This window comes from Musca vetustissima, unplaced genomic scaffold (assembly GCF_032173495.1).
Source record: "Musca vetustissima isolate MV318-11 ecotype Yass unplaced genomic scaffold, APGP_CSIRO_Mvet_v1 utg14204, whole genome shotgun sequence".
Classification (NCBI taxonomy): Eukaryota; Metazoa; Arthropoda; class Insecta; order Diptera; family Muscidae; genus Musca; species Musca vetustissima.
In genome coordinates this window covers 125,201-186,148 of record NW_026882906.1, presented here as the reverse complement: position 1 = coordinate 186,148, position 60,948 = coordinate 125,201, and the positions used below count along the sequence as shown (strand labels likewise).

The following is a 60,948-nucleotide window of genomic DNA, read 5'->3' as shown; positions in this document are numbered from 1 at the left end:
CAAAAAACAACAACAACGACAAGGACGATGGAGAAAATAAAATGAACAACTTTCTGGCATTCTTTTTATTTGTTTCGGTTATTAAAAATCATTCGTTTGTAAAGATCAAAAAGCTAACAACAACAACAGCAATAATAACAACAGTAAAATGGCAAAAGATTTATTTTTTTGTTTTTGGCTGAACTACCGCCGCACATCCACATCCATTGAAGCAACATTCCATAAATGGTATCAAGAATAATATCCGTATTTATATTTACACAGAATGATAAGGGAAGGGGAGGGGAGAAGACCGAGAGAGATGGAGGGTGTCGTACACATACAAGGTATTTAAAATCATGTAAACGTATTTTGTTGTTATCGCATCGTTAAGGATATATATGATACATACAAAGATATATATATGTATAAGTACTTATTCTTTTTTTTGGCAATAAACCCCGTAACTTAACTTGTGTGGCTTTATGGTATTTTATTTTATTTTTTTGGAAACAAGGATTTTTGTATACAGAACTTTATATGTTATCCATTTTTTTATTAAATATATATTTTCGTTTATCTCCTTGTTATGCATGTCTGAGTTTTTAGGGAAAAGTTTTATCGTATTTTCAACCAAAATAATCATATTTTTCAACAAAGTGTTGACTAAAAATGATACGAGGGAAATTATAGCACTAGGATCTGTGATCATAGATGAGATTTGGACGTTATATAAATAGACTTTTTCATGAAAAAATGCTTAAATAATTGCACTTTTGAGAATATTTTTAAATACCACCACGGCAATAAGCCGTGTGATTTTTATAATTTTTTTTCAATTCTGAAGCTTAAGCATTGAATTTTTATAAAAGACGTATAATATTCAAAATTTTCAAGGGTGCTCATGGTGTGATTTTTTTCAATAAAGATTAATTTTTTTCAGATTATTGTTTCAAAGATGATCAGGACATAAAACATAATAATTTTTTGATGATAGATTTGTATACCCTCAGCCTTATGGATAATGAGGCTATATACACTTAGGTAGGGTGAAAATGTGCCTCATCGAAATATGGGTTTTAGACCCCTTGTTTTTTAAAACCAAATACGTTTCAGAAAATTCGGAGTCGATTTACAAATGTCCGTCAAAACTTTGCACATTTTAATATTTCTACCAAACCTAGTTCAAGTTCGAAGATAAGGAATATCGGTCCACTCCTTCTGATTCCTCTCCCACAATGGTGTAAAAAATATAATTTTATAATATAATGTGAACGAACTGTCCGATTTGAACTAAACTTTGCACAGCCTATTATCCTTTAAATCCGAAGATGGGATCCATTGGCTCACACCTTGTACCTCCCCCACAAAGCCTAGATCAAGTCCTCGCCCAGAAAGGTTCAATATTTTATAAACTTGTAAAATTGAAGCAAATTGAATAACCGATTTGATCAAAATAAAGCGAATAATAAAACCTATGTTTAATTCCGAAGACCTCCGGATATTAACGCGTGAATTGTGCAGAATATTTTCTGAAGAATCATCACAGCTCAAGGCAGTGATTCTTCAGAATAGTTTTCAAATACCATCAATGTCGGGCGAGGATCTTCCAGAAAATAATTTTCAAAAAATGGCCTTGAAAGTCTTCAATTTTTGAGAATATTTCTCAGGGTCTATACGTGCTATAGTCTTTTCAAGGCTTAAGGGAGAAACATATAAGAGGATTCAAAATCCAGTTTGAATCCGATATTCCTTTAAAAATTTACATTTCATACAAAGGCAACTTAAAAAGCCAGCCGTGGACTTTTCTGCCAAAAATATATATGTATATATAGTCTTTGTTTTTCAAGGCTGAAATGCCAATTTATAAAGTAATATCAGAGTCAAACTGAATTTGGACGCCGTTCACCTTTATTCTTTTACAATAAAAAATGGCAACTTAACATGCCAATCCTGAAGTCCTCTTATATTTCTTAGCATGTTTTTCAATGACTATCAGAAATGGCGCGCAAGGGACACCTCGGGTTATAAGAACTAAAATTATACACGTTGTAAATTAAATTTTTTAAGAGTAATTTTAAGTGCCATTTTTTATTTCATTTTCCTATTGTTTGCTATTTTTCTCGGCAGGTATATCCGAGCATATTCATGCACCCACAGTCATATTCATATTTATACAATATTATATACACACATATATTTTCAGCATCACCATTACAATTTGGAAGAATATTATTTTTCCAAGGGATGATGTTGAATGGCAATGATGCTGCCAATGCTGTTGATAAGTGGATTTATTTTTAATGCCACACCATAACAGAACACCGAACAGCCCACCACTTCCCCATTGTTATAGGCCATCATCTATGTGGTGTGGTATGTTTGCGGATTATGAAATCAATAAACCATATAATAATCCATTATAAAAGTCAAAATATTGAATTTCACGGTTGGTGTGAATTATGAGGGTCGATGGCGAGGCATATGAGGAGAGGGGTTTTTATATAAATAGTATGTGTGCAAATAAAATACAGGTGCATTCCATGGATAATTGGCCAAAAACAATGAATCGGAAAATGTGGTTTTATATGAATTTGTGTTTTCAGAAAATGTCTAAACACAGTAAAAATAATTTGCAAAGACGGAAAATGGACGGGCGAAATTGGTCGTTATAAAGTCTTACCGTTATAAGAGCCCAACTTTTTGCGGGAATTTTGTATTCCGTCGTTATAATCAATTTCAAAAAAAGTACCTCTTGTTTAAATCTGCTATATTATTTTTAAGGATTTTTTTCTATTTTTGCAAATAAAGAAAAATTTTCCTTTCAAATTTTCCTTCAAATCATATGACGGAAAAATTTAAAATCCATTTTTGAGTGCCTTGAAATCAAAAAATTACATTCCCCAAGCCATAAACACATATCACAAAATTCCCATTGAAGTTAGCTCAACCTGCCACGTGTGTTTTCTTCCATCTACTTTGATCCGTAATATGAAAACAATTTTGTTAATATTAAATTGTGTCTCAATGAGTTTTATTGGCAACGATTTGTTTGTATTTTGAATTCGCGCGATTGTCAAGCAGTTATTAAAAGTTACTCTTTTAGCGTTTATGGACTCTTTTATCTGCAGCATAAGGCAGCTGGCACTTGTCGCCAATGTTATCAGTTTAATCGGCGCGTGTCCTTCGTGTTAGCAGCTAAGTTCTCAATATAAAATATCCTTGTAATCGTTATCCTTATTGCAACATAATTGACATTTTATTATTTCGAAAAAAAAAACTCCGTAACTTGGCTATAAAAATAAATCCGACAATCTTTAAATGGACGAATACATTGTCCTTGTTGCTGTTGTTGTTGTCCTTTTACGTTTTTTATTTGTATTCTTATTAGAAAGCAAACACGTGTTCGTAACTCGGGTCTCTTCAAAAACCCCTGACATACAGATAACAACGACAATGATTCTGGGGTGAGTTGTTTTCGTAGATGGGGAGAAATACTGCCAATAATCGCCTAAATCGCATCGGTTGCGGACAATTGAAGGAAAATAAATTAAGTCACCCTTTTTTTGGTTGGTTGATGGCAGAGCAGGATGATGCTGATGATGTTGTTGATGGTATTTAATTTTGTCATTTGTTGGTGTAATAACCGTGACATTAAATTGTCAACAAAGAAATTTCGCCGCCATAAAGTGAAGAATTTCGAAGGGAAACAACGAGGGATTGGAATGGTGAAAGTCTCCCTGCTCTTAAGAGTATGCTAATAAATTTCAATTTTATTATATACCAACAGTAGTAACAATAGCAATAACATCAATGATAATAGTTGTTGTTTTTTAATAATATTAAAAAGTAGCTTTTGCAGCAGAGCAGAGCCACCAATGTCAGATAACTTAATATTATTTGGCAAAAAATAGATTTGAAGTGTTCTTTAGCAATTAAGCGGACTTTTACATTCAAAATTTCGATTTATTTAATCGAACCTGCAACTATTTCAGAATGTACATCTAAATGTAAGCTGCAGTTTTCAAGTTCCACAGTTGATCCGAGTCTACTGGACGTCTTGCGCTTTGATATCATCAGCTTGGTCTTCTCGTCATTTAGATTCAGTCCCCTTTTGGCAGACTTCTTCTAAATTCGTCTAAAGGTGTTACCGTACCGCCCATTATGTCGATGTCATATTTACATCTTGAATGGCCTTTTCCAGACGGATGTTAAACAGGTCACACAACAAATTGTCACCGTGTCTGAATCGTCGTTCGGTATTGAACGACTCCGAGAGGTTATTTCCAACTTTAACTGCTGACCTTGTGCTAGTTAAAGTTATCCTGCATAGCCGTATTAATTTTGCAGGAATGTCGAAGGTAGACATGGCTTTAAAAACCTCTGAGCGGATTGGGCTGTCGAATGCGGCTTTATAGTCGTCGAAAAGGTGGAATATGTTGATGTGTTCTTCGTGGGTCTTATCCAGGATTTGGGCCAGTGTAAAAATCTGGTCTATGGTGGATTTGCCAGGACTGAAGCCGCATTGGTATAGTCCAATAATGTCATTGACAATTGGCTTCGGTCGTTCACACAGTACGCTGGATAGCACTTTATATGCGATGGGAAGGAGACTAATTCCTCTGAGGTTGGCACATGTCGTCTTGTCTCCTTCTTTGTGCACGGGACACTGGATGCTGAGGTTCCAATCATTGGGCAAATTGTGCTAATCAGTTGATGCATGCTCCTGACAAGCATCTCACAACCAGTCTTGAATAGTTCAGCTGGTAACCCATCGGTACCTACTGCTTTATTATTTTTCAGCCGATTGATTGCTATTCTGACCTCATTTTGGCTAGGTGGTACCGTCATCTCTTATTGGTTCTGGGATATCTTCTTCACCGCCACTATTTGATACCAGATACTTTTCAAAGTGCTCCTTCCAGATTCTCAGCATGCTGTCTGTATCTGTCACCAGGTTTCCATCTTCATCTCTACAGGAGGATGTGCCTGCTTGGTAAAATTTGCCGCCTGTACATCTCAATTTGTTCACGCTCACGTGTTTCTGGTTCTTTCTTCCTTTTTTTCTTTCTCCCCTCTCCTTTTCTCCCCTGCGTTGTTTACATCAGTAGTATTACGACACTCCTGATCGTACCACGAATTTCTTGATGGTGGTCTTTGGTACCCAAGAGTTGCCTTTGCTGCAGTTTGTAGGGAGTGTGCAATTCTTTGCCAGTGTGCTTCTATATTATTATCGGAACAAGGAGTGTTTTTTCAAGCAGGTGGGTAAGATGAGCGGAGTAGGCTTCTGCTATCTGTTGTGTTTGTCGCTTTTCGGCGTTGATTTTCCCTGTTGTGTTAGATCTCATCTTTGCTGCTATTTTAAGACGAGTGCGAACCTTGGCTACAAGGTAAATATCCGAATCGACATTCGCTCCTCGGATCGATCGATCATATAAAAAAGTGGATGATGAATGCCATCCGTCTATCACAACATGATCAATTTGATTTCTCGTTTTTTGATCGGTAGAAATCCAGGTGGCCTTGTGTATATCGTGATGCTTGAATCTGGTGCTGCTAACTACATTGTTTTTCGCTGCTGCGAAATCAACCAACCTCATGCCGTTGTCGGATGTTTCTTCACGAAGGTAGAATTTTCCGACGGTGGGACCAAAAAAATTTTCCAAAAATATGTCATGGCCAGGGCAGCGGTCATATGCAGTTTCTAGGCGCTCTTAAAAAATGTCTTTGGCAAATAAGACTGATGTAGAAGAACTTCGCTTTTATACTGATTATATCAATTCGCTCATCTACTGGAGTGAATATGGAGACCAGATCTTTTACTCTCCTGCTAACTATAAATTCACAGCCAAATTCGCGTCTCGTAAATGGCAACTATATTATAATTTTTTGGAATTTCCCCATAAGGCCACTTCTAGTTCTTATTTATTAATATAGCAACCGTAATAGGCTGCTAATGACATCCTTAGCTAAGATTTGTGACAATGACTATTTGTAATGATGCGACACAATTTATTTTTTATTTATTTTGTATAATAAAGTGGGTCGAAAAATACAAATTTCAAAGTATAACGAAATATTTATTTCATTGACACTCCGTAAAGGGAAATTTAACAAAAAAATACTTCTAACCCACCTTATTGTTTAAATATTTATTAGCCCGTTAAGTGTGGCCGTCACAGTTACGTTTATTACATCAACGACAATATGTTCCTTGTATATTGTTATTAGCTACAAGGGCAACAACAAGAAGATGCTTTCATTTCATGCGATGGGTGGAACCAATTTTTTTGATTTGCAGAACCAGTTGCTGCTGCCACCCCTCACAGGTTTGTTCTGCCGCTGTATAATTTGAAGGGTGGATTGTTTTGTTTTGCTGGATTATAAATGATTTTGGTTTTGAAATTGGTTTACTTTGCGATTTGTCACAGAGTACAGGTGTCCTCCGGGATGAATGTTCAACCCTCTTCGAAATATTGTAAGCAAGTGTTTTGTTGGGTCCTTTCTAAATGACTTTTTGAATTGCCGAATTTATGACTTTGATTGTTTTGTTTGGATTTATTAGATGTCCTTGCCATTGGCTGAATGATGACAATTACGGCGCGTTGTGTAATTAAATCGGCAGAGCAGTTCAATGAATGGAGAGCTTTTGAATGGTTCTTTCGTAAGGAGAAAGTAAATATATAAATCTGAATAATTGCTAATTTCATATAACTATCTTTTAAATTTATAATAAAACCCATTTAGCCTTTTGCATTGAATCCCTATTTTATATCTTATCCTAAATATGGCTATCTCTATTTTGATTCATTTATACGACTTTTGTCTTCTTGTACTGGAGAAACATAAAATAAGTAAAAACAAAATACCCTTTAAGATTCTGCATCTTACATTTTTCAATTAAAGATCTATATTTGTAGAGAATTCCAAAAAAGCTAACTGAAATCTCCACCCCTTATGTTTAAACCTATCTGATCGAAACATATTATTAAAGCTCCACATATGCGCCCATTTTTTTCTAAATAGCCACTAATCAAATATACATGATTATAACAAACACACACACAATTGAACACGTCAATGATGCTTATTTTTTGTTATACTGTTTTCAATTGGTGCGGTATGACCAATAATATTTCAATTAAAGTTTTCCAGGCACAATCAACATTCACTCATAGGCACACATACACACGCACCGGCATCAACATATAAAAACAAATAATTTTCAAATTAGTTTTAGAATTTTACTCTTTACGCGGAGAGGCAAAAAAACACGTCCTTACCCAACCACATACTCTGTTTAGTAATCATCGGCCAAACTAGAGAAAAAAGTGCAATTATTCGTTCATTTAGACCTCCAAAGCGCGGCAATTCACATTTGAAAATTTGTTGGCAAAAGTCAAGTGGCCAAATAAAAATTAATTTGCAAATCATCATCATCAGATGATGATGCTTAGTGGTGGTAAGGTGGGGGAGAACGTTTAGGTAATACTCATTATGACTCCTACCTAGGATCATCATCAGTAGCCATTCGGTGGTGTTATTATTGTACCAGTTATGCTTAGGAAAGTACAACCATAGCCTGTGCACCTACATTCATTCCATCCGAGTTTGGTTCATGGGGTTTGAGGTGACTTTACACTGTTATTATTGCTATTATTGGCATCGTCCAAAATGATTCCTTGCCAACCACTACCACACGAGTGTTTCGTTATGGTAACAAACATTTCTAACGTTTCCTCTGATTGCTACTGCCGTTGCTGCTACTGCCAATTATATTTTTGTACGTTTTTATCCGCGTAATTTGCTTTTAATTAAAAAGTGCAATTGTTGTTGCTAGTGTTTGGCTATTTTTGCCTAATTGTATTATGCCAATTGTTTGGGGTTTTATTATTTTTTTCGTCGAGTTTTTATTCCTCCTTGAAATTTATGAATATTTCACAGTGAAAAAAAGTTTAAATTATAAGCAAATGCTTATGTAGTTTTGGTTATTATTGGAGGAAAATAATAATAAAAAAATTAATAATTGGAAATTATTTGAAATAATAATTAACAAATTCAAAATACTGAATGTGGTTGAATAGGGGTCATATCAATGATTTATATAAGAAAACAAAACAATGGTGGTTAAAAATAGTTCTATTTTATTTACAATTATTATTATTTTTCTAATTATTTAAATTTTTGAGATAATTTTTTTTATTATTTTTGATAAAATGTAAAAGTTCATTAAATTTTGCATAATCAAAATTCAATGTGTGTCCTTCGTTTTCGATAGTCCCACGAAGTTTATCTTTAAAGTCTGGAATTTACACTGGGCCCTTAAAAAAGTCACAATGTGTTCATTTAGAAGATCTCGGTTGTCAATCGCCTCTTCGAGAGACAACACGGTCCGGAATGTTTTTCCGTAAGCTCCGTCTGGTTAAAAGCGGTTCAGATCAATACGATCTGTTTGAGAAGTGCACTGATTAGATGTTAAACCGCTTCTGATTTCATTGAAAATATAAATTCAATTATACTGTCTGCTTATCACTAGAACTAGTTCCCTTGCTGAGTGCATTATCAGTTTGGCTTAGCCTTTAGAGTGGTACACATAGGAGTATGTATAATGTGTGATTCGTCTAATGAAATCGATAATACACTCCACATATACATGAGGATAATTTAAATACTATATTTCAAATTGTATAGTAATACAATAAATTAATTTATTTTTTTTTATTCTAGCAAATCTCATTAAAAAAATTACAAAAAAAACAGTTATGGTCACTTCGTTAACTAGCCAGCCAGACACAAAAAAAAAAAATGTTTCTAATTTAATGATGACCAAAACAAAACTTTTTAATCTTTCGTAATTGGATTAAGTCCTTTTCAAAAGGTGCTTGCACCACGTCCTCCACCAAGAGAACAAAAATATTATCATTTTTGCTGCACAAACTGATGGCTGGAGAAAAAAGCTAGGAAAAAGGGATATTAAAACTGTTGACCAACCAACGCAAAAACTTATAAACCATTTTGTCCAGTACACATTCTATGCTTCTGTAGCATCATCAAGCTGCAATTCTCTCGTCCCATGTGTATGCGAGGATGTGTGTAATCTATTCTGTCATTTGCCAAAACGAACGCTTAATTTTCTCTTTCTGTGATGTTCATTTGCTTCCTTTTTGCTTCCCAATTGAGATGTTCTATTCATTGGCGGTCTATGTGTGGCGGAGGAGAGAGAAGGACAACGAGAAACGGACATTGTACACACAATTCTAGACTGTGATTCTTTTGCATGGTTACAGTTGTTTGGCTAAATGTCATGCATGTACATGACCAAAGGTTACTAAGCTCAACAGCTTTTGGATTATTAAATACATTTAGTCCTTTGGAATGATGATGTTATGGATTTTAATTGCCAATGTTTCTTTCCGTCTTTTCTCAGAGCATTCTAGCCAAGTTGGGATTACATGGAAAAATCTAAAGAGCTTACAAGTTATAAAGCAACAGGATTTGTTATTCATACATATGCATGGAATGTTATTAAGATATGGTTGTTAATCTTGTGGTACATAGATTAGACAATCATTAAGTATGTTTTACATAAGAAATCAAACAGGTGGAAATTGTTATTATAGTTATACACAATTAAATGTCGATTTGCATTTCCATACAAAGAATATTTCACAATGTTTAAAATGATTAAAAGATAAGATTTTTAAAATGGTAGCATATTTAATTTTTTACAGGTTATGGAAAGTTGAAGTAATATCTCGAAAACTGAATAATTCAAACTTTTCGAGCATTGGTTTAATTTTTTTCTTTATGGGTGGAAACAAAAACCAATGCTTGATGAAACATTCTTTCGTATATGGCTTGCTAATTTGGTATATTGACTCATATCTTAGATCGCTTTACTATCCAAAGATTTGCCCTGAACTCTAGAAACTGTTTTTGCTACGATTTTATTAATTTAATTATTGAATTAAGATTAATAAATTATATGCATAACCAACTATTGAGTCCACCAAAGGCCCAATGGACCAAATGAGGATATAAAAGAAACATCAAAAGTGAACTATATAAAGTGGATTATTAATATTTATTATTTTTATTAAGGAATGGAAATGTTCGGTATGTTTATGTTATATTTTAAAATTAAATTATTAAATTTTTTAAATATGTCTTTAATTTTGGTATATTTGTATATAACCTCATACCTTCAAGTAAAAAATAACATTTATATATAAAATTCATTATAGCTTCATTTAGTTTTTAACAAACAAGGCTGATATGTTTATACCCTTCACCACACTGTGGTACAGGGTATTATGTCTTTGTGCATATGTTTGTAACAGGCAAAAATAATCGATTTAGACCCGTGGTTCGTTTTGAGAATATGCAAAGAATCACTTTCTGAGTCGATTTATGCATGTTCGTCTGTCCGTCCGTCTGTCCCTCCATGTATTTTTGTGAACAAAGTACAGGTCGCATTAATGATCCGATTTGGATGAAATTTAGCACATGTCACTAATTTGGCCCAAGGACGAACCCTATTGAAATTGGAGAAAATCGGTTCAGATTTAGATATAGCTCCCATATATAATTTCGTCCGATTTAATGTAAACGGCCCCTATATATCATTCGATTGGCACGAAATTTGGTATAGCCTACTAAATTAGGTCTAGAATGATGTGTGCTGAGTTTCATGAAAATCGGTTCAGATTTAGATATAGCTCCCATATATAGTTTCGCCCGATTTTAGGTAAATGGTGCACCAAAGCCCCAGAAAATCATTTGATTTGCACGAATTTTGGCAAAGCTTATTAAATTAAGTCTAGAATGACGTGTGCTTAGTTTCGTGAAAATCGGTTCAGATTTAGATATAGCTCCCATATATAGTTTCACCCGATTTTAGGTAAATGGTGTACCAAAGTCCCTTTATATCTTTCGATTTGCACGAAATTTGGTATAGCGTGTTGAATTAGGTCTAGAATGATGTTTGCTAAGTTTCGTGAAAATCGGTTCAGATTTAGCTCCCATATATAGTTTCGCCCGATTTTAGGTAAATGGTGCACCAAAGCCCCTGAAAATCATTTGATTTGCACGAATTTTGGAATAGCCTATTGAATTAGGTCTAGAAAGATGTGTGCTAAGTTTCATAAAAATCGGTTCAGATTTAGATATAGCTCCCATATATAGTTGCGCCCGATTTTAGGTAAATGGTGCACCAAAGCCCCTGAAAATCATTTGATTTGCACGAATTTTGGAATAGCGTATTGAATTAAGTTTAGAATGACGTGTGCTAAGTTTCGTGAAAATCGGTTTAGATTTAGATATAGCTTCCATATATAGTTTCGTCCGATTTTAGGTAAATGGTGCATCAAAGTCCCAGCTAATATTTTGATTGGCATGAATTTTGGTATAGCGTACTAAATTAAGTCTAGAATGATGTGTGCTAAGTTTCATAAAAATCGGTTCAGATTTAGATATATGGTAGCTTCCATATATAATTTTGACTTATTTATGTTAATTGTACACCAAATAATCAATAGGTGTCTGATTGAGATAAAATTTTAAAACGTCCCGCATACCGAATAGCGTGTGTCAAGTTTGCTTTAAATCGATTTACTGTGCCACTGTGCGCAAACGACTAAACTTGACCAAATGAAATGAAATTTAGCATAGTTTCCAGAAAGACATAAAAATCACATATTTAAGTTCGTTCAATTTCATGCCAAAATTCCTTCAAAAAGACGACGTCTTTTCGAATATACCCAAAGTGGTGAAGGGTATCATATAGTCGGCTCAGTCCGACTTTACTACTTTCCTTACTGGTTTTAACTTGTTTAAGTCCGAAGTGTATTTATCAATAATGGAAGCTGAAGTCCTTTTTCGAAAGGTGACAATACGTCCACTTTTTTAGAGGAGAATCATCTATTTTAATTGGCTATCATCTATGTCCCTTATCTGCCATCTATTTCTATAATCTGTCATCATTGGCATCTATATTTTTAAAAACACGACACGTTTTGAAACCTGATTGGCTGTAATTTCATATTTTTGGTTCTATGCATCTAAGTGCCCACAATATAACGCACCTTTTACTTTTTTTATTCTACGAAATTTTGCTTCAAAAGTGGAAATTTACTATTTCTTGTGGCATTTTGGTTGCCAAATATCCTTGAATACGTAGTCGACATAGGTCTACTTCTTTGCTATGTTCCTAATATAAAAATCCCAAGATTATTCGCTTCGGAAAATGTAGCCTGATCGTACTTAACGACATTTTAATTTTATATATATACACATACTATTTATTACTTTTATTCACATACTATTACTATTTATTACAAATATATTCTTTCTTTTTGTCATCTATTTTAATTTTCGGCTGCCAAAATATTTTGTTTGAAGTTGGTTTGAGGAATATATAAACAAATTTGTCTTTAAAAATTAGGTTTACAACCTAAAAATTTTGTTTAGAATTTAGTATTTTTCGAAAAATCCAAACAAAGCCCACGGTGATGTTTTGGGGTTAACATGGCTAATATTCACAATAGCATAAACAAATTCACAATATGTATTGTGTGGTGCTAAAACATTCTGCAACCCTTATTCATTCACAATAATGTTTATACCAAAATACTGTTTGCTGGTGTCCGGACGAAAGAGCAACACTATTCATTGTCGTTTTAAAAGTACCTGGAACAAATACCCAATTGTCGCCGGTATGCCAATTAAAGCAGCTTTAATTGATTTAAGTGGAACTTTGCATGTCGAAGATCAACCCACACCGGATGCTGTCAATGCACTCAAAAGGTTACTTAATGACGACATCAACGATGAACTAAACTAAGATCTTAACAAAAAATTATCTTTTAGATTACGAGAATCTGGTATTTTTATAAGATTTGTAACAAACACAACTAAGGAGTCCCGACAAACTTTATTGCAACGTCTATTGACCATTGGTTTCCAATTGGAAAAGGATGAAATTCACAGCTCATTGAGTGCTGCGGTGGATTATGTGAAAAAGGAACAACTAAATCCTTATTACTTGGTTTGTAAAGATGCTCGTACAGATTTCCCAGCTAATGACGATGAGAAACCATTCGATTCGGTGGTGGTTGGTCTGGCACCAGATGAATTTCACTATGAAAATCTAAATAAGGCATTTAAGTATGTAATGAATTAATTCATAAATTTTAATATTAATACCAATTCTATTTTAGTATTTTGCTAGCCAATAAAACCCACAAACTAATTGCCATACACGAGGGTAAATATTACAAACGTAAAGATGGTTTAGCATTAGGTCCTGGATGTTTTGTGAAGGGCCTTGAATACTCAAGTGGAACCAAATCGATTTTAATTGGCAAACCAAATGAATATTTCTTTAAGAGTGCCATAGATGGCACGGATATTGCAATAGAAGATTGTGTTATGATCGGTGATGTATGTAAATTACGGAATTTCTTTGGATCCCAATACTTAAACTGAGTATTTCAATTTAAGGATACGAAAGACGATATTGTTGGTGCTATGAAAGTGGGCCTCAAAGGCATACAAGTGAAAACGGGCAAGTATTTACCGGATGTTTTGGCAGAGCCACCACCCACAGTTTTGGTCGAGAACTTTTCCGAGGCTGTCAATTGGATTTTGGAAAATAAATAAATGCACAAAATCCAATCTGTTAACCATTATTATCATGTTGTGTTTTTGTTCGTTTTTTTTAGATTTACATATAGATGATTACAAATTAAAAAATAAAAGTTCATATGTATTTTTTTCGAATCAAGTGATTGATTCGATAATCTTTATATAAAAAATAACTTTATTTTATTTGGTCAAAAGTTTGAAAATATTTATGACTAAAAACTATGTTTCAGAAGATTTATTTTTTAAAATATCTTCTCCATACAGCGCCGTTATGGCTACTAATCGAGAATCTAAATAACTATGCTCAATTTCACAACGATTTCCAATACCAGCCAATTTAATAATCTGCTTTAAATTGGAATTGCGAGGTAAAAATAATGCCACATTTGTCGATATATGACGTGCAGCATCAACCAATTCTGAGGCTTTGACCGGTAGTAGATACTTTTCAATGTCATAGTCTTTTTTATTTTTATATTTCGGTCCACCCCAGGGAGGACTTAAAAACACGATGTCGCCCTTTAACTTACCCGTGTTAGCCAATTGTAGAAAGTCACCACAAATAAATTCAATTTTGTGCGATACATTGTAAATTTTGGCATTGTGTTTGGCCATTTCCAACTTGAGAGGATCAATATCGATGGCTATTACTCGATCACATGTTAAAGCAAATTGTATGGCATTTCCACCACTGCCACAAAATCCATCAACCAAAATACTGGTTTGAAGTCGTTCGGCCAAATGTTTGGCGACTTTTTCGGGAGTTACAGAGAACCAACTTTCACGATCTAGCCGAATACCTTCATCGAAACGGGAAAATAGACTGAAACGTTTGCGCCAATATTTTAGCATGCCTTTTTCTTCTATTAGGAAAGAGGGGATATTTTTTAATTTACGATTTTTCTTTTTCTTCTGGGTTTTTTGTGTTGCTTTTCTAATGGCATTGTTCTCTGTAGCGTGTAGTGAAACTGCATCGGTTTCCTCCTCTTGCAGAGGTGGCAAAGTGCTAGTTGAAATGTCATCCATTTCCGATTCACTTGAAGTGTTATCAATATCTGATTCCGAAAAGAAATCACTGAAATGAAGGCTTTTGTGTAGTTTTTTGGCTTTTTTAGATGAATTTTGTGGTCGTCCACCAAATGCTGTTGGTAAACCAAGAAGTTTTAATTGTTCCAATTCTTCTGACAAATTGTTATACTCATTCAATGAGTATTTGTTATTGTCTTCTTCCTCCTCTTCCTCTTCAATTGCTTCCTCAATAGGCAATATTTGTTCTAGGGAATTTTTCAATTCCAAAAAATAATTATAAAGTATTGTTGTGTAGAGTAAATACTGTTCGAAGTAAATTTCTTCTCTATGTTGTTCCCACAATTCATTCCAGCTCTGGGAATATTCTTCTTGTGCTACTTCATTATCAGTTGATATAATTTCGGTTTTACTTTCGCCGGACTCTTCTATAATATCTTCTTTTGTAGTTTCCAATTGTAGATCTTTTTTATCATTGTGTTCTTCTCCTTCCTTTAAATAATCTTTGTACTTTTCATTCCACGCTTCGAGAACGATATGTTCACCTTCTTTGTTCCAGTACTTTAACCAATTTTCTTCTTGCCACTTATCAAAGTCCTCTTGTATAGAATTTATTAACAAATTATGATCATCGTATTCATTGAAAATTTGAGAAAAGCCGAAAAATTGAGGTACTTTTGAATTTGATTCAATAAATTGCTGAGTCATTGTCTTCACTTCCTTTTTTGGGGGTTTTTATGTTTTTTGCTTACTGAAGGCTGATTGACTCCAACATACGCACTTCCAAATTACGTGATATTAATTCAGGTGCTTCATTAATTTGAGAGACGAACCAAACGTTTACTGCAGGCTTGTAATGTTTTTTGAAATATTGCATTAAATTTTGCTTGTTTTCCGGTTTTAAGGGGGATTGCATACGTTCTACCACTCCTCTGGACGTTAGATTTTCTCTATCTGGATTATTAGAATTGGAAAGCAATATGACTTCTCCTAAAATTTCAAAATATTTGCCATGTTCCAGAGTGGGAAATATGCTTGCAGATGCAGCTGTTGCATGTAAACGTATTTGCAATGTCCCCTCAGTTAGGGCGCACTCTCTAAAAAAGAACAATGATTTAGGAAATGCCTGTTCCAGTTAAGTGGCAGTTTAACTTACTCTGGAATATTGGGAATCTCAATGTTTTCCAGATAGATTTCATTCGGTGCGGCAAATACCCTTCCGATCAAACGACATTTACCGTAATGCAAGGAAGAATAATCATCCACCAGCAACAATTCTTCCACCAGAAGAAATCTGTGATAATTACAATATTGTGGTAAATTTTCTATAGCTTCGATATCGGGCAATATGGAAACATTTAAAGACATTGGCCAATAGCAGTGTGCCCCAGCCCTTCAACCAGTTTATTTCTGTCAAATGCGTTTCTTTTGTTTACAGGCTAACTGTCACATGGCGCGTATGTATATTGTGAATGTACACACACAACACACTTCAGCTGTCAGTCGGCAATTCACAATAGGTTGACTTGCAAAAATTTGTTTGTCATTCCGCTATAAGCAAAATCGGAAAATCATTTTGTAAAGTTTGTTCATTCGCACCGCCATAAAACACAATGTTCCGGAATCAATACGACAGCGATGTTACCGTTTGGAGTCCCCAAGGACGTCTTCACCAAGTGGAGTATGCAATGGAGGCGGTAAAACTTGGATCGGCCACAGTTGGTCTCAAGAATAAAGACTACGCCGTCTTGGTGGCATTGAGCAGAGCCGCTTCCGAACTCTCATCATGCCAGAGGAAAATCATACCAATCGATGAGCATTTGGGTATATCAATTTCGGGAATTACTGCCGATGCTCGCGTCTTGAGCCGTCACTTGCGTACCGAGTGTCTCAACTACAAATATTCCTATGATACCACCTACCCAATATCGAGGTTGATCTCATATCTTGGTAACAAAATGCAAACTTGTACACAGCGCTACGATCGCCGGCCATATGGCGTTGGTCTGCTGGTAGCTGGCTATGATGAGATGGGACCCCATATATATCAAGTCGTTCCATCTGCAAACTTCTTCAACTGCAAAGCCATGTCTATTGGTTCTCGCTCACAGAGTGCCCGCACCTACTTGGAACGTCATATCAACAGTTTTGCTGAATGTTCCAAGGATGAACTTATCTGCCATGGTATACAGGCTATACGTGGTTCATTGCCCAATGAAGATGTGTCGGGTAAGGAAAACAGTTCACTCCTCAATATATCTGTGGCTATTGTCGGCCGCAACCAACCATTCAAGATTCTCGATGATGCTGAGACTCTTCACTATCTGGATATGGCTAAGAAGATGGGAACTAGTGTTGTTACTTTGGAGGATGATCCCGAATCGACCGGCAGTGATGAGGACAAACGTCCCGCTGAAACTCAAGATCAATAAATAGTTTACAGCAAAACAACAAGGGTAATAGTTTTCGTACTGGATGATAAACATTTTCTTACAGAGTAAATTATAAATATATATAAATACGATAAATACATGGAATAAAATTCAATGAAAATCTTACTAAAAATACAGTTTTATTTTCGTTTGCTGATTCTTTTCAGGCTTTAATTATAAAAAGGAAAACTAAAATTATTTGGGTTTGAGAGTTGATTCCAGATTAAAAAGAAAATTCATGCAAATAATTACATGCAGCCGCAAACCAAATGAAGACGCATTCCAACTAATTTATGTTATATTGGGACGTTTTGTGCTTTGTCATCCAATATACGACAATTTTGAATTTCACTATGAAACTTAAATATATTTTATGGAATCTTAAATATGTCCATTCATTGGAAAATGATAAATAATTGTTCTTGAACTTACTTTACTTAAAAATAACTATATTACAAACAAAACATGTATTAGATGTCGCCACTTCCATATATTTCAAATAGCGGAAATCCTTTTCGTATTTGGAATATATTCTATAGATAAAGATAATTATGAGTAGGAAACCTTCATAATTTAAAAACTCTCCATTAGTATATTTAGATGAAAGACCTAGATTCCTATCCTTTTCTTATAGATAGGGTATATGAAGTAGAAGTAACTATATTTGCATATAGTAGAATTTCATAAGATTTGTTATAGATTATCGTCTTTGTATTTACGATAATTATTAGTACCTATATCTTTTATAAACATAATTATTATAGTCTCCCTGATCACGAAAATATATAGGGGAAATCCATTATTTCCTCTGAATATCCGAAATTCCTATGCTCATAACTTCGTCATTTATGGTCCGATGAAGGTAACATTGGTATGGTTGTAAAGCGTATAAATTATATTTTTACTTAAATTGGTGTTAATAAACATTTATCCAAAATAAACGGCCTTCGATGAACATGTGGAAAATTTGTGGAAAATTCGGCTAATACATACAAAAATAAATAAAATATTTTTTTTTTAGTAGCCAGCCTTCGGGCGGGGTTTAAGACTTTATGCACAGGTGGAAAATTTGGTTACGTGATTAAGAGTTAGTTTTATATCAAAATGTTCCTTAGATAGCCGACCCTCGAACAGGGATTTAAGACTTTCTCCTATGGACAGATGGAAAACTCGTCAACGCGATCGAAAAGTTTTATTAAATAACCACGTCGGTACATAAATGACGTAGTTATGATCAAATGAATTCCGAAATTTCAGAGGCCCATATCTCGGGAAGTGTGGACTTCGTTCTTAAATTTTAAATATGTATGAAAAGTACGGCAACGAAATGCTCTTAGAATTATAATAAGTATTTTCTTTCATTTTTAATTAGCTGTTTCAGATTTTTTTAAATAATAAATAATTTTTTAAATACCGATTTAAAGTTTTTTTGTTAGTTTTTTGTGTATAAAATCTTGTAACAGCCTTACCTAAAATTCAACTAGCTCGTTCGACGTTTTTCACCACAAAAGTAGAACACATGTATTTATATGAATGTTACCGAAATACGTCGAGCGTACAAAATTTCAAGTTGAAAAATTTCAACTTTGACAGAACGTATTTTTTGTTTTTTTTTCTTTTGTTGAAAATAAAAACAAAACATTCTGAAAAAATGAAATTTCGAATGTGAACATAAAATATTTGGATTAATTTAATAAATTTTCAACTTTGTTTTGCGGATTGTATTAATCGCTTGAAGATATGGATTCGGCGTATTTGGGTAATACGGCCGTACACAAAATTTGGCAAAAGCGGGGAAGTTGAATTTTTCTATACGCCCCGTCGGATTATAGGTAACGTTGTAATACATGAAGCCATGATGTGTTATGGAACACAGCATTTATCAAATTCCTTTAAACCCAATTGCACTGAACATACCCCATATCTCTTTCTCCATTTTAACTCTCATTTGTGTCTGTAGCTCCCTAATGTAATCGATCTACATATCCCTAAATTGTTGCCACGTAGCGGATCGATCATTCTCCTTTCTTTTTTAAAGAGGAACTAGTTCCTTAATGTAGTTCCTTTGAACTATGTAATTACTTCATAATTAAGAGTCGAACCACGAATGAGAGAGGGAACAAGGCTCGTCTGTACATGGCATTAGACTTTTCAATACAAAAAGTCGATTTACTTATCCCTAATCATAATTTGCCTAAACCTCATTCGTAAACTTTCGGTTATACCATTTTGAGTTCATCTTTATCGGCCATTTTGTCTTCTCCTCCCATTCGTTAGCAGGTGGAACGCTTTTCAATTTTTTCGGTCGTCGTTTTTATTTAATTTATTTTTATTTTATTTATTTATTTTTTATTTTTATTTTAATTTAATGTACAAAATTGCAGCGAATTCGGTTGAAAAGCGCGCTCAAGAACCCCAAAATACCGAAATTGGGGGGTACCCTTATATGGGGGATATCCGAAAAAATTGACCTATATTTAAATTTTTTGTGGAGAGATTTGGTACCTGCTAAGAACTCAAAATACTAAATTACAGCCAATTCGGTGAAAAATACGATAAAAACCCAAAAAATACTGAAAATTAGAAGGTACCGTTATATGGGGGCTACAAGAAAAAGTGGACCTATATTTATAATTTTTTGTGGATACATTTACTACAAATTCGCTTGAAAAAAGCGCTCAAGAACCCCAAAATACCGAAAATTGGGGGGGTACCCTTATATGGGAGCTATGCCTAAACGTGGACCGATATATCCCATCTTCGAACTTGACCTGCCTACAGACAAAAGACAACCCTATGCAAAATTTCAGCACCCTATCTCAATTCCTTCAGAAGATAGCGTGATTACAACAGACGGACGGACATGGCTAGATCGTCTTAGAATTTTACCCTGATCAAGAATATATATACTTTATAGGGTCGGAAATGAATATTTCAATGAGTTACAAACGGAATGACAAAATTAATATGCCCTCCATACTATGGTGGAGGGTATAAAAAGTACTTGAACAGACCATTTGTTGGCGAAGGTTTGCGTACGACGTCGCTTGAGTCTTGGCAGAACGACGATTAACAAGCGAATTTTATGAAGGCTGGAGTCTTGGAGGCTTCCCACTGTTCTTTTGAATCTCTCTCTTTTATTTTTTCCTTTGCTCCATACAGTTCCTTTGCTTCAAATAGTTCAAAAAAGGAACTGGATCAGAGAAAGGAATTATATTAATTAAAGAACTGTAACTAGTTCCGTTCGTTCCTCGGAATAGTTCCAATAAACTAGTTCGTTGCGGACAACTCTAGCAGAAGCCAAAGCGGCAACCGACTTTCCGCACAAAACTCTAGAAAAATTAAAAAAATATATATAATTTTAAGTAAAAAATATAAATAAAAAACAACAAAATGTCATTCATGAATCCAGTTGATATGGTGGAGGAAGACGCTGCCGATTTGCAGTTTCCCAAAGGTAAGAAATTAGGTTCAATATTCAGTAAAGAAAAACAAGCGCCTTTTTTATTTTGTGTGTGTCAAATCGAAATCAATGTCGTGACAAGTCCCAAGTATTTCGCGATGCGATGCGGGACAACTTAAATGCAATGTAATGAAATTTATTTCCAGCAGGAGCTTCGCCGCATAAGCGAAAGAAAAAGTGTAAAGCAAAAGTAATTAATGCCTTGGTGAATGAAAACACACGTTACACCGTGGCCACATATGACCCACAACAATTACAACAATATCTGGAACAACAGCAAGAATTGGCTGAAAAGTCGCACAGTGGTTCGGAAGATATATCACAATGTGCCACATGTCGCACCAAACTTCAGGAACCATTTATACGTTGCGCCGACTGTGATGAGGAATTGTGCCTGCAGTGTTTTGCCAAAGGTCGTGAAATTCGACAACATAAAAACAACCATGCGTACGTTATAGTCAAAGATGATATACAAATATTTCCGGGACCAGGAACATGGACAGCACGTGACGAACGGATTCTATTGCAGACGTTGGAGACACAGGGCTATGGAAATTGGGATGCTGTGGCTAAGGCATTGCAATATCGCCACGATGCTGCCGCATGTCGACAACATTATCATGACAATTATTTTGGTGGTGTGTTTGAAAAGTTGTTAGGCTTACAGCATGCCTCAGAGGCCTATACACCGCAACACACCCCGTATGTGGTAAAAATGAGATCTGTTGATCCACCGCGTCATGATGATATTACATCGATGCAGTTCAAATTAATGGCAGGATATCGTTGTGCTCGTGGAGATTTTGATACACCATATGATGTGACAGCGGAAAGTTTTCTAACCGCCATACAGGAGGAAGAGGAACGCATTATAGACACCTTGGACGATGAGGTAAAGGATGAATGTACTGAACAGTGTTTGGATGAATTAAAATATGCTTTAGTTCAGGCATATAATCATCGTTTACAGTAAGTTTAGCAGTGTATTTACGAAATTAGATTTAAAGTAATTTTTTAATTGATTTTTAATAGAGAACGACAACGTCGTTATAAAGTAATGCGTGATCATGGTCTCATAATGACCAATCGGACAATGGGCTGGATTACTAAGTATGCCGAGCCTCTACGTTCCGAAGCAAACTGCAAACGTTTTCTTGCCTTTATGCAGCTGTGCAAACCCATGGAATTTGATCTACTAATGGAGGGCCTGAAATATTTTAGTGATGTACAGAAGGCAATATTTCGGTATGTTGTGAAATAGAAATATATTTAAAATGTAGAAATATTAAATTTCTTCCATTTAGCCTTTATGAGTTGCGACAAAATGGAGTTCGAACCATGGTTGGAGGTTCGTTATATTTCAAATTGAAAAAGAAACGCTTGCACGAACAACGTGAACGTTTAAGGAATGAACGACAATATCATCAATATGATTGGAGAAAATTAATACCATCAGAGACACCTATATTTAATGAAGCTATTGGATCTTATTTCTTAACACCCACTGTAAATCCTCTACCACGGAAAAAGGCTGGTCCAATGGATGTATTTGGTAGGATAATTTTGTGCTATATTAAGACAAGAACTATTACTAATTTCTTGTAATTATTTTTGTTAGGTTTACCTGGTTTTGCCAAATTAAATGAAGATGAACGCCAACTGTGTAGTGTGGCCCGCATAGTTCCACAATCATATTTGGATTATAAGAACATACTTATAACCGAAAATGCCAAAGTCGGTCACATACGTTTGGCAGATGCTAGACGTCTCATCAAAATTGACGTGAACAAAACAAGACAAATATATGATTTTCTTATAGAACATGGGCACATAAATAAACCAAATTAATTTATTTTTAAAAACATGATTATTTTCTAATTCTATTAAAAAAAAGGCGCTTGTTTTACGATTTCATGGCATATTTAAAATTGTGATTAATAATTAATTTTGCATATTTTCTCTTTCTATAAGAATTTGAAAATGCCGAGACACTTTTAATATCAGAAGTCCACATGTTGTTAGACCATCGCAAACGACAAAATGAATCGGCCGATGAAGAACAAGAATTTTCCGAAGTATTTATGAAGACCTATGCCTATACAGATAGTTTTCGAAAATTCAAAAACAAAGAAACAATTGCCGCTGTTAGAAGGTATGTCGATAAAATTTGATTACAGACTATATAAAATTAATTGTGTTATTTTAGTTTATTAATGCAAAAGAAATTACATAAATTTGAATTGGCCGCATTGGGTAATTTATGTCCTGAAGCTCCCGAAGAAGCCAAAGCCTTGATACCCTCCCTAGAGGGACGTTTTGAAGATGAGGAGCTGCGACAAATCTTGGATGATATCTGCACTAAACGTAGCTTGCAATATTAGTGTTTTAATGTATCTATATTCAATGTATCTATTAAGTATTTTTATAAGATGACTTTGGAAATTAAAATAATTGTGGAAGCATTTATAAAATTATTTTAATAGCATTTATTTTGTATTAATTAATTGAAATGAGAATAGAAATGAACATATACATATGTATATTTATACTGAAGAGAAGAGCGGACTCTTATATACATTTAGAAAATACGCCTTCATACTAACATCGCTATAGAAACTGGAAGTATATATACATATAGGGGTATGTTTAAGAAGTGGTCAACAAAATAAACAAATTACAAACAGCTTTTGTTTTTGAGATATGAATTACGTTTTTTGTAACGGGATGTTCTGTGATTGTCACAAATAGTCGGTATTTGTAGAGCCTCTTTGAAGTGTAGGAGAGCATTTTATACTTTTTTGTAGCATGGGTTGATCTGCCGTCATCATAAATGAAGCGGAGGCGAATATAGAAGTTGAGAATATAAGAAATCAGATATTTTAAAATACTGTGGCAGACACATGAACAAATGGAAGAAGGTAATGTTGAGCAGTGAAATTATTATCTTTTTTTTTTTGCAAATTTAACCACAATGTGGTTTTTAGATATTCTTATTTTAATCAAAACAAGTCATTTATTTGTGAATCATTTTATTATATTTGGGCACTGAAATAATGAACATTACTTCATTTCTTGATATCAATTTAAAATAAATTGATTTTATATTAAAAATAAGTTGATTTTCACATTTATCAGGTCGCTTCCCCTGAATATTTCGCCTTTAAATAGAACCAAACATCATTGGATGTTCGTAAATTTGGCATGATTTTAAATAGTTTTGTCTCTACCAAACAGCAGATGATAAATTTTGCACGTCTATCACGATGAAAGTCCTGTAAATAGATTTCAATTAATTGCTTTTAAGAAACAAAAAAATAAAACAAAAAACCAGCATACTTCGTCTGAGCTATCTGGTCCCTTTTCCACAACTTCCCAGATTTCTTCCATCTCTAGGTAAGCCTCCAAGGTCATAGACCAACCTTTATAATTTTCTGAGCCCATGAGCTTTTCGACAGTTAATACCAGAGTCATTATGTAGCGGGAGACAAGTTGTAAACTAGAATAATTGATAAAAAACAATAATAAACAAATTGAATTTCACTCAACATTTAATTTAATATATTCTTGATTACAACAAGTTTAAAAGTTTTTTATTTATTTTTTTTTTAAATTAGCTGTTAATTTTTCTATTTAATTTTTAAATTATTTCGTTTTGTATTACCTCCTCTTGGCTCAGTTATGGACGTGTTGTTAGTTCAAGCTTATATTTTGCAATGCATTGAGTTTTTCATAAATCAATCGATACATTTTCAAAACGTTGGGACACTTATGTGCAGCCACAAAAAGGCAACAAAAATATTGATTATAAATCTGTGGGGAACAAGAAAAAAATGAATAAAAAAAGAAGGAAAAACAATAGATTCTGCTGAAAAAACATATATCAGGCAAAAGGGGTATTGGATTGAATTAATATTAGGTATTAAATGAATATTAGAAATGTCCTATCATTTTCTCCATTATTTATGTAGTTTCAAAATATTTGATATGTACAATGCCAATGCGCTGACGGCAATTGAAGAATAAAAATTGCATTACATTAATTTTAAATTTGCACCATTTATAATATAATATAATATTAGAAGTATGACTCTTTCTTTTTTAGTAACCCTAATACAAAACCAATGACCTTTTAGCCGCACTTGAAAATGTTCAATATATATATTATAGGAAATGAAAAAAGGGCAAGGTAAAAATTGAGTGAATATAAAGAAAAAAATATGTATTGAACAAATAAATATAAACCACTTCCGTCCCTTCGTTGAAATTGATGGATGCTTGAGATGTAAAAATGGAATTTTTCAATAAAATATGACTACATATACAAACATTTAGGATTAGTCATATTTCCGAAGGCAGTATAAACGACGTGTACATTAGAACTTCTTGCAGGATTAACCTACTTTATGAGTATTTATTTGACAAATATGTAATGGAATTGACAATTAAAACCCACTGGGTTAACTTAATCCGGTACAATGTAAATGTACTATTATGCATGTTTTTTACTATTCTGGTGAAAAATCAAAATTTAAAAATAAATAATAGTTTAAAAATAGTAAATAGTTCATATGAAAATACTATTTCAAAATCATGCACACGATAAATTTGAAAGAAAAAATATTTGTTTGTAACTATATTATTGTTATCTTATATTATCTTCTATAATTTTTGCTCATCAGGCAAATTTGGCTATGTGGTTTTTCCATCATTTTGAATATTTTTTTATGGAGATCAGATCCTCACACAAAATGTATTTATTTCGCCTGCAAATTCCATCAAAATCGGCTTAAATATGCCTTATTGCCTTTATATATTTCGTGGCAATATTTGGTCGAGCATGCATGGTTATCAATACGATGTCCAATTACATTTTATTTGTTATTAAAATTATGCATACAACCATTTAATATTCAATATCGTCAGGGAATAAAAATTGTGTAGATATTTTCCATAAAATATTAATACTTCTATTTTTGTAATCATCTCCCTTGAAATTTTTTAACCAAAAATTTCGCACAAAATGTCTCCCACTCCCTGTAATCCAGAATAACTAATTTCTCCCCAAAGCGGATTTTTTCGCCTTCGAACTTGATTCACAGTAAGGGGAAAGTGAAAATCGAAAAAAACTCGCTGCGAGTTCTGGTTCAGAATAACTTTAAAGGGAAGAGCGAAAACATTTACGGTGAATTGATGTCCAGAATATATTTTTTATAGATTTGATATAGCTCCAATATATGAATCCTATATGCATTATAGCATATACGCATATATGCATGTTATTTTGAATTTGAAAATTATTATTTTATTTTTAAAATTCAACTGTATTGTATTTTTCACATGTTCAAAATAAAGTTTTCAACACAAATCGTTTTTTTTCCTCTTATTATTATTTTATTTTGTAATCACTTTCCGGTTAATTTGAATTATTTTTTAATTAATATTTTAAATGTTTATCGTATCATGGAATGCTGTTTCTTCAGATAGCCCCATAAATCTTTGGATGTTCGTATAATGGCCATAAATTGACAAATTTTGGTATCGGTCAAGCAGAGAATAATAAATTTGGCTCGTCTGTCTTTATGGCCATCCTGGAAATAAACAAAGAAAAAACCATAATGCATTTTATTTAAAAGAATAAAGAATTAATATGACCACCTACCTCCTCACTACCATCCGGTCCATGTTCCACCACTGCCCAAAGATCTTCAGTTTCCAAATAAGAACGTACAGTCATGGACCAGGCTTTATAGTTATCCAAACCACGAAGTTTTTCCACCTGCAAGTGTAGAGCCATAATTACCACGGATGTGTAATATTACAATTTAATAATTGTGGCCTGTCTTTTTATTATGTTTGTCTCTTGGTTCTCTGCTTCTTCTATTACGTGTAGCCCCTGTTCGACTTTTCGTAAATAACTGAATATTGGTATTATTGAGTGAATGTTGGCTATGAAATATTTGAGATTTTTTTGTTTTGCATTTTGTATTTGTTTTGTTTTTCTATTGTCATAGGGGTAGCAATTGTTATTGTTGTTGTTTTTTGGGTGGTTTAGGGGAAAACTATATTTTCCCATTGTTTATGACTGACTATGCATATGAGTGCAATCGGGATTTGTCCGACCGATAAGAATATACGGCAGTGTAAAAAGACAATACATTGCCAAGTGTTTCTAAGTCCAATACTGTTCAGCCTGCAATGCTGTTCATTTGTTTTTTGGTGTTGTTGTTTCTGCCTATGTTGAATACGTCGACCATGGCTTTCAAGAAGTGAACATTGTGAGAGGCATTGACATTGATTTCAAGTGACCCAATACCAGAGACGTCGAACATAAAGTGTATTGAAATGTGTTGCCTTCAAAGATCGTTCAATAATGCAATGATTTTTGGTAATATTAAAGAAATATAGACTTTATATTCTATATATAAAATTATTAACTCCCAATTGAAACGGTTGAAGCCAGGTACCATTATAGAAGGAGGGATATATTCACAAAATCTAATAGGAAATAATGGGTGGCGTAGGGGATGATAGATACCAAGCAACGGCTCTGAATGGCTTTAACATGGCGAAGCCCAGGCTTATCTTGGTCCCTCTTTCATCACAATTGTGGACACTGACCTCCCCGCGGTGCCACCTGGGGAGCTATTCTAATCACCCGATGAAATGGTGAGCTAACATGTGCCGCGAGTTCACCCATAAGAACTATAAAAAAATGGGTTGAGGCGTCGGGTTAGTTGCCCACTCTCGGAAAACCCCACCTACTATGAAAAAGCAAAGAAAAAGAAAACCATACCCCCCTAATGTTGACGACCCCCGCAAACGTATAAAGGACCACGATCTGCGAATCTGCACTTGGAATGTGCGCACGTTGTACAGAACAGGGGCAGTGTTCGCTTTGGCGGATATACTCAAGAAGTACAAAGCCGATATTATTGCCTTACAGGAAATGCGATGGAAAGGGACAGGCGTAAGTAAATCAGACGATTACGCCCTGTATTATAGCTGCCATGAAACGAGACATGAATTTGGCTGCGGATTTATGGTTAACAGGAGAATAAAAGACCTTGTCTCCAGATTCACTCCAGTAGATGAGCGAATTGCTATAATTCGTATAAAAGCGAAGTTCTTTTACATCAGTCTAATTTGCGCCCATGCTCCGACCGAAGAAAAAGATGAACAGACCAAAGACATATTTTACGAGCGCCTAGAAACAGCATATGACCGTTGCCCTGGCCACGACATTAAAATTCTGCTAGGAGATTTTAATGCAAAAATCGAAAGGGAAAATATCTTTGGCCCCACCGTCGGAAAATTCATCCTTCATGAAGAAACATCCGACAACGGCATGAGGTTGATTGACTTCGCGGCAGCAAAAAACATGGTAGTTAGCAGCACCAGATTCAAGCATCTCGATATACACAAGGCCACCTGGCTTTCTCCTGATCAAGTAACGAGAAATCAAATTGATCATGTTGTGATAGACGGAAGGCATTCATCCAGTGTTTTAGACGTCCGATCGATCCGAGGATCGAATATCGATTCGGACCATTACCTTGTGGCAGCCAAGGTACGCACCCGTCTTAATGTTGCAGCAAAGGTGCGATCTAATACAACACGGAAACTCGACGTCGAAAAGCTGCAAACACAACAGGTAGCCGAGGCCTACTCCGCTCAACTTACCCATCTGCTCGAAGAAAGCACTTCTTGTCCCGATAATAGTATAGAAGCACAATGGCAAAGAATTGCCCACTCCCTACAAACTGCAGCAAAAAGAACAATTGGGTACCAAAAACCACCACCAAGAAACCCATGGTACGATCAGGAGTGTCGTAATGCTACTGATGTGAAAAACGCAGCGTATAGGGCAACCCTGCAGACAGTAGCAACACGTAACGTGATGGAGAATGTTCGGGAGAAAAGGAGAGAGGAGAAACGTGTTTTCAGAAAAAAGAAGAAAGAACAAGAAAAACGTGAGCGTGAGCAAATCGAGATGTACAGGAGTCAGAATGAAGTCCGGAAATTTTACCAACGAGTAAAACACCAAACCGAAGGCTTTGGTGCAGGCACATCCTCCTGTAGAGATGAAGAAGGAAACCTGGTGACAGATACAGACAGCGTGTTGAGGATCTGGAAGGAGCATTTCGAAAAGCTACTAGTATCAAATAGTGGCGATGAAGAAGATACCCCAGAACCAATAAGAGATGATGGTGTAGAGTGTATACCACCTAGCCAAGATGAGGTCATAAAAGCAATTAATCGGCTCAAGAACAACAAAGCAGCAGGAGCCGATGGGTTACCAGCCGAACTATTCAAGACTGGTGGCCAGATGCTGGTCAGGAGCATGCACCAGCTGATTAACACAATTTGGCTAGATGAATGCATGCCCAATGATTGGAACCTCAGCATCCTGTGTTCCGTGCACAAAAAAGGAGACAAGACGATATGTGCCAACTATAGAGGAATAAGTCTCCTTCCAATCGCATATAAAGTGCTATCCAGTGTGCTGTGTGAACGATTGAAGCCAATGGTTAATGACATCATCGGACCATACCAATGCGGCTTCAGACCTGGCAAATCCACCATTGACCAGATTTTCACTCTGCGCCAAATCCTGGAAAAGACCCACGAAAAACACATCGACACATACCACCTATTTGTCGACTATAAAGCCGCTTTCGACAGCCCTATCCGTTCAGAGGTGTTTAAAGCCATGTCTGCGTTCGGCATTCCTGCAAAATTAATACGGCTATGCAGGATAACTTTAAGTGGCACAAGGTCAGCCGTTAAAGTAGGAAAGGACCTATCGGAGCCCTTCAATACCGAACGAGGATTCAGACAAGGTGACAGTTTGTCGTGTGATCTTTTTAACATCCTACTGGAAAAGGTCATACGAGACGCAAAGGTGAACAGAAATGGCACTCTGTACACCAAACAACATCAGTTACTCGCCTACGCCGATGACATCGATATAATAGGTCGAACATTGCGAGCGGTAACAGCCACCTTTGAACAAATTGAAAAGGAGTCTGCCAAGGTAGGTCTGGCAGTAAACGGCGAGAAGACCAAGCTGATGGTATCAACGCGCAAGACGTCCAGTAGACTCGGACCAACTGTGGAACTTGAGAACTACAGCTTCGAGGTAGTTAAAGACTTTATATACCTTGGTACCGCCATAAATAAAACGAATAATATCAGTTTTGAAATTCGGAGAAGGATTGTGATGGCCAACAGATTCTACTATGGTCTAAGTAAGCAGTTTAGAAACAAGGCCACCTCTCGCCAGACCAAACTCACACTTTACAAGACGCTGATACTACCCGTGCTATTATATGGATCAGAAGCATGGGTACTTGCGCAAGCAGATGAGGCAGCGCTTGGGGTGTTTGAGAGAAAAATTCTCCGAAAGATCTACGGGCCGATCTGCGTCGACGGTGAATATCGGCGTCGAATGAACCACGAGCTCTACAATTTATACGCGGACATCGACATAGTCAGTCGTATTGAGCTGCAGCGACTACGGTGGCTAGGCCATGTTGTGCGGATGAATGAAGATGCCCCAGCTCAAAAGGCATATAAAAATGAGCCTACTGATGGTTCCCGTAGAAGGGGAAGGCCACGAATTAGATGGAAAGACCAAGTAGAAAACAACATCTTGGAACGTGGTCTTCCAAATTGGTGGACTTGCGCACAAGACCGAAGCGCTTGGAAATCTTTTTTAAGCTCGGCTTATGGAACAACCGTTCTGTAACAAGCCAGCTAAGTAAGTAAAAGTAAGTAATAGGAAATAATATTTTGATACTGAGGACTATTTAAAATGCATATTTCAACGACTATTTGTTATATTTTTGAAAACATTAAGGGCCCCATACACTATACATTTACATTACATTTATCATAGTATGTGTTACCCAGTTGTTCAAAAAATATCAATTTTCTGCAGATATATAGTTATACAACTAGTTACTTGGTGATCTAGTTACTTTACACCCCAAAAAGGGACACAAAATTGACTTTTGGATTTATTTGTCGATTGAAAAAGTTGTCTAGGTATATCATTCCAATTCAGTAGTTACTGGTAATGCAAAGGGTAATGAATCGACTATGAAGACAAAACAAAACAGAACAATTGTTTTGTCATTTTGTTTAGATTTTTAGAAATTTTCAGAATTTTAAAAGCAAAATTTGAATAGAAATGTGTTTTCTGCAAAATATATATTAATTTCAATATTCGAATAAAATACAGATGATAAAACGGAGGTAAGTTTTTTGTAACACAATATAAACCAAAGTAATCCTTCTACAGGCTTCGTTTTTCAGATTGTCTATAGATATCCTCGTCCCTGAAGCCCCCACAGATTGAGAGAACACACGAAGGGTTAGGGACAGATTCTTCAAATACTTATGTATATTCCTAAAGGAGCATTGACGTGACTCCTGTAAACATTTAATAGCGAGGTGTCGCTCCATAGAGGTCCTCAACGCATCACTAAAAGCTCAAGGTGTATACTGCCGATTTTCTATAGGTAAGTTTTCTATCACAAAAAAAGCTTTATGTAGGACTTCTAACTTCAACTGTTTCTAAATCGTCTATTTCAGATAAATCTATTTAGCCAGGGAGACATATTTGAAAAGCACTCGGCCGACAAAAGAATCGTGAACTAGGGACTTTCAGATGGATCAAACAATATATATGTATACAATACTCTGTTATAACAAATATTTTCGTACAGAATAAATTGTAATTTTTCAAACTTATACATTTAATTTTCTATACATAAGTGACTAGGCATTTGATTTATAGTTTGTATCTACCCAAGTAACTGACTATAAAACACTAGTCAAATATACAATAATTTTTTACTACCGAAATGACTGTATACTGGTAACGCAGGCAGGGGACAATTGACTTCCCCAATGACATACCCATGTTAAATTCACCAGTCTAGGGCGTGAAGAGGTAACTAGTGGTAGCTACAGGTAATTAGTAAAATAACCAGTTCATAACCAGTTACTCGAACTACTGGGTATTTTTTGAAAGTTTATTTATGTATGTGTGACACACACAATGCATGAAGAAAATCAAAATAGTTTTGATTTTGAGAATGAACCCCTATCAATCTGGTGAATAATATTCATTTTGAAAGTTGTCAATAAATAATTTTGTGTACAAAATTAATAAAATTGTGACGGAATAAAACAACAACTGAATTTACGACTCAAAATGCAATTTCAAAATGCAAAAATCGATTTTTTGGAATAGTGATTGAAGAGTTTGCCATGCACTAGTCAATCTCACACATACAAAAAGGGTTCATCGGCATGACGGCATGATTTATAGTGTATGGGGCCCTTTACACAACATATTATGAATACATGTTAAATTTTGTTTCGGTCTAGCAACTCCTTCATATAGAAACAGGTGTTCAAAAAAGACGCATCCGCAATTTTTTTACAATAAAAGCACGCATTTCTAATTTTTCCATTGTAAAAAATGCGAATGCGTCTTTTTTGAACACCTGTTTCTATATGAAGGAATTGCCAGACCGAAACAAAATTTTTCATATGTTCATAGCAGAGATGGAAGTTTCCAAAACACTTTTTTCTGTTAATACCGCGTTTTTTGTGCTAGGCTAAGAGCATTCCGAGCTGCCCTCGTACATAGCAGTTTTACAGCGGATTCATAATATTTCACATTTATATTGTAATAAAGTTTAAAAAACAATAAGAAGCAAATTAAAAAAATAATGAAAAATACAAAAATATATTACAATGGGGCAGCACATATTACAATTTAAATTACAATATGGCAACACCAATCTTTTTTCAACCACCATTTTCGAAAATTCGAATCCGATTCTCGCATTTTTTGCGTCTCCATATTCATTCCGAGAATGAAGGCGAGAATGTGAAAGCGAAAAAATTTTCAGACGCGAGATCTCTCCGTAGTGAATATCCAGAATAAAGGCTGTATATACCTCGAATTGAATTTTTTTCATATATTTTTAAAAATACCCAGTTGTTTCTGTTTTTGAAATCGAATATTTATTATTTTATATGACCTTCTTTGTGTATTATAAACGAGCCCTAGGACATTTTAAAATTGTTTTAAAATTCGAATTAAATAATTCTATTTAATTCGAATACTACAGATATTCACAGCTTGAAAACCATATATGGGACTTCAATAGCTACAAGACCTTATAACGGTTATAGACGAATAGGGATACACATTTAACCTTTCTTTATATCTTTCGAAGGAATTAAATTAGAACTGGCATTTGCAGTATAACATTTACAGTTTCCAATTGGGTTTGAAGTTTCTTCTTAAAATTATTTAATTAGTTGATTTCCCCTTACCTCATTCCCAAATAAGAAACAATTAAAATAAAAAATACATTTAAAAGCATTTATGAAATGATTTTTATTCAAAATATGCATGAGTATTTTTTTTCTTTCTTAAATATTAGACTCACAATTTGCACAGTTTGCACATATTCCATACGTTTCACGGTATAAAAAATCCCATGTTTTTTTACAAATCCCTAGATTTGAAAAAGCTTTCATCTACATTCGTCGTCTTTTTCATAAATTGTTTTTTCTTATCCAGTTGCACATAAAATGTTAATTATTAATATTTTTGTTTAAATAAGGTATATATGTATTTTTTTGGACAATTATTTTTTGTATATGATTTCAATTATTTTTATTTGGTGAAAAATATTTGGAATTATTTAAATGATGCATAAATATTGAGGCATATTGTATGTATGTGTGTGTGTGTGTAAATTTTACAAATCTATGTAGTAAAAGGATTATAGACAAAGCCTTAAACTATAAATACATAATTCATAAAATGAGGGATAAACTTTAGTTTTTCTTGGGCAGGATTTAAACAAAGAAAATAAAATTTCTTGTTTTGTTTTTAGGTTATGTTTTTAAAGCACACAATTTTTTTTCTTTGTTTTGTTTTTGTATATACTATTTCCATTAAATTCTTTGCCATATAAAACTATATATTTAGTTTGCATCTATCCTGTATTACTTCAAAATCTAAAAATTAGTTTCCTGAAATTCCTTTGATTGCAACGGAGCATTTGTCACTGTGTGACCAGCACCATTTGTATTCACTTCCTGTGTCCTTTGTTGTTGATGATGATCCTTGTTTTCGGTTGAGCGTATACCATTGTGAGATGCAGCCGAACCACCACTACCGGCTATGTAGGCCACCACCGAGGCATGATCTAATTTACCCGGCAATGCCGAAAAAGCTGGACTATCGATGACGCGTTTTCGTGCAACACGATGTTGCATACGATTTAGTTCCACTTCTCGTTTTATGCCATCCGGTCCAGTGGATAACTTATAAAATAATTCCCTCTGTTCCAGGGTCTTGCGCCTAGCTGAGGTAATCATGCGCACAAAATCAATTAGCAAATGACACAAACGTCGCGCTGAGGTACATGGAGAAAATGTACCATTTATACCATAACTGAGTAGATCTTCGAGACGATAGAGAGTCAAGGCATGCCGTTGTGGTCCGGTGACCAATGGCAATCCAGTTGCAGATTTAGGTATTTTCGGTTTGTAATCATAGTCCCTTTGTTGCAAGGAGGGATGCAGACCAGATGATGACAATCTTCTTGGTTCTATAACAGTGTGAGATCTCATGTATTTTGGGCGACTTGGTGCACTCTGCGATCCTGAACTGGCATTTTCTGGAGATGATGATTTTTTGGTGCGTGGTGGACGGACAGGTGGCTGGGGACTTGTGGGATTGGAGGAGCCATGCAGGCGGGCATATATGGCCGAAGCACTTTTGTTTTGTCTTTTTGGTGCCAATATTCCGGTGTGTGGTGGTCCTGTGCCTGGTGTTGAGGGCATGAGCTTTACATCTGGAGTCCAAGCTTCGGCAAATTTACCCACAACGGGATCAAAATTATCACTTATGCCATCGGAGGTGAGAAACACAATGTCACCACTGTCAATTATGGTCATGGTCAAGGTGAGGTTGCTCAATTCCGGTTTATTGCCATCAGCAGGACCCAAAGCACCCAAGGCATCACGCATATCACGCATCGAGGTAATGTCATGAGATGCTGTAAAACAATGGTAATTATTAAATAGATTATTGATAAATAAATATGATATGCCACTCACCCAAAGTAAATTCTCGCACACCGTGCTTTTTGGAGTACACATAACCCAAGGAATCTCCCACATTGCAGGCACACACCACATATTTCTCACTCGCACCTCCATCCGAACCATTCACAGCAACATTTTCATCTTTGGCTAAGGGTAAGACTACAGCTATTGTTAACGTACTAAGAGCACCGCCCACTTCCAAAATACATCCATGCCCCTCCCAAAGGCTACGCAACAGACTAACGAATACTTCTTGAGTTGTGGTGGCCATGCATTCCTGCGAATAGCCAAATATGGCACGATCCAAATAATCTAAACATCCATGGACTGCGGAGCGAGCAGCCAAACGAGCACCATCTCCCCAATTGACACCATCCGCCAGAGCCATGGCCGCGACATTGCCGCGTACCACCATACCGTAACAGTCCGCTATGGGATTACCCATGGGTTCTTTGGTTAACATATTGTTTTCGTAGAGGGACACCGATATGCCATAGGCCACATCGCTTTCCATTTTCCAGTTGCTAACACCGGCAATGACATCTTCACTATCGATGACAGGTGCCTGACTAGAAACGGCCTCCCTCAGCAAACGTTCTGTGGTATCCTCTAGGATTTTTGTTGTGGTTTCTGTGACATCCGCTTTGAGACTCTCACCATTCTCTTTGGCTTTCTGATGTAGCAGTGATGTGGTATCTTCAGTCTTTGTTGTTGCTGTGGTTGTTGTGTTCAAGAGATTTTTGTTGTTTTGGTCATTGGCAGCATTGGTTTGCAAATCGGTGGTTGTTGTCGTCGACGACGTTTTGCCCGTTGATGATGATACCATACTCACCACAATTGTGGTGGACTTATTCAAATTCTCTTCGTTCTTTTGACTTGTGGACTTGGCCACGGAACTCGTATCTTTGGTAGTTTGTGAGAGATTTGAAATACTTGATTTTGAATTTTTACGCGATCGCATACCACCACCCACGCCACTACTGTTGGCATTCGACTTATTGGCGTTCGAATCATTCGTGGTGGATGTGGCTCCTTGGCTAAGGCGTCGATTACTGCCATAACGTTGTATCTTATGACTATTGCTGCGACTTTGGACATTGGTGTTAATACTTTTGCGTACTTCGAAGCAGTCGGTCTCTTGTATGGTATCAATGAAATCGATGTCATCCGCATAACTGGCGCTCAGATGTAGTTTCGATCTTTTAATGCCGGTCAGACCATCATCGGGACCAGTACAGGCGGCTGTTATCGAATGGGGTCCAGTTGGGTATGGGCCGATTTTTAATTGCGGCAAATCGCTGGGATTTTGTCCGTGACATATTTCTGGACCGGGTGTAAAATTACGATCCATGCGACTGAGATAGGGGGGAAGAAGGGAGAGAGAGAAGGGATAAAATGTTATTAATATTTCATAAAGTGTATTTTATATTCTAGGTGGAGAAAACATTTAGCTATCGTCTAACAAAATATGTTATATCCAAAACTTTCTTTATAATAACATCCACATATCTTCTATATATCTTCTAGAGTTCTATAATTTTTTTTTTTTTTATTATTTTTCTGGTCTCAACATATTCTGTATAGAATACATTATCAACTTTTGTACCTTTAGATATTCTGTCTGTCAGATCTTCTGTATATGGAATCATTTTATTTTCATCTAGAAGCTGATATTATCTCTCCTCTTTAAAAAAGGAAGATATTCTAATTTATCTATGGAAGAAGTGCATCCGCCAATTACATTCCATAATAAAAACTTCTAATACGATAATAGTCCTCTCATAGTTCCGTTCCTATAATCAACAATATATTATCTACCCCCTAATTTTATTTACTTACCCTTCCAAATACTTGATTATAAAATTGCTATCATCGTCTGTCTTTCTGGGACTTTTCGGACCATCTCGTGGTTCTGCAATGAAACTCAATTGCCTGAAATATGTGGTGACCTTTTGTCTTAGTGAGGGCATTTTGCTTGTGATGCTGGTTACTGGGTGTGATGATGATGGTGGTTATGGCGGTGGTGCAGCAAAAGATACTATCGCCTGGCCTGGCAATGCAAGAACAATGTGCCACAGATAATATTTTCTAATTTGAAGTTGATTCAATTAAAATCCACTTTAGTTGTTGTCTTTTTTGTTGTTATTCCTCTTGACATCGGAGATGAGAAGTATTTCATTTATGAGTAATTTTTTTTCGTAATTTGTCTTGTTATAAAACTCCTTAGGGCTAGGCCGATTAGTTGCAGCAATTGCCTGAAGTAATGTGTCCAATTTGGTTTTGTGTGTGAGTGTGTCAGAATTGTATGAACTGGAATTTGAATTTAAATTGTGCCACACGAGTAATTAAAATCCAACTTGATTGTATTGGCGTCTGGAGAGCGGGAGACAGTGGAACACAATTTTATTTTTGGTTCTTTGTGTGTTCACTTTTGTGATTGATTGTGACTGCCGAGTTCATTCACATTTTTGCGTTTTAGATATTTTTTTAATTAATTGATTTTGTTAGTTTGTATTGTGCTGTTTTTATGCTGGAGCTATTCAATATTAATGATCATTTATGCTGATTTACCATCCATTAAAACCAGTTGTGAAAAATTATGTTTAATTTGTTTCTGTAAATAAATAAAAATTGAATTAGTTAAATGTTAGTATTCTATTAAAAATACAAAGACTTAAACAAATTATGAACTGAAATATTTGAGGTTAATTCAGTAAGTCGGTGTTTTGTATGAGGGTCATAACAATGATTATGATATTTTTAATACATTTAATAATCTAATACATTATAATGTATAATTAAAACGTCTTATTAATAATAAAAAACAATTGAAACAATTAAAAAAGTGTACAGAAGTTTTACAATAATTCACTGGTAACATTACGTCTCCTTTTTCTACCTCTCATCACTTGTCATTAGGTTCATTGATCGGTCAGGCGGAAATTTGAATCCTTAAGTTTTATGAATAACAAATATTATTAATTAAAATTTTTTTTTTGGTTTATGTTTAAATCGTTTTAATACAATAAATATTGTATTAATAACAACATTAATATATTTTTAAACGATAGCAAAATGTAAATAACAATTTGCGTACTAGTGACTTTTTGCATTAACTTGTTGGCAACACTGTTTATCTCATTCCCACCTCTCATCAGTTGTCATTTCATTGATCGGTCGGTTGCAAATATCACTCGTTAATACGAAATATTTAAATTAGAGGCAACAATTTTTAATAATTTACAAAATAAAGTGCAAACAGTGAAAAATATATAGTAATTAATCAATTAAAGCAATGTTAATTGTGTTATAAGTGTTTTTTCGGTAATAATTCAATAAAGAAAGTCTGGCCCTTTTCATTGCAATCTCTTTGCAAAGTGTTGTTGTTCTTTTGCATATGACTTTTGTTGTTGCGATGTGTTTGTGCGTTTTGATGAGAGCAATTATGTCAAAGATGTGGTTAGTGAATAAAATCGCGGCGGTTGTTGTTTTAATAATTCAATAATTAATAAATAACAAAAAATATTAGGTTCGTTCGTTTACTTTCCCAGTAATATTTACTCAGTAAGAAATTGCAGAGAGTAAATACGAATTTTTCCTTCTCAAGAGAGAAAACTGCAAAAAGTAAACGAACAACATCCAGTAAAAAGATTGTTTCGACACAGCTGATTAAAACAACAAAAAAATTGGCGCAAACTAAAAAACAGCAATTTTATTTGAAAAATGGATAATTTGATGTTGTTTGTTCCCCACAAACATTTAAAGGGGTTGTGACCGGTATGTTTTCACTATTTAATGATACAAAATCAAAATAAAATTCACAAAACAATTAATTTTCTTGAGAACAATTTTTTGTTTGTTTACAAAACATAACAAAACAGCTGATTAAATATCAGCTGATGGTACATGATGAGTAAAATTTTCTTGTAAGAATTTGCAAATACTCAGTAACACAACTGTCAAATCTGCTCTCTCAATTCACTCTCTTTTACTGGACTTTTGGGTAAACGAACAACATTTTGTAATAATTTGTACAAATTCGTACAAATTATTGAGTAAACGAACGAACCTATTATAAATAATAAAAACCAAATGCAAAATGTAAATAACAATTGACGTGCAAGTGATTTGACATTAGTTTATTGGTAGCACTGTTTCTCCCACTCCCCTCTCTCAACAGTTGTCATCCATTTGATTGATTGACCGGTCGCGAATTTTGCTCGTTAATCGTAAATTGTGGACAGTATTTGACAATAAAATATAATATTAAACGCAAATGTTGAAAAAATGTAAGATTTCACAAACTAAAATAAAATTAAAAAACAAAATAAATCTGGGCTCTTTACATTGCAATCTCTTTGCAAAGTGTTGTTCTTTTGCATATGCTTTTTGTTATTGCCATGTGTTTTGAGAAGAACAAGACAAGACATGTTTATGTGTTCAGTCGGAGATTAATCTAATTGCGGGTGTTTTGATTTGAAAATATAAAAAAAATAAATATTCACAATAAAAATATTGTTGAAATAATAAAAAACAAAAGCAAATAAAATTATAAATAATTATAAAATTATAAATAAATTTTAACATTAATTCATTAATCTGATCATTTATTGGTAAAAATAAAGTGCAAATAATGTAAAATGTATTACAATTCACTCATATAAAATATTAAATGTTTAATTTGTGTTTTCAATTGGAATTTAACAAAAAAGGTTGGCGATTTACATTCCGAATTATTTGTTTTTTTTGATATAACTTTTTTTTTTGCTGCGATATGTTTTGACCATGTGATTTTTTGTGTAGACAATAAAAGTGCGGTCCGGTATTTGATTTGGAATACATTTACAAAATTATTTAAATTTTAATGAGTATGTATTAAAACTTTTGCTTTTGTCAAAGAAACTGAAACGAACTTCTTCGTTAACTATTATTAATATCTTCTTATTACATTTTATCGAATCTGTCACATAAATCATTCTGAAAACCAAACAAAAAAAATTTACGTAAAATCAATAATACCTACTAATTTAATACAACAATCGTGATAATCGTAAAATACAGTGGAAAAAATGTAATATATGATTAGTTGTTCATTTGTTGTTAAAAAATTTTAATAAAAAAATTATTTTAAATACGGCCATGCAAAACCTTATCTTTATTCCGCGATTTTTCCCACTAAATTCGAATAAAACTAAAACTGAGCGTTTTTTATTTGATATGGATATTGACAACACTGTTATTCCTAATTGCTTCTTTCTTCAGTAGTCATTTAACGCAAAGTCGTGGCCGGTTGCAAATTTTATTCGTTAAAATTAAATGTTTAAATTTCTTTAAATAATCGTTTAAAAATAATAAACAAATGTTTACAAAGTGTAAAATACAATACAAATCATCAGTTTTAATACAAATAATAAATTAATTAATGAGTTTATAGTGCAAATTCATCAAAAAAAGTTTTGCTTCCTTGCCTTGTAATGGGATTTCAACTTGTTGTTCTTTTGCCTATGTGAATTATTTGTTGTTGTGCGTTTCAATGAGATGATGTTGTTATTGTTATCGGTCGGTTTATTGTACGGCTTAACATGTTAATTTCGTGGGGTCGGGTGTTTTTTTTTAATCGTGCGTTACAATTGTTGAGAAATGTATGTGTGTGTGTGGGGACAATAAAACGTGTGTCGTTTGTAAAAGAGAGTTCGTGCCTTTATGAGAGTTGCTGCCAAAGGAGATTTTTTGACGTTACAGCTGTTATTCTTATTGGACAATCAACAGGTATGTTTGTTTACAAATGGTTCATTTTTCTTTAGTAAATAAATTAATAAAAAAATAATTATGAAGCACTTTTAAATATTCAATTTATAACAGATTTTGAATGTTTCCTTATTTGTATTATTTTATTAGTTGATACATATTTAATAATTACGACAAAGAAAAAATGATTTGAAATATAGTGGCTTATTGAACAATGAGTTGGCTCTGTGTAAACTATACAATGAACAAATATTTAACATTTTTTTTTTAATTTTGAAATAATAAAATTTTGTGATTTAAGTACATATATTTTATCCCTTATGTTACCCTACACAACATCCACGAAAATCTAACTTTGTGTGGTTCTATATTCTGAGCTTGGGCAATATTTCGCGATATTTGCAACATCTTGACCGACTAGAGGCCTACAAATATTACTAATATTCAGTGCAGCCCTTCTAATTACTTGTCCAGATTTCCTTCACCGTGGGTTGTGTTGTGATGTTTGCTTTCAATTGTGGTCAAATAAAAAAAAAAAAAAAAAAAAAAAAAACAAAAAAACAAAAAACATGTCTAGATGCCCTGACAGGGTACCTATAATACCCTGTTGGCCTATTCTGTAACTTTTAACAACATTCGATATCGTTTAAATTTCTTTTGTTACTTTAAAAACTATACAACAAACAAATGAAATTGTTGTAAAATAGACAATATCGAATATTGTTAAAAAGTTGCAGAATACTGGGGCTGACAACATAGTTGGGTGGGGTATACAAAATAACATATCTTCACAATCCGGATTTTTTAGTCAAATTCAGCCACTCAATACTGATTATTGTATACCGAATAATCCGGATTATCGTGTTAATACTGTATTGATATAATTCATATGTGGTTGAAATGATGTTCTTCATAAAATCATTAGATTTATAATTAAAATTTTTGATAGTGGTTGTTATTGTAAAATATTCCTAGTTTTGATATTTCCCTTCAGTATTCTTCAGAGACTTATATAAAATATATGAGTTTCTGACTGCACTGCATTTCCATTTTTTTTTTCATCTGTCTCTTTCTATACCAACAAAAAATTCAGCATTTCCTATGACTGCTATTACCTTGGCTATCATCTAAATTGCAATGTAAATTTGCATATGTAATTACGACCTTCATAGGTTGTCTACATTTGTTAATGACAAACTTCAAAAAGTCCCATCATTTACATGCAACCCCATATTTTTTGTGTAACAAAATGGGGAAAGACTGCAACAGCTCCTTATTACGGCTTTATACATATGGTGACAACATGACAAAAAATAATTCACTATTCTTAAACAACGTTTTAGGTAAAAACAATCTTAAATACAGCTCACCTCTCTCCCACACATTATAAAAAACGTTAGTCCGGATACTATTATTCTTGCAACATCATCAACATCATGTGGCAATCTGCATGTTAGTTGGTTAGCCATTCATATGTGCAACGTTGCATTTTTGTCACTCTTCTTTTGTAGTTTTTTCGTTGTCGTTGTTTGCTTCATCTTGGTTACATAAACGACTAACTCATTATATCATTTAAAAAGTAAAGACAGCTTAAATGCTGATGCTGTTGCATGCCTCTGCTTTTGCAAACAGTGCCTTAAACGCTCCAATGATAGCGTAATTACAACGTTTTCTTAGATTTTGTTCACAATGATACGTAAATGTTTGAGAGATGCATGCATAATACATCATCACCACGTATGTATATGTACATACATACATATGTTGCATGATACGCAGAGATAATTGTCATATGTTAAGGGGGATAATAATGACGATAATGATAATTACGCTAGTGAAGATAATGACAGTGAGAAAATTGTGCTCTGTTTTCTTTTTTCTATTTAATAACAAAGGGATTTTGCTTTATTTTGTAAAACTATTGTTTTATGTTGACATGAATTTCAGTTGTAGAAGGTCCAATGCTATGGTCTAGATCAAAAACTTCTTTCTTTCAAAAACAAGTCTTGAATATAATGGTTTTTGAATCTCCAGAGATTTATAACCCCTATGTAGACAACATATCAGTTATTTAATATGATGTAGAATATGCGATCAGCAGTTACGGAGTCTTACGACGTTCGAAGTATTAATTCTGTATTGAATTTAATTATGGAATGACAAAATATGTGACGATATATGTAATATACGGAAATAAACAATTCAATTTCTACCAAGAAAACCCGTTTATTTGCCCATACACAAACCACAGAAATGATAACAATTGAACTTGACCAAGAGACCATGAAAACAATTTGTGCATAAGAAATTGAAAATAAATCATTTCTTTATTGCAATTGAGCAGATATTGATACAAATGGAGCATTACAAAGTCAATATGAGGAAAAAAAAGTAAAAAAATCTGCTACGTTGTTTGCAGTGATTGAAAAATGTATTTACTGAAAAAATTGAAATAAACCGGTAAACAATTTCGAGGTGGATTATCACAATTCATAATTCGACATTGCAAATAACATTCACATCGGGTACAAAATCTGACAAGGAAAATTATATGCTAAAGTACATCCAGTAATACACCAGTACAATTTGGCTAGAGGAATGCATGCCCAATGATTTGAACCTCAGCATCCTGTGTCCCATGCACAAAAAAAGAGACAAGGCGATATGTGCCAACTATAGAGGAAGAAGTCTCCTTCCCATCGCATATAAAGTGTTATCCAGCGTGCTGTGTAAACGAGCGAAGCCAATGGTCAATGACCTTATTGGACCATGCCAATGCGGCTTCAGACCTTGCAAATCCATCATTTTTACTTTGTGTCAAATCCTGGAAAAGACCAACACATAGAAATATTCCACCTATTCGCCCAGAGCTGTTTAAAGCCATGTCTGTGTTTGGCATTGCTTCAAAACTAATACGGCTATGCAGGATAACTTTAACTGGAACAAGGTCAGCAGTTAAAGTCGGGAATAACCTATCGGAGCCTTTTAATACCAAACGACGATTCAGACAAGGTGACAGTTTGTCGTGTGATATTTTTAATATCCTGATGGAAAAGGTCATACGAGAGGCAAAGGTGAACAGAAATTACATTCTGTACATCAAACATATTACACACCTACGAGCGGTAAAAGCCACCTTTGAAGAAATTGAGATGGAGTCTGCCAAAGTAGGCGAGAGACTAATCTCATGGTATTAACGCGCAACACGTACAGTTGACTCGAACAAATTGTGGAACTTGGGAACCACACCTTGGTACCATCATAAATAAAACGAATGACATAAGTTTTAAAATTCGGAAGAGAATAGTGTTGGCCAACAGATGCTACTATGTTCTAAGTAAGCAGATCAGAAACAAGGCCACCTCCCACCAGACCAAACTCACATTTTACAAGACGCTGATACTACCCGTGCTGTTATATGGATCTGAAGCATGGGTCCTTGTGCAAGCAGATGATACAGCTATTGGAGTGTTTGAGAGAAAAATTATCCGATAGATCAATGTGCCTATCTGCGTTGACGGTGAATATCGCCGTCGAATGAGCCATGAGTTGTACCATCTATTCTCGGACATCGACATAGTCAGACATATCGAGCTGCAGCGATTACGTTGTCTAGTTGTACAAAAGGAAAATAAAAGTGAGCCAACTGATGGTTCACGCAGGTGGGGAAGGCCACGAATTAGATAGAAAGATGAAGTGGAAGTGAACATTTTGGCACATGGTCTTTTAAATTGGAAAAACTGCGCGCAAGACCGGGGTGCCTTGAAATCTTTTCTATGCTCGGCTTATGGAACAAGCGCTCTGTCACAAGCCATCTAAGTAGTAAGGACATCCACTTCGGATTGGAATCGACTATGTCATTCAAAATTAAGTGCTTGCGTTATATATGAGCAATTTCGAAGCCGTCCTTTTTATGGAAGGAGAGAAGATTCGATCTACAAATACGGTCTTCAAAATACAGTGAACCTATCGTTACACTTTTCTGATGTAAACGTCAAAACGACAGCTGCTGAATTATAATCCTTGCTTTGGTCAGGGACCTGATCAAATGTATTTAGATATATTTCTTCTATTTTTTATTTAGATCTATCTTCTTCAGATTATACATACTGAAAATCCATAAGTACCTCGAACCTTGTTAACAATCCCATATTAAGTTTGCTGGGCTTTAACAATTGTACACGCTTTGACCGGATATAAACCAACACTGCATTTTAGTAATCCATTCCACGCAATGTGGTTACAATTCAACTTACAATGAACGACGACCACACAAAGGAAATCTGAATGTGGTTAGAATTTAGCACAAAGCCCGCAATTGTTATGCGACAATTATAATAAATTATTTTAAATGGGCGTTTAAAAAACAAGTACTCGTACTGATGGTGGTGGCGATGATGTTTAGCATGAATACAACGATGTGAGTATTCGAATGTACATTGTAGATTTAAATAATAGTGTGGTGAACAATACTGATAATTGAATTGATTTCAAATCTGAACTATGCACATTGCAGCAAGTCTATAGCATACCTCAAAGAGCGCCAAAATATATTTGTCAACAAACAAAAATAATTAAAAACTACTAACATGACAGGTCTAGTAAATTATTGTTGATGTAGGTCGCATACCTTGTTGCCAATAAACCCAGCACACGCAATTTGTGGCACACTGCATGGCATGGCGTCACATCATATCATCGTGACACACTGTCTCTCTTTCGCTGACAACTGACATGCGATAACAGCAGTGTGTCCAATTTTCGTATAGTTTTTTGTTTCTTGTTTAATTACAAATGCTTTAAATAATATTAAATTAAATTTCATTTAATATTTTGTCTATTTATCTGACATAGACAGACAAATACCAAACCCAATAAACTCAACATACATTTTTTTGCAAAAATATCTCTCTTTTGAATATGCTAACATGTAGGCACCACAGACAACTCAATTTAATTAAATTCGATCCTATCATAAGCTCTGGTTTCATGTTCGGATTTTTTTTCCTTTTTTTCAAATCTAAATAAAAACCACACACAAACCCCATAGATAGCAACTCAACGACACTCGAACGAGCAATTGTATGTGCGTGTGTTTGCGGATAATGTGTGGCAAATTTTGGGTGCAGGTAGATAGATTCCGTCAATAACGGTTTCGTTTTATACAATTCATTTGAAATTACTACGCCTCATTGATTAGCCTTCACATGGTTTTGAAGTAGTCGCCATGTGATGAAAAACTAAGTGCAGTGTCTCAGGGTGAGAAATAAAGTGGGGAAAATAATTTTTGAAAATGTGAGGATATATAGACATTATTCTGTACGCATTTTAAACATTTTAACTCAAAATATTAAAACAATATCGATATCGCTGATGTCTAAAATGTACTTGAAGACCGGGGTCAACCATTTGATACCAAACCATCTGAAGCACCACAATATTCACAAGACGTTTATAATTAGGTGAAGGATCATGTATATATTCGTAGGAGCCTGAAAAAAAATAACAGTCGTAAGTATCGGTCTTCGAAGATGAGATAAATTCAGCGAAAGTTGTTCGGAATAGAAATCCCTCAAAACAAATAGTTTCATATTTTTCGGCAAAACATGTCATGTGACGAAAGTTCGGCTTCAACAATTCTGTGTAATACACAAAAATTTGTTTTCTGAAGTATTCAGAGTTATTCGAAAAATGAAGAAGAGAAGTCGAATAATTGTGCATCATGACAATATGAGCTCTCACACTTCGGTTCAAACCTTTGCATTTTTGAACAGCCAAAACGTGGTATTGATGGGTCATCTGCCGTACAGCCCTGAATTGACTCTTAATGGGCCAGAAGTTTATTATTAGCTCCCGTATGTAATTTTTTATAATATATTTGGGATTTACATGTATGGACTATATTAAAAATATTATAAAAGTCTCTCTATTGACCAATATGGTCAATAAGCTCAAACCTTTTCCACTCCGATTTAGACACATCCAAAACATCGTTTTTGAAGGCTTCAACAGCATCTTGTGATGCTGTGCGTTGATCACACCTTTTTTCTTGATGTGCGGGGAAAAGATGAGTTATTAGGAGTTAAGTCGGGCATGTACGGCGGTTGATCCATCAATTCCCCGTTTTGGTCCTTCAAAATGGGTTTAAAAATATAAATCCATAATGTGTCACATGTGACGGTTATTTGAAAGTCTTCCGAAGTCTTGATTCGATTAGTCATGTCTATCTGTCTGTTGAAATCACGATACAGATCTCAGGTATTGGTGTAGGTTCATCGGCCTACATTTTGGAATATCTCTCATATAACGGTACTGTCTAATTTCCGTTATTTTGATGGTGGCCAGTAATTCATTAGTAGCTCTCGTATAATATTTTTAAAAATATATTTAGGATTTATCATAAAGGTCAATATGGTTTAATTATTATTTGTTGGAAGATCCTTCCTTCTCCGATAACTATAAAATTTAATAAAAATATTTTTTTTTCAAAATTTTATCTAATTGTATCTCACAATAAGTAAATTTAATTTTTTACTTCTTGAGCCACAGTATTATGGTTACGTCACAACATTTTTGTGCAATGCACAAAATTTTGTTCGTTTATTTAATTCAGTCACTCTTTATCAACGACTATTCATAGAAATCTCTTTTCTCTTCGACACGATCTTTTGAAAAAATCTTTTCAATTTATTTTTACAGGTCATAATGACGAAGAACACAACCAGTCTTTGGGTACATCGTTCGTCATTGAGGGGTACCGAGGAAGAAGAAGAACAGAGGCTTATAAGTTTAATCTATGTTAACATGGTATTTGTATAGGAAGAGCATGTACTTGTGTCTACGTTGAAGAATTTCCCTGACAATAGGTTAGGTCGAATGGGGATGTAGGCAATGCAAATGTATTGAAATTTTTAATTTGATTTGATTTCTGGTTTGACTTTTGACTGTCATCTATTTTTAATATTTTTACTAAATATCCGTTCCAGAACTTTTTATATTATTTAGTGCTCTTAGAAAGATTTAAAATATTTTCTTTTTTACTAGTTTTATTTTTGAAAAAAAGTATGGGAATGGAACAAAAATTTCCAAATATGTTAACATTTTCGATACACCCCAATAAACCAATGTATGTTGCTACAATAGGTATATCATTCCATGTCTCTCCCTAGTTAGATTAGTACACAATGGAATGAGGAACATGTGTTGACATTGCAAATATATTAAAAGCCATCTATCCATCCTTTGAAGGCTAAGAGTCCATACAGTAACAGCATCACTTAAGATGAGAATAGAGCGCTACGCCACACTGTGTTCCACCTTAGCTGAGCTTCAACTAACCATTCATTCGCCGAGACTTGCAAATTAAATTCGTTAATGGATAGTTGTGGTCTTAGGTGTACGTGTGTATGTGTGTGCGTGTGATGAAATAAGTATTTTTGGAAAATTAAGATTTAGAAGATATTTGCTTTGTGTACAAAATTAGATTGGGAGATTATCTTGTTGTAAAGAATAATTACTTTTGAAGAATTTTAAAGGTTAACATATGATGTTTATATAAAAAAGTGTCAAGGAATTGGTTTAAGGAACTGAAATAAAATTTTTAGGGGAGTAGCCCTCGAATAAATATATTTCGAAATTAACCTTTGAAGTATGTATACGGTCAGAAAAGATATTTGTTTAACCGTATATTTTAAAGACGAATTTGGGAATTTCGAAGGAAATTATATATATTGCTGGTCCATAAATGAAACTTTGCATTTTTTAAAAGGGGTTTTAGTGCTTGATACTCTTCTCCTGCATGATTTATGTAATTTTCCATGAGCTTGCCAGGAATCAAATAGGGGATGATCGGCGGATGGTCCATCAATTTCCAGTTTTCGTCCGTGAAAATGGCGCTGGTATCAGAATCGATTTATCTTGTTCATTTTTCGAAATTTGCAGAAGACTTTAGACAAGTCTTGATTCGATTAGTCATTTGTCTGTCCATCTGTCTGTTAAAATCATGATAGAGATCACATTTATTAGTGTAGGTTCATTGGCACAAGTTTTATCGGTACTACCAAATTTTTGGTTTTGGGCACATTTTTCAATAGAAAGGATTGTAATTTGGCATATCGGGGTTTCAGAGGCTGGCATAAATCTATGCCCATAGTTATTAATACAGGTCCATGTTTTGACATATCCCTCATATAAAAGTAGCGCACAATTTTCATTATTTTGAGGGTTGTAACGGCATTTTCCTACTGAAATGCTTTCATTTGGCACTTTGAACTTCTGGAAGCCGACATACATGAGTGCAGAAAATGATCTCTGTAGGCCTTTGTTTTGACATAGTTTCCATATAAAAATCTCGCCCATTTATTATCTGAAAAGACTCTAATTTGGCATTTCCATTATCAATGAAGTTGGCCAAGCCTAATGTAAATATTGAAAATTCAAGCCAATTTTTTTCTGTGGCAACTGACCTCACCACTAACATCACATCCTAATGTCAACTGCGGTAAAAACTACACTACATTCTTGTCGGCTGCAATTTCCTTTCCCAGATTTACCTAAATAAATTTTAATATTTTTTTATTTATTTCAAAATTGGCTGGGTGCGTTGTTTACCACACAAACATACATACACTCCAAACAACTGAATCGGTGGCATCAAGTCTGTGGCGTGTGTGTGTATGAGCGTTTATCTGTTTGTCTGGGGCAAAGTGTGGTTGCGACTAAAAATCTGTGTCAATCTTATTTTAGAATACCACAGATTTACGCACCCAGGAACGTGAAGATAAAAACAGCAACAACAAGAATATCGGTACATAGCATAAAGTTATGCGATTTGGTTAGGCATTTAAAGCGCCACTCCTGGGGTTGGGAAGCGAGAAAACAAAAGAGTAGAAGTGGGCATAAAACGTGGGTAAGAACATGTCAGGAAAATAGGCGACATATGTAGGTAGGGATTTATGCTAAAAATAATTAATAGAATTTATGATATTAGATGTGAAAAATTTAGATCAAGTCGGATTTTCTTTACACACTAAGGAGACAAATTATAATTCTTTCATAACTCGATGGCCCCATATCACCCAGTTCTTTTGAGTATAAAATTCAAAGAGTAAAAGTTTGCCATAATTGCACTGAAAATATTAATTAGAACGAAAGTTCTCATATGTGCGTTTTTCTTGTTGTTTCTATTTTTTTTTTTTTGTTTTTCTATTGCCTCATAGACAATTATCAGCCGCTTTCAACACCTCAATATCAATGAAATGGAAAGCAAATTGCGGTTCATTTCAACGCCTCATTTCAATTGGATCTGTAAGTGAATCAACCGAAAACAATCAGCAACATCTGTTGTCGAATATATGAAGTGGTGCCGATGGGGATGGTGGTGGAGAAGAAAATAGCAAAGATAATACGGAAATCCATTAACAACAACGAAACTCGTTGATTTGTTAGTTTTCTTAGAAACGATATTTTGTTGTTGTGGTTTTTCAATTTACAAATGGTGTTTATTTGTTTTTTGTTTTCGTGAAATAGTTTTCTAAATGGAAATTCAAACACATTTAAGGGGTGGGGAGCAAGAGATGGAAAATTGAAAAAAAAAAACTGCACACACACTTACACATTTAATTAAAACGATAATTAGCTGTGAATACAGCAGAGTTGGACCAATTTGCCACGAATTGAAAATATCAAGGGGAACACATTTTTTGAGTGTTCTGTCTTCCTTTCATGTTATTATTCAACATTGGCCGAATAATTCTACAACCATATTTGCCATATACATTTATTTTAAACGTACAATGGAGCTAATATTAAATTTGACATCATAATTTATGTTGAGTTTTAAACTCTGAAATTGTTAATCAAAATTTATTGCACTAAACGCTTGTGTCCAATTTAAAAATTTATTAAAGCCTGGCTTGATATACAAAAAAAAATGTTGATAGACAATGATGAATGCAGTTTTATTCAAGGTTTTCTTTGTATTGAAAGGGAAACAAGAAACAAAAACGAATACAAAATACAAAACTGAAAAAATAAAACAAAAACAACAAGTCATTTATATGCTCAATCACTTGTCATGCATTGGTTTGGAGGAATTACACCCAAAGAAAAAACTGTGTATTCCAATGAAATACCAGATGTCCATGCAATGCTACTGTGAGAATCTTCCGATGTAGTAATAGGTGTCAAAAGCTGGTCCCATATATGGTCAGGAGCATGTACCAGCTGATTAGTACAGTCTGGCTAGAGGAATGCTCCAATGATTGGAACCTCAGCATCCTGTGTCCCGTGCACAAAAAAAGGAGACAAGACGATATGTCCCAACTATAGAGAAATTAGGCTTCTGCCCATCGCAAATAAAGTGCTATCCAGCGTGCTGTGTGAACGATTGAAGTCAATAATCAATGACATTATTGGACCATACAAATGCGGCTTCAGACCTGGCAAATCCACCATTGACCAGATTTTTAATCAGTGCCAAATCCTGGAAAAGGCCTACGAAAAACACATCGACACTTTCCACCGATTCGTCGACTATAAAGCGGCATTCGACAGCCCTATCCGTTCAGAGGTATTTAAAGCGTTTATGCAGGATAACTTTAACTGGCACAAGGTCAGCAGTTAAAGTCGGAACGCGTGATCTATTTCACATCCTGCTGGAAAAGTTTATACGAGACGCCAAGATGAACAGAAATGACACTCTGTACGCCAAAAGGAACATGTAACTAGCCTACGCCGATGACATCGATATAATGGGTCGAACATTGCGAGCGGTAACAGCCATCTTTGAACAAATTGAGGAGTCCGACAAAGTGGGTCTGACAGTAAATGGCGAGAAGGCCAAGCTGATGGTATCAACGTGCAAGACGTCCACTAGACTCGGACCAACTGTGGAACTTGAGAACTACAGTTCGAGGTAGTGAACGATTTTATACACATTTTATACGACATCAGTTTTGAAATTTGGAGAAGGATAGTGTTGGCCAACAGATGCTACTATGGTCTAAGTGAGCAGTTTATAAACAAGACAACCTCCCCCGAGACAAAATTCACACTATACAAGACGCTGAAACTACCCGTGCTGTTATATGGATCAGAAGCATATGTAATTGCGCAAGCAGATGACGCAGCTCTTTGAAACATCTACAAGTCGATCTGCGTCGGCGGTGAATATCAGCATCGAATGAACCACGAGGTTTACAATCTATACGCGTCAGTCGCATCGAGCTGCATTGACTATGGTGGCTAGGATATGTTTTGCGAATGAATGAGAATGACCCAGTTCAAAAGGCATATAAAAGCAAACCTACTGATCTTTCAGAAGCAGGAGATGCAAACAAGGCCGACGCGCTTCGAAATCTTTTTTTAGATCGGCTTATGGAACACCGTCCTGTAACAAGCCAGCTAAGTAAGTAATTAAATATTCACCTCGAGAAAACAAGATATGGAAAATATGCCAAGTGAGAAAAGTGGAGCTGTTGAGTTAATTCCATTTGGAGCTCCGTGTCAACCACACAACACATGATCGTACGTAAAACCCCACTGCGTGTCAGATTAAAATATGAAAATGTTCAATGTAAATGTCACTAGACCTCTTACAGTAAGAAGTACTGAACATTCACAATGTTTACTTTACGTTACTTGGTACGTATTAGTGTTGACGTAAATCATACGCCATGTGTGTTTGCTATTGAAAAACAACTGAATTTGTAGGTTCAACATTGATAATGTTGTCGATTATAATTTTTAATAGTTAGGGAACATTTAAAAATATAAGAACATTTGGAGGACGTTTGCTATGTGTCCTCTAGAGGAAAAAAATAATTGATTGATTTTTTCTTCGAGTGTATTTGAAGCATTTGCCGGTGCAATGAAGCATAACCCGCATGAATCATTTTTGGTAAGGGTGAACTCTTCTTTATTCCATATCTGTTGGAGTATCTTCCCAGTCATGGTGGTATTCAACAACAACTTCATAGAAGATAGGGAACATTTGATTGTGAGGCTTCATGAATATTAAAATATGATTTCTATAGATTTACTACAACTCCAGCACTTGAATAACATCAGACGAAGTGGGAGACCATAACAGAACAAAAACAACAACGACATATCGGTATATTCAAGAGGAAAAATGGATAGGAGAAAAAAAAACGAAAACAAACAGATGATGGGTTTGCTGTCAGGATGACGGAATGTTGTCGTTTTTCTCTTTGAAAATGCTATGACCTGACCTGATGATATTGACATTAGAATGATTTCACATTCATTCATTCAGTGTTAAACTTTCGTTGCATAAAACAAGGTGTCATCATCATTGCCGTTTCCACAGAAAAAACTCGTCAGAGGATGTGGAGGAAATGTTGAGCTTGGTGCTCTTCATAATGATGAACACAAAGTGAGTGTGGTTGTTTTTTCTTGCAGACACCATGGGCGAAACAGAAAGTGTAAACATTCTACAGTAAAGCTGCACTTGTATACCATGTGTGTCCTTTTTGGAAAAGAGCAATACGGGATTTTTTTATTTTTGTTGGACAAAATTTAAATTTGTCAGTTTAAATTTGTCAGCAAAGAGCCAGCCTGCAGGCATGACAAATATTTGCCTGAATTTTCCCATCTCACATAAACATTGGCCATTTTGGCAAGTATAATTTGTCTAATCCAAAAACAAAGTTGCACATTGCAAAGATGAAATGTTATCCGGAAAACTTTTTTCACAAGTATGGCCTAAAAGCAAATTTTCACACATCCTGTACTTATGATACTCATTTCTCATTTGTGTTCTTTCGTTTTTTTTTTTGACATCCTTTCCATTAGTTTCTCTTTCAGGATGTTGCAAAATAATTGTTTGCCCTCGTTTTGTTGTTTTTCCCTTCAGTTCTGTGAAAAGGGAAAATGTGAATGACTTACATGATATCAAGTGGTGAATTGCATAAAATATTCACTTGTTGTGAACCGTTTTGCCGAATAGCCGAACATGTTTGCTGTCATTGTTTTCCAAGGAAAAGAAAAATAAAACAAGCAAAAAAGCCTTAATATTAACTGGGTCAATTGTTAGAGTAGATATTCATGTTGGTTTGGGCATTTGTTGCTGCTGTTGTTGTTGATAGCAATTTATGTGCATTTGGTAATGCTGAGCTCACATTTGTCGTCTAATCGACAGTTCTTCTTCTTCTTTGGGGGGTTTCCACTCACATGCTCATAGGAAAGCATTTTCATATATATTTTATTTCTTATTGACCTGAATCCTTAAACAGCCAACGCTGGCAGAAAAATACGGAGAAAACGGCCAAAAAACTTATTCGGGACATGGTCTTGCAATAAACAATGCAATATTAATGTCCTATGAAATTACACAGAGAGAAAAATATTGATAATTTAAAAATATGGTGGTTTGTAGTTAATAAAATTGCACTTTAAAATAAAGTTATATGGAGCGTATAAATATTGACATTCATCATACGCAACATGTGCTCTCAGATATTGTAATGACTGTAAAATTCTGATGCTGATATGAATTAACTACATTACAATTTAAAAAATATATAATATTTGTCCATTTCTATAGAACTAAAAACATTTCTTGAAACTTACTTCTGATATATGTAAAAATTAAAAAAAAACTTTTTCAGTGTAACTAAATTACCATTTACCACAAAAGCAAGAACAGCCACCCCATACCCACATAGTATATTGCATGATAGCAACATTTTAACACTATAATCGACGGTTTTCGTAAAACGCCAATTACCAAACTAAAACACGCAGTATAAAAATAGAATTTTTTGGGCGCTCAGAAATTAGGTTGTCATATATGGCATTCTTTTTTTTGGTATTTCCTTGAAGCTGAAAGGATATTTGGAAAATTACAACGAAAGTCTTAGCAGCACGTATTGTGTAATGTGCGATGAGGGTAAACTAGAGCATATACATCATATATCATGTACATTATTGGCAATTTTTGGACAACACGTAAACTTGGAAAAAATAAAAAAAATGCATGGCTGGCAAAATAGGAAGGCGGAAAGAAAACATTTTTTCAGTCTCCAACAAAATAATGTTTTTAGATATATCAGACTAGATTTATTCAGGTTGCCTTAAAGGATTGTTCGTTTACATATTTCGCTCCTACATTAAACCTCCACTGGCTGGACATTAATTAATTTCTCAGCTTAACTTATTTTTTTGCTTCAAATTGCTTATTTAAATCACCATTCTACAAAGATTCCCTCCTTCCGTCTATAAATATTCCCAAATTTAGTCCTATTAAAGCATATATAAAGACTTATGTCAGGTAGTCGATAATTATTTTACATTGTATCTTTGGTTTTTGCATTTCTAGAGATTGAAATTTTCTTTAGAGACTTCCAGCATAAACTCATCAGTAGTTACTTCCAGTTTAAGCTCTTATGTAGGCTATTCCGTCTGCTCGTATATAGATACATGCTCCATTAGACTACAGAGACTCCCTGCTTCGGCTCCAGCTTGTCTAAAGCCACTACCATATGATTTGTTTTTATCAAATATTCCATTCATCTATGGATACATTCTTCAAGAACATCTGCAGAAACTATTCTACATTTGGAAATTAAGACTCCCTGTTTTCCTTCCTGAAAATTCTCTCTTCCGCTCGTCTATAGAGACTTATCTGAGCTTACCTATAGAAACTGTCTTCAATATTACTATTCTAATAATAGTCTAGGAGTTCACTACTTCACATTCTTCAGTTCGTTTTCAAAAAACTCCCTATGTCTATGACTTCCTTCAGCTCTTCTATGATAGTCCCTATTCGGAGACTCATTTTATTAAGACTCTCTGTTTCATCTCGTCGTCAGATCGCCTCAACTCTCACTGATTCTCAGAAAGTTTTCCTTCGGCTCGTTTATAAAAGATTCCCGTTAAGTTATCTAAATACTAATTTTGTGTTCAGACCGTCTATAAATTGTCCTTCACCCCATCTTTGAAAGACTTTCTGTTATAGCTCGTTCATAAAATATTCCATGTTCCAGGTTGACTTTCATAGATTCCCTGGCCTTCAATTTTCCGTATATTAAATAAAACAATTTCTGTTACTTTTTATTATTTAAAAAAGTTCTTTGATTTAATTCGAATCTACACTAATTCAAGAATGTCCCTACAAAATTTCAAGAGAAAATCTCAAGAACTCTTGAAGATATAGCCGATTTATTGTGTCAGAATCAAGTGATCTTTAGCCGTCACCGGCTTCTCAATCTTTAAACGAGTTTCAAATTTTTACACGTTTCTCTGTGAGTGTATAGCTTTCGTATGAACTAGTATAAATTATTTTTCTTCTCTTTTAAATCTTCAAATATATATGTGCAAAGTTACAAACATTAACAAGCATTGGTATTGATTTACCAGCCCATTTAAAATCTTGAAAAATTAAAATCCCTTAAGTAAGAAAAAGAAGCTAATGTATTCTCCCTTAAATATTTTTTCTCCTTTAACATATTTTAGTGAAGTACAATAGGTTCCTAGATTAAAGACTACCAGGGTTTAAGGTAATATATTTAGAGAATGTTTCGTCTTTAGCTGCCTATAATGCAATCCCTTATTTGGCTCGTCAGCTACCACTCTGTCCGTAAAGAACTCCATCCGTGTAAATAATTCCCTTTTACTTTTATAAAATGACGGTTACATATTGCGTATCATTATTGTACATAACTCATACGTAACATTGGCCACAATATTTAATTTAAAATTATTCATATGTATAACAAGAATAACTTTTTGTCTTTATTTTAAAATTGTTGATTAAATTTAAAGTACGAAATGTTTTTGTGTGTAGCAACTTCCTTATTATTTCCGTATTTTCCATTATTTCACTCTACACATTTTAGAGTGTGTGTAGCAACTGTCACACATTTCTTGTCCTTAAGGCGTTCTCATTTTATAAAAGAAAAACTCCTTGTTATATTTTTAACATTTTATGGAGCTGTAGGAAGAACAAAGATTTTATGGGATACTTGCTACCTATTTTGCATTGTGCACTTTTCGCTGCATATGCACAAAAACAAAGAAAAACAACTTGAGAAACTGAAGTTCTTTGATAGAAGTCAACCCAAAAAAGGGAAAACATGTATATGTTTATACATATATTCCGAAATGGGTGCAAATGTGTGTGACATGCATCTTGATGTTTATGCAAACTTTTAGTTATACAATTTATAGCAAAAAAAACTTACCAGTTGTTATTTATGATACAGCACACATTATTTATTATTTGATATTTTTTGCTGCAAATATACAACTGAAAAAATAAAAAAAAAGAAAACAAAAATGAATTTCATTATTTATATTTGATGATTTAAAGTTTATGCGGGAATGCTTATATATGTACTCTTGTAATAACACCTGCCAGCTGACGATTCACTGCCACAAAATTAAGATAAACCATGTTTATTCATAATTTGAATTTACTACCACCATACCCTTTGATGTTCGTTTCCTACATCATCAGTATCCATTTTATTGATTTTCTGTTTTTATTATTTTCCACTTATTAGTTTAAGTATTACCCACACCCAGACCCTTCTATTTAAATATCTACCTTTTTGTCTTTGAAGTTCGTTTTAATGGTTTCCCTTTACCCATTGCTATTAATTATTTTTTAATCATTCTTTCATTTCCTGTCTGCTGCTTGTTTTATTGTTTTTTTCTACTTGTTTGTCGTTGTCTTTTTCTTGTTTTTATTGTTGTAAAACTATTGAAATATATTCTTAACAATGATGATAGAAAAATAAAACAACAAAAAATCGTTGGCTTAATCACTGCAATCGAGAGTTTGAGTGGTAGTTCGTTCGGTGGCCACAAAGTTCATTGATACTGTCTATCAGACGTCGACTAAATGTCTGGTGTTCTGTTTTTGTTGTTGTTTCTGCTGTTACTGTTATTGTTCTGATTTTCCTGATTTGGTTTTGGTTTTTGTGCGAAATAAAAATTTGTTGCATGGTTTCTGTTGCTATTCGATACACGACGAGACAATGTAGCAGACAGACTAACTATCGTATGGTTGATTAGTCATTTCAATAGAAATCAAAAATATTCACAACATCTGTGCGCCATGTTAACCGCAATGTGTGGTAAATGTTTAGCAGGGCATTGGGTTGGGAGCTGTTTCGGTGGTGGTGACTAATTGAAACATAACCATTTGGGAGCCCCCTAAAACGTCAGCACCCACCCAAACGCTTTTTGCTAAGAATTTCCTTAAATTTTTGTAACCCAAACCAGTAAAAGTGGAAGTTTAGTTTAGATACGGCGAAAAGGTAAGCTAGAATTTCGTTGGCATGTGTCATATATGTTAATAAGTTAGTTATTCTTTTCACTGCTACCAAATATGTTGATTAGGGTTGTCGATTGGGGTATTTTTGGATTTCCCTGACATCCAAGATATAGATGTATTATATTTTTTTATATACGAAAAATTTTAGAGATCTGATATTTTTTGTACAAATTTGGAATGCATTATAGCTGGCCTTACTTTTGCCTATACAATGCTTCCGTTAATATCAGAAGAATTTATTAGATTCGACTGGACTTCATTTTTTCTAAGAAAAGTTCCCTTAGCTTGTCGTCCTAGGCCTAAGAAAGATTGCATGGCTTTCAACTTTAGGAATAATTTTCTGGACTTTGGGTAGTCTCGCACATTCCTTGTCAAATTCCAGTCCCCTATTTCGTATGAGTTTTGTATATAACTCATACGTTATATTGACCATAACATTTTATTGGGACTCCAGCTAGCCTCTGAAGATTTCCTGTTCTTAGACCGATTATAAAAAGTAAAATAGTGTCAGTCGGTACTCTCAGCCTATAGTTCGCTTTATATGAGGTATATGTTTTTATCAAAAAAGTTTCAGATTCAATGTTGATCAAACTGTTTATTCAATTTTATAAAACTTACAATGTATCAAAGAGTGACCCTTTCTGGGGGTCTTGATCTTTGTAATGATAATATGTTGTGGAAAGTTTTTTTTTTTCAAATCGGACATTACATTCGCCCTAAATTGGATTTATAAGTATGGAAAATGTTGACTTTTTATGGGGGAGGAACCGATATTCGGACTTCATTTATGCTTGGTAAAGGTAATAGGTCGTACAATTTTTTTTTTCAAAGCGGATTTCTCGTTCGCATGATATTATACAATTAAATTTTTGACCATTTTGTGAGGGAGGTACCTAAAGGATCTTGATCTAGTTTTTCAAATTGGACAATTCGTTTGTGTGATATCGGATTTATAAATATTGAAAATATTGACCCTTTGTGGGGGAGGTAGCAGAACGAGTGGACTAATGGGTCCCATCTTTGGACTTGATCTCGGCTTGGTAAAGATAATAGGTTGTGCAAAGTTTGATTCAAATCGGATAGTCCGTTCGCATGATATTAGGTTGAAGAAAAAGAAATCCATTATGAATATATGGATAAAATCGGAGAAATGATCGAAGTCGACCGGCATGTTAGCAGTCGTAACATCGACCATAAAACTGGTTTAAACCATTTACACAAAGAATTGGATTGAATTTTTATCTGCGAAGCCTTGGCCAAACGGAATGAGATAGACCAATTTCTTAAACGGATGGTGACTGGAGATGAGAAATGGATCACATACGAAACATCCTGTGCGAAAACGATCGTGGTCAAAGAGCGGTGAAGCGGATTATTTATTATGATTTGATTCCATATGGCCAAACACTAAATTCTGATCTCTACTATCAATAACTGGACCGTTTGAAGAAAGCAATTGGCCAGAATTGGCCAACAGGAGAGGTGTCGTGTTCCACCAGGACAACGCTAGGCCACACACATCTACATCGACTTGCCAGAAACTTCGGGAGCTTGGTTGGGAAGTTATAATGCATCCGCCATACAGTCCGGACTTGGCACTAAGCGATTATCATTTTTTTCTTGCATTGCAAAATTTCTTTAATGATAAAAAATTGGTATCTACGGAGGATTGTGAAATTCGACTACTGGAGTTTTTTTGCAAATAGAGAGTATGGCTTCTATGAGAGAGAAATTATGAGGTTACCTTTAAAATGGCAACAACAAAACGGTGCACGGACATTCCGAAGCATTTTAAATAAAGATCTGTAGTTCATATAAAAATAATGGATTTTTAGGATTTTTATATGAAATAGATTATTCCCTTCGAGAATTGATTATTCCCTTCGAGGAAGAATCGATCTGTCTTGTCAGCCGGATGAACATTTGTAAATCGATTCAAAATGTTTGGAAAAGAATTTGGTCCAAAGAAAAATTGAGTCTAAAACCCATATTTCGATGAGGCACATTTTCACCGTATCAACGTGTATATACCCTCATTAGCCATAAGGCTAAGGGTATAAAAAAAGTCCAGGCGTTCTGATGGTCTATGAAGGATTCCCTAGACTTCAGCTAGTCTCTGTAATATTCTTATTCTCGTTTAAAATTTCCATTTTTTTGGTTCTAGAGTAAAAAGTACGCCACAGTAAAGTTTTTCGAAATAACCCAATCCCAGAAAATATGAACTCCATTTCTGAATGACACCCCCTATATTAACATGAATATATACCCAGTAGTTCGAGTAACTGGTGATCAACTAGATATTTTACTAATTACCTGTAAGTACCACTAGTTACCACTTCATGCCCTAGACTGGTGAATTTAACATGGGTATGTCATTGGGGAAGTCAATTGTCCCCTGCCTGCGTTACCAGTATACAGTCATTTCTATAGTCGATTCATTACCCTTTGCATTACCAGTAACTACTGAATTGGTATGATGTACGTAGACAAATTTTTCAATTGACAAAAAAATCCAACAGTCTATTTTGTGTTCCTTTTTGGGGTATGAAGTAACTAGATCACCAAGTAACTAGCTATATAACTATATAATAGCAGACAATTGATATTTTTTGAACAACTGGGTATATATACACAGGAAAAATATTCACATACATACTTATTCCATTGTTTTGCCATGGTTGGCCTTTAAAGGTGAAATTCATGAAATGAAATTTCCATTCCAGGCTCTATACTTATACAGACATTCCCACACACACTCACATACACATAGCATTGTTTTGTTTGTTGTCTTGTAAAATATTTTATTTACTTTTTTTCTATTTGTTTCCCCTTTTGTTCATGCCCTGCTCCCCTCTCTTCTTGGTTAGCTATTTTTCTTTGTCTGCCTATCTATTTTTTTTTATTTTTCTTACAGTGGCATTTATTTGTGTTTATTCTAACTTGGCCATAATTGTAAGTTGTTGGCCGGGAAGGTGTTGGGTGGTAGCTGGTATTGTAACTTTGTGAGAGAGAGAATGGGTGGATGGGGGTATTACTTTTGTATTCTAAACACGCCATAATGATTGACATCCATGCTGTTGAAGAACTTCCATTCCATGCTTAATTAATTCATAATTATGAAGAGAGAAAAAACAACAACGACAACTGCAACAGAACAAAAGACTTATGATTTAAACAAAGGAAAGAGCAAAGCTATTATTTGCATATTG

At 34.6% G+C, this 60,948-nt stretch overlaps 7 protein-coding genes across 8 annotated transcripts; 3 read left to right on the top strand and 4 right to left on the bottom strand.

Moving 5' to 3' along the window:
- The first annotated feature begins 12,640 nt into the window (after positions 1-12,640).
- LOC133329641 (haloacid dehalogenase-like hydrolase domain-containing protein 2) lies at positions 12,641-13,644 on the top strand. The gene is made up of 4 exons (XM_061538117.1): positions 12,641-12,783; positions 12,847-13,143; positions 13,197-13,419; positions 13,480-13,644. Exons 1-4 carry the CDS (start codon positions 12,695-12,697, stop codon positions 13,636-13,638), a joined length of 768 nt encoding a protein of 255 aa, XP_061394101.1. The 5' UTR covers positions 12,641-12,694; the 3' UTR covers positions 13,639-13,644.
- Positions 13,645-13,842: 198 nt separating this feature from the next.
- Positions 13,843-15,357, bottom strand: LOC133329627 (trimethylguanosine synthase). The gene has a single exon (XM_061538103.1). The coding sequence runs from the start codon at positions 15,355-15,357 to the stop codon at positions 13,843-13,845; it is 1,515 nt and encodes a 504-aa protein (XP_061394087.1).
- A 40-nt stretch (positions 15,358-15,397) lies between these two features.
- On the bottom strand, positions 15,398-16,017 carry LOC133329626 (uncharacterized). The gene is made up of 2 exons (XM_061538102.1): positions 15,806-16,017; positions 15,398-15,746 (listed from the first exon to the last, which is right to left on the bottom strand). The coding sequence occupies exons 1-2, from the start codon at positions 16,015-16,017 to the stop codon at positions 15,398-15,400; spliced, it is 561 nt and encodes a 186-aa protein (XP_061394086.1).
- A 145-nt stretch (positions 16,018-16,162) lies between these two features.
- On the top strand, positions 16,163-17,082 carry LOC133329637 (proteasome subunit alpha type-1-like). Its single transcript, XM_061538113.1, has one exon. The coding sequence runs from the start codon at positions 16,263-16,265 to the stop codon at positions 17,079-17,081; it is 819 nt and encodes a 272-aa protein (XP_061394097.1). The 5' UTR covers positions 16,163-16,262; the 3' UTR covers position 17,082.
- Positions 17,083-20,426: 3,344 nt separating this feature from the next.
- LOC133329644 (DNA-directed RNA polymerase II subunit Rpb4) lies at positions 20,427-22,972 on the top strand. 2 transcript variants are annotated; one of them, XM_061538121.1, is made up of 5 exons: positions 20,442-20,538; positions 20,694-21,513; positions 21,577-21,789; positions 21,849-22,096; positions 22,163-22,396. In XM_061538121.1, the coding sequence occupies exons 1-5, from the start codon at positions 20,475-20,477 to the stop codon at positions 22,390-22,392; spliced, it is 1,575 nt and encodes a 524-aa protein (XP_061394105.1). In that variant the 5' UTR covers positions 20,442-20,474; the 3' UTR covers positions 22,393-22,396. The 2 variants fall into 2 exon arrangements, with proteins under 2 accessions (XP_061394106.1, XP_061394105.1); XM_061538122.1 differs by lacking the exons at positions 20,694-21,513; positions 21,577-21,789; positions 21,849-22,096; positions 22,163-22,396 and adding exons at positions 22,516-22,696; positions 22,751-22,972 and having other exon boundaries at positions 20,427-20,538.
- Positions 22,973-23,655: 683 nt separating this feature from the next.
- Positions 23,656-26,355, bottom strand: LOC133329625 (uncharacterized). Its single transcript, XM_061538101.1, has 4 exons — positions 26,204-26,355; positions 25,996-26,132; positions 23,881-24,040; positions 23,656-23,816 (listed from the first exon to the last, which is right to left on the bottom strand). The coding sequence occupies exons 1-4, from the start codon at positions 26,336-26,338 to the stop codon at positions 23,676-23,678; spliced, it is 573 nt and encodes a 190-aa protein (XP_061394085.1). The 5' UTR covers positions 26,339-26,355; the 3' UTR covers positions 23,656-23,675.
- Positions 26,356-33,594: 7,239 nt separating this feature from the next.
- LOC133329624 (PP2C-like domain-containing protein CG9801) lies at positions 33,595-36,661 on the bottom strand. The gene is made up of 3 exons (XM_061538100.1): positions 36,529-36,661; positions 34,702-36,044; positions 33,595-34,640 (listed from the first exon to the last, which is right to left on the bottom strand). The coding sequence occupies exons 1-3, from the start codon at positions 36,657-36,659 to the stop codon at positions 33,595-33,597; spliced, it is 2,520 nt and encodes an 839-aa protein (XP_061394084.1). The 5' UTR covers positions 36,660-36,661.
- Between the last annotated feature and the right edge of the window lie 24,287 nt (positions 36,662-60,948).

Coding starts and splice junctions, on each gene's coding strand:
- LOC133329641 (XM_061538117.1), top strand. CDS start 12,695: ATGCCAATTAAAGCAGCTTTAATTGATTTAAGTGGAACTTTGCATGTC. Junction 12,784..12,846: donor GCTGTCAATGCACTCAAAAG/GTTACTTAATGA, acceptor ATTATCTTTTAG/ATTACGAGAATCTGGTATTT. Junction 13,144..13,196: donor AATCTAAATAAGGCATTTAA/GTATGTAATGAA, acceptor ATTCTATTTTAG/TATTTTGCTAGCCAATAAAA.
- LOC133329627 (XM_061538103.1), bottom strand. CDS start 15,357: ATGACTCAGCAATTTATTGAATCAAATTCAAAAGTACCTCAATTTTTC.
- LOC133329626 (XM_061538102.1), bottom strand. CDS start 16,017: ATGTCTTTAAATGTTTCCATATTGCCCGATATCGAAGCTATAGAAAAT. Junction 15,747..15,805: donor GAGATTCCCAATATTCCAGA/GTAAGTTAAACT, acceptor GTTCTTTTTTAG/AGAGTGCGCCCTAACTGAGG.
- LOC133329637 (XM_061538113.1), top strand. CDS start 16,263: ATGTTCCGGAATCAATACGACAGCGATGTTACCGTTTGGAGTCCCCAA.
- LOC133329644 (XM_061538121.1), top strand. CDS start 20,475: ATGTCATTCATGAATCCAGTTGATATGGTGGAGGAAGACGCTGCCGAT. Junction 20,539..20,693: donor CGATTTGCAGTTTCCCAAAG/GTAAGAAATTAG, acceptor TATTTCCAGCAG/GAGCTTCGCCGCATAAGCGA. Junction 22,097..22,162: donor TGGTCCAATGGATGTATTTG/GTAGGATAATTT, acceptor TATTTTTGTTAG/GTTTACCTGGTTTTGCCAAA.
- LOC133329625 (XM_061538101.1), bottom strand. CDS start 26,338: ATGGCTCTACACTTGCAGGTGGAAAAACTTCGTGGTTTGGATAACTAT. Junction 26,133..26,203: donor GACCGGATGGTAGTGAGGAG/GTAGGTGGTCAT, acceptor GTTTATTTCCAG/GATGGCCATAAAGACAGACG. Junction 24,041..25,995: donor CAGCATTCCATGATACGATA/AACATTTAAAAT, acceptor CAATTATTCTAG/TTTACAACTTGTCTCCCGCT.
- LOC133329624 (XM_061538100.1), bottom strand. CDS start 36,659: ATGCCCTCACTAAGACAAAAGGTCACCACATATTTCAGGCAATTGAGT. Junction 36,045..36,528: donor ATAATCAAGTATTTGGAAGG/GTAAGTAAATAA, acceptor CCCCTATCTCAG/TCGCATGGATCGTAATTTTA. Junction 34,641..34,701: donor TGTGCGAGAATTTACTTTGG/GTGAGTGGCATA, acceptor ATTGTTTTACAG/CATCTCATGACATTACCTCG.